Source organism: Heterocephalus glaber, unplaced genomic scaffold (genome assembly GCF_053883595.1).
Source record: "Heterocephalus glaber isolate CG9 unplaced genomic scaffold, H.glaber_assembly_v1.0 deba00001569, whole genome shotgun sequence".
NCBI classification, from domain to species: Eukaryota; Metazoa; Chordata; class Mammalia; order Rodentia; family Bathyergidae; genus Heterocephalus; species Heterocephalus glaber.
Window position 1 is genome coordinate 1,460,574 of NW_028258354.1, and position 72,089 is coordinate 1,532,662.

The window sequence follows — 72,089 nt, forward strand, 5'->3', positions numbered from 1 at the left end:
GTTTGTAGTGACTTTGTCTTTTCTGATCCATGTTGGCTAGAAATCCACTTTGACTGCAAATAAAATAGCTATCCCTAGGTTTTTCTGGATTCCTGTCACATAGGGTATTGTTTCCATCCTTTGACTTTCAGTCTATGAATTTCTTTTTGAGTTAAATGTGTTTCTTGTATGCAGCATATTGTTGGGTTTTGTTTATTGATCCATTGTGCCAATCTGGTTTTTTTTTTTGATTGGTAAATTGAGACAGTTAACGTTGATGGTTATAACTGATACATATTGACTTATCATTGTCATGACTTTCTTTTTGTTGGATTCTCCCCCTTTGCATTTAATTTCTTGTTGTGCCCAATGGATTCATTCTGCTGGGCTTCCTGGGATTGTGATCCTCATTGTCTTTTCCTAGGATATTGTCTAAAATTTTTTGGAGTGCTGGTTTGATATTCATGAAGTCCCTAAGGTGCTCTTTGTCATGAAAATATCTTCTTTCTCCATCAATTTTGAAAGATTGTTTTGCAGGGTACATCAATCTGGATTGAGGTTGTTTTCTTTTAGGACTTGAATTACTTCATTCCATGCTCTCCTTGACTGAAAGGTTTATGTTAAGAAGTCTGCTGTGATTCAGATGGGTTTTTCTTTATAGGTGATTTGTTTCTTTTCTCTAGCAGCTTTTAATATTCTGTTCTTGTGTTGAATTTCTTGGATGTTGAGTTTCAGATGCCTTGGTGTAGTTTTTTCTAGTCATGGTTATTTGGAGTTCTATGTGCCTCACTTATCTGTATGTCAAGTTCTTTTTCCATGCTTGGAAAGTTTTCTGCTATTAATTCTGATAACAAGTTTTTTTAAGCCCTTTGTGCTATCTTCTGATTTGCATTGATTCCAATTAATGTTTTTTTCCCAGTACCAGGGATCAAACTCAGGACCTTATGCTCACAAGGCAAGTGCAGTGCCACTGAGCTAAATCCTCAGCCCTCCAGTTAATCTTATATTAGTCTTCCTTGGGTTGTCTAGCAGATGTTGGATGGATTTTTCATGGTCCCTTGCTATTTTTATGAAATCTTTTATTTGATGATAACCAACCACAACTCTGTCTTCTAGACCTGATATTCTATCTTCACATTGTTTGACTTTGCTGTGTATACATTCAGTAGAAGTTTTAATCCCCTGGATATCTGTTTGAATCTATTTATGGAATTCAGATCTTTCCTGTGTTGGGCACTCATGGTTTCCTTGTCTTTCCTAAGATCCTCTACTTTTTATCTGTATTTACTCTAGATTCATTAACCATTTCCTTCCTTATGATCATCATCTCTTCACTTATCTGTGTAATTATTTCTGCTTTGACTTTATCAAGAGATTTGTTTATCTGCTTTGTTACTTCCACTGCTATCATTTCAGAAAATTCAGCTGAGTGACTTTTGATTTCTTCCACCTCAATGCTCCCTGAATTTACTTTGGGCAAGGTGGGACTTCCGGTTTGCATCTTGTTTCTGTGTTTTCTAATTTATTTTTTGTTTCTTTGTTTGTTTGTTTTCTGCATTGAGGCTCATATATGGTTATGGTAGATATTTTTAGTGCTAGTGTCAAGGCCTCTTTAGATAATGACTACTTTTTGGAAATATCTTCTAGGCATAGCTGGCCTTTGGCCTTTGAACCTATCCCAGGATCTTATCTTTTCTGTTTATTAGGGATGAAATGTTGCAACCTGTTTGGTCTAACACTCAGTTCTTTGGTACTGGACTGTAGTATTGTTTATGACCCCCAGACACACTAGGTATTGGCATACAAGGAAGATTAATTGATCACAACAACCATGTCATCTGGCTAAAGTAGTACAATCAGTAATGACAATAGCATCAAACAAACTGTAATATGACAAACTGTGATAACTATTATTTTGTCACCTTTAACCATAGGTACAAAAATTATAGTTATATAACAATATCAAAGACAAATCAGCATATTATATACAGTAAATATCCACTCAATAGAGAAATTTTACCTCCTTTAACTGTAAAGCACTATTCAGCTGTAGTAAGATGTAGTTAACTATGTACAGATTCATAGGGGTAAATGGTATGGATATGGAAACATGAAGAAAAAAGGGAAAAGAAATATATTATGAAAAATAAAGCAATGGAAGATGGGAAGAATGTGGTAAGGCTGATGTAAAAGGTCCTGTTAGGGAGTAAATGGAAATTAGTGGTATTAGATAATAGTAATAGAGAAGACCAAGTAGGAAAAGAATGAGTAATAGAGAGTGGAGATTAAACTAGAAGAAAAGAAAATATGAAAAAATACTAAGGGAACAAGTTGAAAGAAAGTGAGAAAAAAGGGGAAAGAGAAGGAGTATAAAGAGGGCTTATTAAAACATAAAATAAAGTAATATTGCAGGGGGGCAAGAAAATGGGTGGTAAAGCTCCAACTTCCACCAAAAGAAAAACAACTTGTAAAAAAAATTCCAAAAAATGGATTAAATGAATGGGGAGAAAAGAGAGAAAAGTTCTTATGGAGTTTATGTAGAGGATTGTTTTCTTCCAAGAACAGTAAGTAGTCTTTAATCTTATGAGTCACATTCCTCTTTGCCCCTCTTTATAGTCTGTGAGTTTGTATGGAGGTTACTCAGTTCAAGGGGACCTCTCTTCTTAATTCCCTGATTGTGGCAGCTGTTCATGCTGTGGTATCGGACCAGGAAAGGTGTGGCACTTTGGTTTTGAGGCTCTTGTGGATTCCTGCTGGTTGGGGACCAAAGTTGGTTACTTGATGTATATTTCAGCGTCCATGAGACAGGCTCCAGACATCAGGCAGGGGCTGGTGTAGACTTGGGATGCCCAGAGGAGAACTGAGTCTGCCCAAGTTTAATATAGGGAGATTTCTGCAGGCCCAGTGAGATCAAGGGCTCTGGGTAGTATTTCATAGACATCCAAAATACTGGGCAAAATAGGCAGACCCTTAACCCTTGCTGCTTAACCAGACAGAGAGCTGGCCTATAGCATTAGACAGGTGTTCCAGGGACTTTGGCAGTGTGCAGGGTGGAGATTCCAACGTACCCAAAGTTGAGGCAGTGTACTTGGTGTTGAATGGACACTGCCACAGTCCAGACATATCAGGCAGAGATTCACACAGGGTTGGAACACCCCATGTAAATTCTGATTTCCTGGGAACTGGTGTTAGATGTCAGACAGTCTCTGATGGGTCTAGGATTGGGGCAGGACAGTGAGAGCTGGGTATAGGCACAAGTGAGCCCAGGATGCTGTATACAGACTCAAACCAGACCAGTGTTAGCTCTGTGTGTTAGATGAATCTCCCAAATGGTGTGGGATAACTTACAGGCTCCCAGTGGTGGCTTGGGTGTACCCCAGATCCAATATTGAAGACTCCTAACACAGGCAGCAATCAGTCTGAAAACAGGTGGTTGGGGAGGGAATACTTCCTGTGAGTCTGGACTCTGTCATATTGCCAGGGACCCTCCAGCTATTTAGAAAGTTCTCAAAATGGCTGCTCCCATGGTGGGCAAGAGTAGAGGCCCTGCAGGCCAGACCTCTTGGACCACATTCCTTCTTTTAAACTGTTGGGGAAAAGGAAAAGAAGAAAGAGAGGTATGAGTTCAACAGGACAGGTTTATTGCAGAACAAACCTGAGAGGAACTTCTCTGGCACTAGAAACCAGAGCAGCAGCTCTCAACAGGCTATGGGGGTCTTTTGTAGGGTCATGGGGAGGGAGGAGTTCAGTGAGAGGGGATTGTGGCTATCTGCCAAGAAAAAGGTTTGCAAGAACACAAATGATAATGGTTGCCCAAGGATGAGACTCGGGAAAGTGCAGGAAGTAGTGGCTATTATCAATAGCAGTGCTGATAGTGTTATGAGTCCCTAGGTGCAGCTGTGGTGGGAGGAGGTAGTTTGCAGGGGTCTCTGATCAGGATGACAGTAGTTGGATTCTTTAATAAACTCCCATACATTGTTTTGTTTGATCTACAAATCTCTTCTTTCAAATTGATTTTTTGCATCAGGTTATATGTCCCTCCCCTTCTCCCAGTTACATCTGAGACTCTCAGGTGTGATGCCTCCCCTACTCAGCCACGTTGAACCCTCCTTCCACAGTTTCTTAACTGTCATTACTGTGCACAAGTAATATTCCTAATTCTGTTTTTTCAATTTTTTCAATAGCAAAAATGGTCATAATTCTTCCCCCTTTCCTATTATGATGATTAAATTGAATAATATATTAATTAATAGTTAACAGAGTTTCATGCATAGTAAATGTTTGGTTTATGATATATTTTATAATAATAGCAATAGAAGAAAGGTTAAAGCTAAGTATTAGTCTTGAAATCACTGAAGAAAATACTCAAATATTCATTTTAAAATCATAAAATTATGCAGAATTTGTATTTTTATAATATTGAATACATTTGTCTTATAAAAATAAATAGGAGTAAAACAGTATTAAGTATTCAAATGCTATCATTCTAGTGACAGAGATACATAATTGGAATATAAGTGTATCTCCCAAAGGAATCATTCCTCACGAGGAATTACTTTGATATTCCCTCAAAAGGAATGAGCTTGATGTTTTGGCAGTTTGTAATACATATGATTCAAACTAACCTGCTAATCTGCAAAGTCTTCATGATTGTCTTGATATAATTATTATTAATGTGATAAACCAAGTAGTACTTATATCTTCATGCTTGAAACAATAAGACTACTTTTTATTAAATAATAAAAATAAAAGGCCAACTATTGGGTTTGGTTTGATTTGGTTTGGTTTTGGTTGTTTGGGACATGTTTTAATTGTTCCTATTTTTCCTTAGGGATGTTATCCCCTTAGACTTTCCATAAAGAAGCATTTACACCTTTTAAATAATTGGAAACTAGTACTTGATACTTTCCATTAAATTATCTCAGTTATCACAATCCTTGCGAAGGTTTGTGAGGTGGGATCGTTGGACATATATTGTCTTACTATTTATCTGGCTTTACAAGAAGAATTTAATGGAAATTGTTGTTATCCAAGGCAGATATACAGCCATGTATTCATACACATCTGATGTGTCAGATCTGAATCTTCATATGTAACACATCTGAAGAAAAATTACTAAATTACTAAAACCTTTGTATCTTTTTTCTCTACTTGAAACTAACCTGAGAGATAATTTTAAGTCAGTGTTCCTATCAATGAAACTAAACATTGTTTTCTAATGAGTGTATTTGTCTTTAATTGTAGTTATTTCTGTATTCTGGAAAGAAAAAAATGATAGCAACATATATTTCTAATGGTAAGTGATATAGTGATAGTTTTCTTTCAATAATTTAGAAATAATTACACATATAATGTAAATTATCCAAATGCAAGAAATTGTGACTTAAACCTGATATTTTATTTTTCTTTTTGTGAAACATTACTAATTGCTCATTTTCTATATTATGAATTCATGAATGTAAAAGCATGAATTTTTAATTATATACTTAAACCTGTATCTCTGATGCTTTCATTGTTCAAAACAAACACTGCACTGGATTGCTATGGAGAGAATGATGATGATTGTACTACTATCCAGATTTAAAGAAAATCCAAACAATTTAGAAACTTATCAAACAATAAGGTTGAAAAACCATTTTTCCTACACAACTGACTTCACATGTTCAGGTACATTTTTTTAAAATAGCACTTTTGGGACTGCTGATGCTGATTAACACATATGACCAATGTCAATTATTACTGATAATCACTAATTGCTAAATTTGTACTCCTTGAAGAACATGTCTACTTCCCGGTTTTAAAACTACACTGATATCCATATTTAAACCACAGAAACAATGTGTTTTGCAGAAAAAGCAGATGTTAGAACACAGTCAAGTTAACAAAATGAAAAGTACCAAATCAAGATGAGATTAAGAATGAAAGACGTAGACTTATGTGTGGTTCTCTGAGATCTGTCATTTCCACCAAAAGCCTGAAGATTGTTTTTTGGTACTGGGGATCGAACTCAGGACCTTGCACTTGTGAGGCAGGTGGCAGAACCACTGAGCTAAATCCCTGGCCCCTTGAAGATTGTTTATTGGAAAATTAGTATAAGAGGAGAAGAAATATACTAAGAAAAGTGAAATCAGAGAACAGTTGCTCACTAAAGGAATAAAAATGATAAGTGAAGCAACAGGGTTCTTGAATTTATACATGAGGTAATGACCTAAAACATGCAGAAGGGAAAATATTCTATATTAATCAATAAAATAAAAAGAAAAATATCAAAACTGGAAAAAATGTTGATTTATAAAATTTAATTAATTAGAAGGAATGTACTTTAAGTATTTATTTTAAAGAGTTAGGGAAATTTGAATAAAAACATGTTTTATTTGATTGTTTCCTTTGGTACAGTATTAAGAATGACTTGATTTTTTAAACTAAAAACATACATTTATTATAATTTAATGCCACTATAAGAGAATTTTATTTTTAGCTCTATTTTTATAGCTACATTCACCTTATATAGTCATTATATAAGGAACACTCAATTTATACAAATATTTTTGAAATATAGTATCTAAAATACACTGGAATATTTTTATAAAGATGTATGTTATCTATATCCTCACTGTAAAATATGTTATTACCTAAATGAATAAAATTATTTGAAGAATTTCTTATTTTTAAATATTTTGAATGTGTTTTATTTTTAACTGCTAAAGAACATTATAACATTTAGCCTATCCTGTATAATAGGGAGTTGAATTAATTGTTTTTTGAGAAAGATAAACTTTACACATTCTAAAAATGTTTTTCGCTTTAGAAATTTGTTTTACCTGTTCTCTTTTTTTAGTCCTTTTACTTTGGAAATAATTTTCATTTGTTATTGTGTATTTTCTAAGGATCCAATCAGATCAACAGAAAGTAAATTTGTTTTACCTACCAATAAAACACTTACTTGAATTTTATAATGTGTAATTTCTTTGTGTAATTATAATTTTTTTTTTTTTTTGGTACCGGAGATCAAACTCGGGACCTTGCACTTACAACGCAGGCGGCGGAACCACTGAGCTAAATCCCCAGCCCAGTGTGTAATTATAATTTTTATAGACTTCAGGATAGTGCTGAATAATAGTGGGAATGGTCAGTATCCTTTTTTTTTTTTGGTACTGGGGATCGAACCCAGGACCTTGCGCTTGTGAGCCAGGCACCGGAACCACTGAGCTAAATCCCCTACCCATAAATTGACATTCTTTAAGGTATTCCTTTGGTCCTGTATAAAGTATGTAAAGTAACATAAAAAGAACACAATTATTAAACTTTTGGGACATCATTATCTGATTTAAGTTAAATCTAAACTATTCACTATGCAATAAATAATTTTATAGTACTACATTGACAAAATTATAGAGTCTCATATAAAATTGAACCAAAAATATTTTGAACCATGTTTTAATACTGTAAAACGTTAAAGTATAGGCAATAACTAAAAGTATTTAGGCATTTATGATGGAAATAATCATTAGAAAGACAATTTTTCTAATAACCATAACATACTTTCACACAAGGTGCTCACACATATACACCTCTCTCATAGTTTTCTCTCTGTCTTTATGTACTTATATGCCAATCAATGACATTGTATTTTGTATGGTATAGTATTGTAGATATAGAATCAATTATATGTTTCCTTGTTTTGAACTTAATATTCTATGTCCAAGATTTATTAATATTGCATATGTAACTATAGTTTGAATGGGAGTTTTTTGCAGTAAAATATGCTGTTGCAAGTAAACATACTATGGTTTATTTATTTTTCATTTTTATACTTTTATACTTGTCTTTCAATTTATGTTTGGCTTCTTTTCTAATGCTTAGTTATGTAAATATAGCTTGCAACCACTACTTTTTCTCTGTATACTGGAAGTATTTTAATGAAATGAAAATTATTTAATCTTAGAAGATATTACATAGTTTTCTTAATTAGCTTTGTAAATGTTTTCAATTTATTGAAGTTAGAACACAGGTTTTAACAACATTTAGTTTTTGTTCTGTCTTTTAGTTTGCTAATTAATAGTTGAGTATTTCTTCAGTAAATTTTACTCTATTTCTTAGTATCTAATTTCATTTTCGTAAAAATGCCAGTGGATGGATGCCATTATATTTTTTCATTCTCTCTCTCTCTCTCAGTCTCTCTTCTTTGGTAACAAGGATTGGATTCAGACCCTCATGTGCTAAATTAACACTCTACCTTTGAACTATATTCCCAGTCCTTTGTTTGTTTGTTTGTTTGTTTTTGTATTTTGAGATGGCCTGACTAAATTACCTAGGCTGGCCTCAATTTGTGATCCTCTTGCCTCAACTCCCAGAGCAATCTGGGATTACAGGAATGCAACAATGTGCCCAGTTTTAAATTTTTTAATTTAAAAACCTTTTTTACTTTCTCCAGTCACTCAGGTCAAATATTGTCTGTTTACCACAAATGTACTTCTCATGTTTTGTCAGAATTATCAGAGCTTTGACGTTTATTGATTTTTTTTTCCAAGTAATGCATGCTTTTAAATATACTGGGATGGGGGGGCAGTTCTTTTTTGTTGAAACAAGGTCTTACTGTGTAGTCCAGGCTGGCCTCAAGCTCTAGGCAATCCTTCTGCCTCAGACTACTCAGTGCTGGGATTACAGGTGTGCACCACCAAACCCATCTGAAATATACTAGGATTTTGACTTTAAGATTTAAAGTTATTAATGCATTATCTAAAAATACAGTAGCCACAGTTTCAAATTCAACAATTCATCCACCTTTGCATCCCTGTGAATAATTCTGAGTTCTCTAGGAATTTGAAATAGACTTGCAATATTTTATAACATACACATCATTAGAATTTGGAGAATGACAAATTAGATGAATACTAATTCAGCATGTTTTTTTCCTTAATTTTGAAAACTTGTAAGCAGAGCTACTGAAAAATAATATCTATGTTTTAGTAACATTAGTTTATTCCTAGTTATTTTAAACAAATATGATACAAAAAGTATTTCCTACTGTATTCCTTTCAATTATCCTTCACTACATTAAAAGTTGAACTTGAATTCACTCAGACATAGCCTTTTTGGAACTGAGAATTTAAAATACATTCTGTCCTTATTGGAATGCTGCAATTTGGCAAAAGAAAGGTATGTTTTATTATGAAATTATGATTTTAAAAGAAAATTTCATAATTTATTTCATAATTGAAATGGAACATATTTTTATTATCCAGAGGCTCCCACTGGTCTCAGGAGACTTCCACAATCAGGGATCCTGGGCACACTTGCAGCTCTCTGTCACTTTACGATAAAGACAAACTTGATGACATTGTCTATAGATACTGTCTGGTCTCTTTGCTGGTTATGAGGCAACCATTAGACATTGTTATCCTCTGTGCACATCTCATTTGATTTTTGTAACTGAGATCAAAACTGTTAAAACTGTTAAAAACTAAAATGAGGAAATTAATTTTCCCAAGACCATATAACCAGTAGTAAGTGATAAAATAAAAATTCTTACGAGGGAAATTCATAGCAGTGAATACGCATATTAGGAAAACAGAACGAGCCCAATTAAACAACCTGATGCTGAACCTCAAGCTTCTAGAAAAAGAAGAGCAGGACAACCCCAAAGCTCATACAAGGGAGGAAATTATAAAGATCAGAGGAGAAATCAATGCAATGGAGACTAAGAGAACAATACAAAAAATCAATGAAGCCAAGAATTGGTTCTTCAAAAGAATCAACCAAATTGACAAACCTTTAGCCAACCTTGTCAGAAAAAGGAAAGAAAAAGCCCAAATCCATGCAATTAGGAATGAAAAGGGTGAACTTACAACAGACCCAGCAGAAATCCAGAGGATCGTCAATACCTACTTCCAGAATCGATATGCCGATAAGATGGACAACACAGAAGAAATGGACAGATTCCTAGATACATATGAATTACCAAAGTTGAACAAAGAAGACCTAAAAATTCTGAACAACCCAATCTCAACCAATGAAATTGAAAAGGTAATTAAAAACTTATCAACTAAGAAAAGCCCAGGCCCTGATGGCTTCATTGCTGAATTCTACAAGACATTTAGAGAGGAACTGCTGCCACTACTGTTTAAACTCTTCAATGAAATTGAAAGGGAACCAATACTCCCAAATTCATACCTGGAAGCAAGCATCACCTTGATCCCCAAAGCAGAGAAAGACCCAACCGAAAAGGAGAACCATAGGCCAATCTCACTAATGAACATAGATACAAAAATCCTTAATAAGATACTGGCAACTAGAATGCAGAAGATCATCAAGAAGATCATACAACCTGATCAGGTGGTATTCATCCCAGGGATGCAGGGATGTTTCAACATAGGCAAATCAATCAATGTAATACACTGTATCAATAGAGCCAAGGACAAAAATCATATGATTCTCTCCATAGATGCAGAAAAAGCATTTGACAAAATCCAACATGCATTTATGATAAAAAAAAAACCCTACAAATAATTGGAATAGGTGATCTCTACCTCAATCTGATAAAAGCCATCTATGAAAAACCAACAGCCAGTATCATACTAAATGGTCAAAAACTGAAATCCTTCACACTAAAATCAGCAACAAGACAAGGATGTCCACTATCACCACTCTTGTTCAATATAGTCCTGGAAACATTAGCCATGGCAATTAGACAAGAGAAAGAAATAAAAGGAATGAAGATGGGTAATGAAGAAGTCAAATTGTCATTATTTGCAGATGACATGATACTCTATATAGAAGACCCCAAGAACTCCACCAAAAGTCTTCTAGACTTAATAACCAAATTCAGTAGAGTAGCTGGACACAAGGTCAACACACAAAAATCAATAGCTTTCCTCTACATGAACGACAGACTCACTGAGACAGAAATAGGGCAAATAATTCCTTTCACAATAAAATCCAAAAAGCTGAAATACCTAGGAATCAACCTAATGAAAGAAATCAAAGACCTCTTCTCTGAAAACTATAGCACTCTGAAAAGAGAGATTGAAGATGATATCAGAAAATGGACAGACATGCCCTGCTCCTGGGTAGGAAGGATTAATATAGTGAAAATGGCCATACTTCTAAAACTGCTATATAGATTTAATGCAATTCCAATTGAGATCCCAGCAGCATGCTTCATAGACCTCGAGAAAAAAATCCAAAAATTCATTTGGAACAAGAAGAGACCCAGAATAGCAAAAGCAATTCTAGGTAACAGAGACATGGCAGGGGGTATCACAATCCCCAACCTGAAACTCTACTACAAAGCTACTGTGATAAAAACAGCATGGTACTGGCAAAGAAACAGACCTGAGGACCAGTGGAACAGATTAGAAGATGCAGAAACAACACCAGACACACTCAGCCACCTCATCTTCAACAAAGGAGCCAAACACCCTCACTGGAGGAAAGATAGCCTCTTTAATAAATGGTGCCGGAAAAATTGGGCTTCAACTTGCCAAAGATTAAAACTAGACCTGTATCTCTCACCATGCACTAAACTAAAATCAAAATGGATTAAAGATCTAAATATTAAAATAGAAACTCTGAACCAGTTGGAACAGAGGTTAGGTAGAACTCTTGAAGACATTGGTGTAGGAAAAGATTTTATGAACAAAACCTCAGCTGCCCATGAGCTAGCACAAACAATCAACAAATGGGATCTCTTCTTATTAAAAGGCTTCTGCACAGCAAGAGAAACCACCAGCAGTGTGAAGAGACAACCCACAATGTGGGAAAAAATCTTCACCTGCTCTTCCTCAGACAAAGGTCTACTATCTCAAATCTATAAAGAACTTAAAAAGATCAGACCTCTCAAATTTAAAGACCCAATCTGAAAATGGGCATCTGAAATGAACAGATATTTCTCAGACAAAGAAGTAGAAACAGCAAATAAATACATGAAAAAATGTTCAACATCACTGGTCATTCGAGAGATGCAAATGAAAACAACACTGAGATTCCACTTCACTCCAGAAAGAATGGCTGCCATCATGAAATCAACCAATAACCAATGCTGGTGGGGCTGTGGGGAAAGAGGAACCCTGCTCCACTGCTGGTGGGAGTGTAGACTGGTGCAGCCACTGTGGAAATCATTATGGTGATACCTCAAAGAACTAGGACTGGAAGTCCCATTTGACCCTGCTATTCCACTGCTGGGGATCTTCCCCAAAGAATTAAAAGAATCATACCACAGTGATATATGTGCGCCCATGTTCATAGCAGCACAGTTTGTAATAACAAAAACTTGGAAATAGCCCAAATGCCCATCAACTGGAGACTGGATAAAGAAAATGTGGGGTTTTTATAAAATGGAGTATTACTCAGCCATAAAAAATGAGAAATTAGAGACATTTATAGCTAAGTGGATGCACATTGAGGCAATACTCTTAAGTGAAATAAATAGGACACACATGTATAAATACTGAATAGTTTCTCTGGTGTGAGAAACTGAAAGTGTAAATAAGGACTAAATGTATAATAGTTCATGTGAAATAGAAAGAAAAGGGGCAAAGGGGAAGGAAGTGGGAGGGCTAGGGGAAAGGATAGAAGGGAATGGGATTAATATGAGAAAATGGGAAAATAGGAACAAAATCTTTGTAAATAGGGAGGACTGGAGGGGTTGAAGGGAGGGCTGGGCAGGGGTGAAAAATAAGATCCAAGAGAGACTATTTAAAGGTGCAAATTTCCAATTATGAATGTCATTATATTGTATACCTAAAATGTACCAGTGATTAGAATGAATAATCGATAATGTAAAATAGGAAGAAAAGGTCCAAAAGGGTAGGGGTAGTGGGAGGTGCAGGGGAAAGGAACAAATGATGAGAAATGGAAAAAATGGAAATAAAGTCTTTGTAAATAGGAAAGGGTGGAGGATGTGAAGGGAGGGCTAGGAATGGGGAAAAAATAAGAACCAAGATGCATTATGTAAAGGTACAATTCCCAATGAGAAATATAATTGTGTTGTATACCTACAATGTACCAATAAAAGAATTTAATACAAAAATAATTTAAAAATAAAATAACAGCATGTTATAATAAAATGAATGAGAAGTTTTGGGTTTATTATAGAATAGAAATTATTCAAAATGTGGATCTGTTAGGTAATTCAAAGAAATGTATTTTTTAAAAGTCATGTTCTTAAGTCTCAGATAATTTTAATTTTATGATTGTTAAATGTGTTTTAAAAGTTCCAAGAGAGCTTACTCTTTAAAATTAATGTGAAGAATTGTTTAGTAAAATTATTTTTTTGAAATATTTATTATCAATATAGTAAGAAAGTATAATCTCCTTTGGAAAAAAATCATATATATTTGTGTAATAATATTATAAGGATTTCTGTTGGACATTTTAAAAATTGAAGTAAAAATGAAATATGATTTAATAAACATTTCATTCTATATACAAACTTTTTCAAGAATGTACAACTATAATATCTCTTAAATATTTCAATTAATATACTGTATAAATAGGGACATGTGATGACTTCTATTACCTTTGATGTAATCATCAGTTTTTTATTCTATGCAAGTTTCTCACCATGAATTACACTGAATATTAATGTTGGGAAATATATACAACTTTAAAGATAAACTATATTTTATTTTGTCTAGAGTAGATGAATGCAATTCTCACTCTTTTTTCACTCCCAAGTTTCAAATCTTTTTTATTTTTTTAATTAACTTTATTTTTATATTTTAGGTATAAAGTACAGTTACATTCGTCATTGGGATCTTGTACCATTACATGAGTCTCTTGGTTCTTTTTTTTCCCCTTTTCCCTTGCCTTCCCTTCACCCTCTCCACCCTTCCCTATTTGTAAAGACTTTGTTTCCATTTTTTTTCCTCTTCTCATATTTTTTCCTTTCCCTTTTTTCCCTTCCCCTACCCCTCCCAATTCTTCTGCTCTTTTAGACCTTTTCTTCCTGTTACACAATATCAGTTACACATTTTTTCAATTACAATATTAAGATCTAGGAGACATTACCACAGATTTTACAGAATTTAAAAGGATATAGAAAGCATATTACAAAAATCTTTTTTGAAATAAATTTGACAACTTCTAAGAAGTACCTTGGAAGACAAATGAATGAAACTAATTCTGGAGGAAATATAAAATTTGAATAGCACCTATTAAAGAAAGTATATTCCTAGCTTGAAAACCTACCTATATGACAACAGCAGGCTCATATACATTTTAACTGATAGATTATATCAAACAATTAAAGCAGAAAAAAGAAGGAACACTTCTCCCCTCATTTTAGGAACTCAACATTGTGCTAATCCTAAAACTGGATCAAGATAATAGAAGAAAAAAGTATGAACATAGATAGAAATTTGTTTAACAAAACAAGCTATTGGAAGTCAGATCTGGCAGGATGTAGAAAGTGGTTTTGTTATAGGGATGGCAGTGTTGGTTCAGCATTGGAAGATCCACCCCCAAAAGTCACCATTTTAACAGAGGAAAGGCAAAAGCTATATGATCCTGTCACTAGTTGGAGAAAAAGTATTGGACTAAATTCTACAGCTGTTCATGGTAAAAGCTATCAGGATACTATAAGTAGAACAGAAATTTCTCAACAGATTAAAGACATGTACTCCATACTTCCAGTGAGAATGCCTTATATAAATAGAGAAAATACAATGCTTTCCCCTTAAGGTGGGGAACAAGGGCAGATATGCTTACTCTTTATCAGTCCATTAAACTTTGAAATCTAGTCCCCACCAAAATAGTCTGGCAATAAAATGACACAACTAGGATAGGATTGGCAAGGTAGAAGCAAAATCTTTATATGTAGATGAAATGATGATCTACAGAGAAAATACTAAGAAATCTCTAGGAGCCCCTAGAACTTGTACTTGAATTTAGCAGGATTAGAAAACTCAAGCTTTATATAAAAATTCAGGTCTGTGTATACTTGCTATAAATGAAGAATTGGATATTGAAATTTAAAAGTTATGTAGGAGTACAAAGGACCTAGAAAAGTTAAAAACAAAAACAAAAACAGTGTTGGAAGATGTTTAGTACCTAATTTTAAGACTTCTTCTAAAGCTACAGTAATCAAGGCAGTGTTGGTGTAAGGAAAGACATATAGCTCATTTGAATAAAACAGAGGATCTAGAAATAGAACCACACATATATGGTCCACTGAGTTTTGAAAGATTATTTAACATTAGCATTTTATAGAATATAAACTCAATTCAAGACCTGAGGAAGAGATAATGTTTGCAGCAAACAGCACTAGAACACCTGGTATCCATATATAAAAAATTAACCTCAACCCTTTCTTTCCATACATGAAAATAACTTGAAGGGATCTATGAACCTAAATAAGAAAGCCTAAAAGTATAAAACTTTAAGAAGAAATTATAAGGGAAAATATTTATGAATTCAGGGTAGGCAAGAACTACCTAGGATACAAAAAACATGATGTATAAAAGGAAAAAATTGATAAATAAGATTCCATCAAAATTTAGAACTTTAAATGACATCATTAAAATGAAAAGTAGTCCTTAAACAGACCATATTTACAATACATATAACCTATGACCAGAATATATAAAGAATTCTTAGAGCTTATTAATAGACAAGCCAATTAAAATGTAGATGTAAGAAGATGATAAATAGCCAGTATAGCACAAGGAAAGGTGTGCAACTCTAGAATCAGAAAAATACTAATCAGTACAATAATAAGATTGAATTATACCCTCATTAGGGAGATGAAGTTAAAAGTTTTAAAAGCCTTGTCATGACTTTTTCTTTTTGTTGGATTCTCCCCCTTTGCGTTTAATTTGTCACACCCAATGGATTCATTCTGCTGGGTTTGCTGGGGTTGTGATTCTCATTGTCTTTTCATAGGTTATTGCCTAAAATGTTTTGGAGTGCCAGTTTGCAATTCATGAAGTTTCTGAGGTGTTCTTTATCATGAAAGTATCTGATTTCTCCATCAATTTTGAAAGATAGTTTTGCAGGGTACATCAATCTGGGTTGGAGGCTGTTTTCCTTTAGGACTTGAAATACATCACTCCAACCTCTTCTTGCCTTGAGGGTTTGCATTGAGAAGTCTGCTGTGATTGTGATGGGCTTTCCTTTGTATGTGATTTGTTTCTTTTCTTGCACTGCTTGTAGAATTTTGTTCTTCTGTTGGATTTCTGGAATCCTAGCTATTATATGCCTATGTGTAGTTTTTTTTTATTAAGGCTAGCTGGAGTCCTATATGCCTCACTTATCTGTATGTCAAGTTCTTTCCTCCTCCTTGGGAAGTTTTCTGCCATCACTTCTGTGAACAGGTTTTTTTATGTCCTCTGCACTCTCTCCTCTTTCTTCATTGACTCCAATCAGTCTTATGTTATTCTTCTTTGCATCATCTAGCAGCTGCTGGATTGATTTCTCATGTTCCCTTACAATTTTAAAACAATTTTTCTTTTCCTCCTCACTAATTGCAATCTTATCTTCTATATGTGAAATTCTATCCTCACTTTGGTTCATTCTGCTGTGCAGACTTTAGATGAAGTTTTTAATCTCTTGGAAATCTGTTTGTATCTGTTTTATGGATTCCATTTGTTTCCTATGTTGGGATTCCATCATGCTCCTCAGATCCTCTATTTTTTTATCTGTGTCCTCTCTAGATTTATTAATCATGTCTTGCACCATGAGCACAATCTTTGCTGTTATCTGAGTAATTATTTCTGATTTCATTTTTCCCAGATCCTCTTTTGTTGCCAGTTCAGAGAGTCTAGGTGGTTGTGTATCAGATTGTTCCATCTTGTTTCCCTTTGGGGTTGCTGTAGGTGATCTGGAACTCTGTTTTTGAGGCTTGTTTATGTGTTTTCTCATTTCCACTGGGGCGGGGGTGCTTCTGGCACCCACATGGCTCAACCTTCTCTGCCCTAAGAGCTTGGGATGGCAGCAGGGGAGCTTCCTTCTGGGTTCTGGGACTGGCTCAGCTTCTGTGCCCTAGGAGCCTGGGGTGGCGGTGGGGGAGATTCCTTCCAGGTGCTGTCAAATCTTAAAACTCATAGATGCCACAATTTGTAATTGTCCTGATGCATATGTGATTATGCCATTACACCAAATGATTTATAACAGTGGTAATTAATGTATTAGCACAAGATTATCTTCCATGTGCCAGTAGGTATTTGTTGTTATATACAACTATAGGTATCATGTATTTCCATAGTCAATATTATACAAAATCCTTGTCTACTGATTTTAATGACATTGGAAATAGCAAATATAAAGGAATCAAATAAAATGTATTACTAGATTATTGATGGACTCTGATCTTCACAATAAATTTCAAGAAAATAAGGAATATTAGATGTGTGTGAAGTTAAAAAGACATAATTTTTTTACATTTCAAGACAATGACATTACTTCCAAGAAGTGGAGTCTGTTTCCTTTGATTTTAGGCAGAGGTAAGTGACAGCTCCAGCCAGGACAGTATGGGAGGAAAGATGATCAGTAGTCCCTCTGATTAGGAGCACTTTCCTGTGGAACCCAACCATCATTCTATGAAAAACTCAAATTGGTTCTAAGGAGAGGCCACATGGAAAGCTGCATGTGGAAAATCCTGAGCCTTTAAGCTGACCTGCAGACCAGACATGTGAATGAAGGCAGCTGAAGAAGATTCCAGTATTTAGGTTTTCCAGGAAAATTTGAACATTTTCTACTCATTACCATTTCAGGAGAAATAGTAGACCAACAAAGAAACACCATCTTACGTAAGATAAACACATTTGTTTTCCTCTTAAAATTATAACTTACTGAGAAATTTAAATGATACCTTTTTTTACTTGTAGACTTTTAAATACTTCCACAAATGAGCTGCAGCTTCAGTTTGCTTTGCTTTACATCTTTTCAAAATTCATTTTTACTGTTTTGATCAAAATCAGGTTTCACCCACAGGACTGAATTGCATACAAAAACAGTATCTAGTACTTAGCCCAGATCTCAGCATTAATCTTCTTTAGTATATTGAATAATTAATACATAAAATGGTAGTAATTTATCAAAAGAAATAACATCATAAAGGGACTTTATTTGGACAAATCTGAAACAAAACTGAGAACGTATGATAAAAATAATGTTTTCATCTAACTAGTAACTAATGGAATAAGATAATTTTTATAATATTGATAGGGATATAAAAATCAAAAAGAAAATAAACAAGGAAAAGGTAAATTCCTTTCATACAGTCAAATGCTGGCTTATGGGTGTATCATGAATGATAGAGTTATAAAGTATCAATAGTTGTCAATATACTGTGGTTTGATTTGGAACAATATATATACGTATTCTCAAATTATTACTTAAAATAAAAGCCAAAACTGTAAGACCTAGCAGCCACCACCTTAAGCAAGAAATCACAATTAAGTGGTGCTGCCGCCTGCCTTGCAGGCACAAGGTCCTGAGTTCAATTCCCCATACCAAAAAAAAAAAAAGAAATCACAATTACTCTTACCATTAAATTAATGGCAAATGTTTCATTAATTAAGTTACTAGAAACAAATGACAATACACTTACCTAAAACTAAACAACCATGAAAGAAAACAATGGAGCATAATACTTGTGCGATTAAGTTAAACTGATGGTAGGTAATGAGACACAAAGTAAGCACAACACCTATAGACTTTGTGTGTGTGTGTGTGTGTGTGTGTGTGTGTGTGTGTGTGTGTACTGGGGATCAAACTCAGGACCTCACGCTTACCAGGCAGGCACTGTGCCACTGAGCTAAATCCCTGGTCCAACACCTATAGAATAATACTGAGTGGAGGATTAAAAGGTCAAAGGGGAAAACTAGTTAACATGCTAACTAAAGAAATGTACCTTAGTAGAAAGACACAAAAAGGAGCAAAGTTGTTAAAAGGATAGAAAACAGAAAAGCCATACAAAGCAAGTTTGTGTTCATTTTATATGGATAGTACTGTATAAACCCATGCATTTGATGAGTAATTTCAGAAATAATTTAGTCTGCATTTTCTCTGGACATACTTATTTCCCTCAAAGATCTCCAGTTTTGAAAGATCAGTTTATCAAAAAATCTATTTAAATCCCCAGCTGGGATCATGGATTTGTATATTTGTCTGATTTCTGTTGGTATTATTAGGAATATTCATGTATAAAAACAAATGTGTTTAATTATCTATCATTGCAAAATTTTATTTCATCACTAGCAGTATTTCTTGCCTTAAACTCTAATTTGTTTGCTATTAACACAGTCATGACATTTTCTTTTTATGTGCTTTGATTCCACCACCTTACTTTTAATCTGTGTTCTTACATTTAAATTTGTTTCATAATAAAATCTTAAAATTGGTTATGATAATGCTTGAATTTTCATTTGGGTGTTTAGTCTAATGTAATTTTATATTTATCAGCAATTATAATAATTATTATTCCAATAATTGTAATTTTTATGTCTAATATCTTGCTACTTATTTTCATTCCCTGTTCTTCATTTGCATCTCTACTTTTGTAAAATAGTTTAAAGTATTTTTCATTAAAATCCTTTTTTAGCTCTTTAGCTTCATTATTTTGTAACATTACTTTCATGATTGCAGTAGAGAAAACAATGCTCTGTTTTTTATATTCTCCCAGCCTACTCTATGTTAGTATTTTCTTGTTGTTGTTAAATTCTTTTATTGGTACATTTTCGGTATACAACACAATGACATTTCTCATTGGGAATTGTACCTTTACATAATGCATCTTGGTTCTTATTTTTTCCCCATTCCTAGCCCTCCCTTCACACCCTCCACCCTTCCCTATTTACAAAGACTTTGTTTCCATTTCTCATCATTTTTCCTTTCCCTTCTTTCCTTTCCCCTGCACCTCCCACTACCCCTACCCCTTTGGACCTTTTCTTCCTATTTTACATTATCGATTATATATTCTAATCATTGGTACATTTTAGGTATACAATATAATGACATTCATAATTGGAAATTTGCACCTTTACATAGTCTCTCTTGGATCTTATTTTTCACCCCTGCCCAGCCCTCCCTTCAACCCCTCCAGTCCTCCCTATTTACAAAGATTTTGTTCCTATTTTTCCATTTTCTCATATTAATTCCATTCCCTTCTATCCTTTCCCCTAGCCCTCCCACTTCCTTCCCCTTTGCACCTTTTCTTTCTATTTCACATGAACTATTATACATTTAGTCCTTATTTACACTTTCAGTTTCTCACACTAGAGAAACTATTCGATATTTATTCATGTGTGTCCTATTTATTTCACTTAAGAGTATTGCCTCAATGTACACCTACTTAGCTATAAATGTCTCTAATTCCTCATTTTTATGGCTGAGTAGGACTCCATTTTATTAAAAAACCATATTTTCTTTATCCAATCTCCGGTTGATGGGCATTTGGGCTATTTCCAAGTTTTAGCTATCACAAACTGTGCTGCTATGAACATGGGTGCACATATATCACTGTGGTATGATTCTTTTAATTCTTTGGGAAGATCCCCAGCAGTGGAATAGCAGGGTCAAATGGGACTTCCAGTCCTAGCTCTTTGAGGTATCTCCATACTGATTTCCACAGTGGCTGCACCAGTCTACACTCCCACCAGCAGTGGAGCAGGGTTCCTCTTTCCCCACAGCCGCGCCAGCATTTGTTATTGGTTGATTTCATGATAGCAGCCATTCTTTCTGGAGTGAAGTGGAATCTCAGCGTTGTTTTCATTTGCATCTCTTGAATGACCAGTGATGTTGAACATTTTTTCATGTATTTATTTGCTATTTCTACTTCTTCGTCTGAGAAATGTCTGTTCATTTCAGATGCCCATTTTCAGATTGGGTCTTTAAATTTGGGAAGTCTGATCATTTTAAATTCTTTATAGATTTGAGATAGTAGACCTTTGAGGAAGAGCAGGTGAAGATTTTTTCCCACATTGTGGGTTGTCTCTTCACACTGCTGGTGGTTTCTCTTGCTGTGCAGAAGCTTTTGAATAAGAAGAGATCCCACTTGTTGATTGTTTGTGCTAGCTTACGGGCAGCTGAGGTTTTGTTCATAAAATCTTTTCCTACACCAATGTCTTCAAGAGTTCTACCTAACCTCTGTTCCAACTGGTTCAGAGTTTCTATTTTAATATTTAGATCTTTAATCCATTTTGATTTTAGTTTAGTGCATGGTGAGAGATACAGGTCTAGTTTTAATCTTTGGCAAGTTGAAGCCCAATTTTTCCGGCACCATTTATTAAAGAGGCTATCTTTCCTCCAGTGAGGGTGTTTGGCTCCTTTATCGATGATGAGGTGGCTGAGTGTGTCTGGTGTTGTTTCTGCATCTTCTAATCTGTTCCACTGGTCCTCAGGTCTGTTTCTTTGTCAGTACCATGCTGTTTTTATCAGAGTAGCTTTGTAGTATAGTTTCAGGTTGGGGATTGTGATACCCCCTGCTATGTCTCTGTTACCTAGAATTGCTTTTGCTATTCTGGGTCTCTTCTTGTTCCAAATGAATTTTTGGATTGTCTTCTCAAGGTCCCTGAAGTATGCTGCTGGGATCTCAATTGGAATTGCATTAAATGTATATAGCAGTTTTAGAAGTATGGCCATTTTCACTATATTAATCCTTCCTACCCAGGAGCAGGGCATGTCTGTCCATTTTCTGATATCATCTTCAATTTCTCTTTTCAGAGTGCTATAGTTTTCAGAGAAGAGGTCTTTGATTTCTTTCATTAGGTTGATTCCTAGGTATTCAGTTTTTTGGATGTTATTGTGAAAGGAATTATTTGCCCTATTTCTGTCTCAGTGAGTCTGTCATTGGTGTAGAGGAAAGCTATTGATTTTTGTGTGTTGACCTTGTGTCCAGCTACTCTACTGAATTTGGTTATTAAGTCTAGAAGACTTTTGGTGGAGTTCTTGGGGTCTTCTATATAGAGTATCATGTCATCTGCAAATAATGACAATTTGACTTCTTCATTACCCATCTTCATTCCTTTTATTTCTTTCTCTTGTCTAATTGCCATGGCTAATGTTTCCAGGACTATATTGAACAAGAGTGGTGATAGTGGACATCCTTGTCTTGTTGCTGATTTTAGTGTGAAGGATTTCAGTTTTTGACCATTTAGTATGATACTGGCTGTTGGTTTTTCATAGATGGCTTTTATCAGATTGAGGTAGAGATCACCTATTCCAATTATTTGTAGGGGTTTTTTTTATCATAAATGCATGTTGGATTTTGTCAAATGCTTTTTCTGCATCTATGGAGAGAATCATATGATTTTTGTCCTTGGCTCTATTGATACAGTGTATTACATTGATTGATTTGCCTATGTTGAAACATCCCTGCATCCCTGGGATGAATACCACCTGATCAGGGTGTATGATCTTCTTGATGATCTTCTGCATTCTAGTTGCCAGTATCTTATTAAGGATTTTTGTATCTATGTTCATTAGTGAGATTGGCCTATGGTTCTCCTTTTCGGTTGGGTCTTTCTCTGCTTTGGGGATCAAGGTGATGCTTGCTTCCAGGTATGAATTTGGGAGTATTGGTTCCCTTTCAATTTCATTGAAGAGTTTAAACAGTAGTGGCAGCAGTTCCTCTCTAAATGTCTTGTAGAATTCAGCAATGAAGCCATCAGGGCCTGGGCTTTTCTTAGTTGATAAGTTTTTAATTACCTTTTCAATTTCATTGGTTGAGATTGGGTTGTTCAGAATTTTTAGGTCTTCTTTGTTCAACTTTGGTAATTCATATGTATCTAGGAATCTGTCCATTTCTTCTGTGTTGTCCATCTTATCGGCATATCGATTCTGGAAGTAGGTATTGACGATCCTCTGGATTTCTGCTGGGTCTGTTGTAAGTTCACCCTTTTCATTCCTAATTGCATGGATTTGGGCTTTTTCTTTCCTTTTTCTGACAAGGTTGGCTAAAGGTTTGTCAATTTGGTTGATTCTTTTGAAGAACCAACTCTTGGTTTCATTGATGTTTTGTATCGTTCTCTTAGTCTCCATTGCCTTGATTTCTCCTCTGATCTTTATAATTTCCTCCCTTGTATGAGCTTTGGGGTTGTCCTGCTCTTCTTTCTCTAGAAGCTTGAGGTTCAGCATCAGGTAGTTTAATTGGGCTCGTTCTGTTTTCCTAATATGCGTATTCACTGCTATGAATTTCCCTCATAAGACTGCTTTCATTGTGTCCCATAGATTCTGATATGTTGTATTGTCATTGTCATTTAATTGAAGGAACTGTCTGATTTCTTCTTTAATTTCCTTTGTGACCCATTGGTTATTCAGAAGTGTGTTGTTCAATTTCCATGTGTTTATGAAATTTTTTGAGTTTCTTTTGCTATGGATCTCCAATTTCATCACACTATGGTCTGATAATATACAGGGGATAACTTCAATTCCTTTGCACTTACTTAAACATGTTCTATGTGTGAGTATGTGGTCTATTTTGGAGAACAACCCGTGTGCAGCTGAAAAGAATGTGTATTCTGATTTTGTGGGGTGGAAGACCCTGTAAACATCTGTTAAGTTCATTTGTTCAAGAGTTTGATTGAGTTCTAGTATTTCATTACTTATTTTTCATTTAGTTGATCTATCTATTTGTGACAGTGGGGTATTGACATCCCCCATTACTATTGTATTAGTGCTTATTTGATTTTTCATGTCCATTAGTATTTGTTTTGTATAGTTGGGTGAGCTAGTGTTTGGTGCATATATATTAATGAATGCCATCTTCCTCTTGGATTGTTCCCTTTGCAAGGATATGGGGTCCTTCTTGGACTCTCTTAATCAGTGTTGGTTTGAAATCCACTTGTTCTGCAAAGAGGCTAGCTACTCCTGTATTTTTTCAGGTTCCTGTTGCATGGAGTATTGTTTTCCACCCTTTAACTTTCAGACTATGAGTTTCTTTTTGAGTTAAGTGTGTTCTTGTATGCAGCATGTTGCTTCTTGCTTCTTGACCCATTCTGCCAGTCTATTTCTTTTGATTGGTGAATTGAGACCATTAACATTGATGGTTATAAGTGATACATATCGACTTATTATTGTCATGACATTTTCTTTTTGTTGGATTCTCCCCCTTTGCATTTAATTTCTTGTCATGTCAGATGGATTCATTTTGCAGGGTTTCCTGGGATTGTGATCTTCATTTTCTTTTCCTAGGACATTGTCTAAAATTATTTGGAGTGCTGGTTTGGTATTCATGAAGTTCCTAAGGTGCTCTTTTTCATGAAAGTATCTTATTTCTCCATCCATTTTGAAAGATAGTTTTGCAGGGTACATCAATCTGGGTTGGAGGCTGTTTTCCTTTAGGGCTTGAATATGTCATTCCAAGCTCTTCTTGCCTTGAGGGTTTGCATTGTGAAGTCTGCTATGATTCTGATGGTCTTTCCTTTGTATGTGATTTGTTTCTTTTATCTAACCACTTGTAGAACTTTGTTCTTGTGTTAGCTTCTGGAATCTTAACAATTATATACCTATGTGTAGATTTTTTTTTATTAAGGCTAGCTGGAGTCCTATATGCCTCACTTATCTGTTTGTCAAGTTTTTTTCCCCTGCTTGGGAAGTTTTCTGTCATCACTTCTGTGAACAATTTTTTTATGTCATCTGTACCCTCTCCTCTTTCTTCATTGACTCTGATCAGTCTTATATTATTCTTCTTTGCATCGTCTAACAGCTGCTGGATTGATTTTTCATGGTCCTTCACTATTTTTAAAACAATTTTTCTTTTTCTAGTCACTAATTGCAATCTTATCTTCTATGTCTGAAATTCTGTCCTCACATTGGCTCATTCTGCTGCATAAGCTTTCAATGACATTTTTAATCTCCTGGAAATCTGTTTGTATTTGTTTTATGGGTTCCATTTGTTTCCTTTTTGGTATTCCATCATGTTCCTCAGCTCCTCTCTAGATTTATTAATCATGTCTTGTACTAGGGGCACAATCTCTGCTTTTATCTGAGAAATTATTTCTGATTTCATTTTTTCCAGATCCTCTTTTGTTACCAGTTCAGGGAGTCCAGGTAGTTGTGTATCAGAGTGTTCCATCTTGTTTCCCTTTGGGGTTGCTGTAGGTGATATGGAACTCTGGTTTTGAGGCTTGTTTACATGTCTTCTCATTTCAACGGGGTGGGGGGGTTGCTGCTAGTGCCCACAAGTCTCACCTCCTTTGTACTGCAAGGGGTGGTACATTGGCCTGGAAGCCTCCTCTTCTGCGCTGGGAGTGGTGGCACATCAAGTCCTCTGTGCTAGTAGCCTTGGATGGTACTGTCAAAAGAGTTGTTTCTGCACTTTCTCTATCAGTGAGTCTGTTGTTTGTGTACAGGAAAGCTATTGGTTTTTGTATGTTGGCCTTGTATCCATCTGCTCTAGTAAATTTAGTTTTTAAGTCTAGAAGACTTATGGTGGAGTTTTTGGGCTCTTCTCTATAGAGTATCATGTCATGTGCAAATAATGACAATTTAACTTCTTCATATTCTATCTTTATTATTTTATTTCTTTCTCTTGTCTAATTGTGCTGACTAATGTTTCAAAACTATATTGAACAGGAGTTGTGATTGTGGACATCCTTGTCTTGTTCCTGATTTTAGAGTGAAGGATTTCAGTTTTTGACCATTTAGTATAATATTGGCTGTTGGTTTTTCATAGATGGCTTTCAACAAGTTGAGATAGAGACTGTTTATTCCAATTTTTGGTAGGGTTTTTTATCATGAATGGGTGTTGGATTTTTTTGAAAGATTTTTCTGCATATATATAGATAGATAGATAGATAGATAGATAGATATATGAGTGTGTATAATTTTTCTTGATGCTATTGTAAATGTTATCATTTTCTTAATTTCTTTCTCCTGGAGTTCATTTCTGTATATGAATGCTATTGATTTTGTTTGTTGTTTTTGTATCTTGTAGCATTGCTGAGAAGGGTTATTAATTCTAAGTTTTTTGGTGGAATTCTATGTTCAGTATCATGTCATCATAAATAGTAATAATTTAACTATTCTTTCCTATATATGTGTCCATTTTATTTCTTTGGTTTGCCTGACTGTTCTGGTTAATGTTTTGAGTGCTATGTTAACAGAAGTGGCTATTGTGAGTATCCTGTCTTGTTTTTTATTTTAGTAGAAAAGTTTGTGGTTTTCCCCATTTAATAAGTGTTGGCCATTGGTTTATTAAACACTTTTGAGCCAAACATGGAGCTCAATCTTTGGAAGGGCCTAAGTCTCAGGATAGACAATTATCAGTTTCAATTTGAGTTAGTTTTACAATAGTACCTTTCTTTTTAAAAATTCAGTTAGTTTCTATTCATTTCCATTGTTTCTATTATTCATCTTTGATTTATTGTGGTGTTTTATGTTAAGATATGTTATTTAAGCTGTGCAACAGCCCCATGAATAAATAAATATACATACCAGGTAAGTCGTTAGCTATAGGAAGGAAATGAGGAGAAGGAGGCAAATAAATGAGTGGAACTGTGCTTGGTGTGACAGGGGCCTAATGAGGTTCATGGTAGGGACCAATGACCTCCCCACAGGGTACATTCTTTTTTGCTGCAACAGCCTTGCAAATTAGCAAGAGGGCAGTGCAAGAAAGTAGGGGGCCCCTAGAGAAGGTCAGTGATTCTGGGTGCTGTGTAGTGCATTGAGGCCTCTTGGGGTTGGAATGAAAGAGAGAGGATTTAAGAGAATTAGCTGATATGGGGACAGAGCTTGCAGGAGAGGGGGCACCCATGATGGGCAGAACTGAGTGGTGTGTTAGAGACTGACTGCATTTAGAGGCATGGATTTTGCTTGAGGTTTCAAATTCCAGTTCCATCCTTGTTGGCCAAGGGCTGTAGAGTCATTAGGCTGCTTGGCTTCTCTGTCACTAAAACCTGGCAGAATTAACACCTGCTTGGCCTAGCTTTAGGGTTGACATGACCATCAAAGGAGATAATGCGGGGAAAATTCCCCAAGTGCTCTACTCACTGCTAGCCTGCAAACTTTTTGTCCTTCTAAATCTTCTTCTTCTTTTTGTAGTTGAGGGACAAAACTAATTGTAACATGTTTTCAGTTGTAATTACTGTGTGTTGCATGGAGATGTTCCCATTTGCAGCAAATAATCAGGGACTGTGAAGCTGGGACCAGGCCTGAGGGAAATAGGGAGACTTGGCTGACCCCAGGGAATCAATTAAAACTCACCCAGTAGCCTTGAGGAGAATTTGTTAATTATTAAGTTCCATCTGTATTAATGATGCAAGCTACTGGTCACACTTGCAGAATAAAAGGTGTCTCAGGGGGCCAGAGAGGCCAGTCCCCGTTCCACATTTTCTCTCTTAGCAGCTCTTTGCACTATTGAGATTTTTGCTCAACCATTCTCCATAAAACAACAACAGAACTTGAAACAAGAATGTCCAGAAGTTATGGTCTTAGAGTAAATAACTTTCCCTGAAATAAACTTCATGTGTTTTCTCATCATCTTTAGAGAAGTCCTCAGATAGTATTTGAGGCCAGTTTTATCCTAATGTCTCTATGGGTTGGCCAGCAGCCACTTGTCCCTTCTCTCATTTCCACAGTTCATTCAGTTTATCTTTCCTTTACTTGCTTCCCCCATCCCCCTCCACCAACACCACCCCAGACACTGCAGGACCCCACGTGTAATGTACCTGCCTGGAAACACTCCTTAGGGTGAGCAGAACTCTCCAGTACCTGGCTGGACACTTGCACAGCACTGCTGGCCTTTGTCCTGTGCTGCCTCACTCCTTGCCCTTAGCTGCTATGGCAGAGGCTCAACGAGACTCACACACTCATGCCTCAGGGGCATGAGAAAAGTTCTGCATGACTCTGGCCATGCTTTCTTCTGTCCTGGCGGTGCTGTGCCTTGCATCCTATTTACTTCTACAACACTGTCCTTGCTCCTCCACCAGGACTGCGTGTACAACATTGAGATCTGCTGCTAAGGCAGAAGCATGGACCAGCCTCTGTCCTGGGGAAGGTGGGACTTGTGGCTTGAACTCTATTTCTGGGACATATGATCCTCTGCTGGCCACATTTGGCCCTCTGCACCTTGTACACTGGTCATCAGGAAGTATGGTGCTAGGATCTTGTACCCACTAAAGCACCCTCAGACCCTCAGGGCCCTGGTTGTGGTGCCCTACACCACTTATGATCCCTTCTGTCTCCTACACTTTGCTCACTGTCTCTGACCTCAAGCTCTGTATAAGACAAGTGCTGATTGGAGCAGCTGCTGTACTGGATTGCCATGAGCATTCTTGGATCTTCTTCCTATGGTTAGATGCCCCTTTGCACTCACACACACATGTTCACACATATAGATTGACACATGTGCACACACAAGGCACACATCTGCATGCAGAGTTGTACCAGATGGGTAGGTGGAACAGGTCTTAGAGAAAGCAGTAGACCAGGAGTCTGGAGGCATAGATGCAGCACCATGACTACTAAGGCCTGGAGAAATATAATTCCTCTCCACCACTGTTTCTGCTATTTCCTCTTTTGTATCACAATGTGGGTAGAACAGATGCCTCCAAGACAATGTTTTTTCTGTGACCCAGGTCTAGACAAATAACAGAGGCATGTGGGGTGGCTGTTTTATTTGGAGGCTGTTTTTATTTACAGTGTTCAATTACACTGGCCATGAGGGCAGATGGACTGACTTTCAATTCTGGCTCTGCTGCGGTCAGACATTGTGACCTGGGACAAGATACTTTATCTCCATCACAGCAGTTTCCTCATCTGCAGAATGGCAGTATTTAAACCTCTTTGAATGAAGATTAAGGGTTACATGGCCAACCTACACATGATGCATATTTTTACTGGTCTTAGCTGTACCCTTAACTCACTGAGTGATCTTGGGGGAAAAAATATTGAACTGTTTCCATATGTAGGAGGTCTTCTATGTCCTTTCCTTTTACAAGCTTTAGAAAAGAGTATGATTTGGGCCAGGGATTTAGCTCAGTGGTTTTGCAGCCTGCTGCGCAAATGCAAGGACCCGAGTTTGATCCCTGGTACCAAAGAAAAAAGAAAAGAGTATGATCTTGTTTAAGGTAGGACAATGAGCGTGCAGCTTGGTGCTCTCCCTGGCTATTGTGAGGCACAGTGTCAGGCTAGGAGCACAGGCTGGGAGCAAGTGTCTGGGCAGGGACTTGGGCCTCATGTTCACATGCACAGTGCCGACCGGGACCTGGTGAAGATGAATGGCCGCAGCCTTTGGCCCTGCAGCTGGAGCAATTCTTGAACCTGAGACTGTTCAAGGTGGATCCTGAGACCAACCCAGAGGAGGCTACAGCTGACAGAGTGATTGACAGGTTTGATGAAGGGAAAGATGGGAAAGGTGATTTCCTGGCAGTGGTAGCATTAGAAAACTGGCATCCACCTCCCTTTTGGACACAGACAAGAGGTATTCTAGCAAGACCACCTCTAGAAAAGCTTGGAAGGAAGACCACTGGGAGCAGACTCTTCCAGCTTTGTCTGACCAGGGAATATCTGATGAGGAAGGATCTGGAGATGGAGATTCAGAAGCCCTGGGACAAGAAGAATCTGATGACAATGACCTGAGTGCTGCTGAGGAACAGGACGCCGATGATGATGAGGGGAGCAGTGCGGCCTAGAAGAAGGGTGGAAGCTGCTCTCCAAGCACACCAGGCTTTAGGTTCCAGAGCAACAGCGACTGAGGGAATGGATGACCTTGGGAGCAGTGAGGAGGAAGACAGAGAGGAAGAAAGTGGCATGGAAGAAGGGGATGATGAGGAAGACCTGGAGGCTGAGAGTGAGGAAGACAGGGCTGGAGACAGCCACAGCAAAGATGACAGTGTGGTGATGACCTTCTTCAGCACCAAGGTTTCTGAGCAAGTGGAGAAGGGAAAAGCTGTGAAGAACCAGATAGCACTGTGGGACCAGCTCTTGGAAGGAAGGATCAAACTACAAAAAATCTCTGTTGATCACCAATCAGCTGCCTCAACTGGATGTTTTCCCTGTTTTCAAGGACAAAGGTGGCCCAGAATTTGTCAGTGCCCTGAAAAACAGTCACAAGTCACTTAAAACATTGTTGAGGGCATTGGTAAATCTTCAGAAAGAGCTGTTTTGGATATCTAGTAGATGCAACAAAGCCAAAAGAGGAAAGTGAGGAGATTTCTAGTGAAGATGATGATCCAGTGGACAAAAAGAAGAGGAGGGCACTGCCAAAGAGGAAGCTGGAGTTGGATGCCTACCCTAGCTTCATGGCAAAGTGCTTTGCCGACTTTACCATCTACAGGAACCGCATGCTGCAGAAGTGGCACAATAAAAGCAAACTGGCTTCTGGAAAGCTGGGCAAGGGTTTCTGTGCCTTTGAGTGCTCAATCTTGACTCAGATTGATCACATTTTTATGGACAAAGAAAGATGACTTTGAAGGACACAGACCTAGTGCTCTGTCTAGCGAGTTCTTGGCAAACCTGAACCAGAAGCTCCCCTTGTCCCAGAGAGTTTGTCAGGAGAAACAGAGATCCTTCCACAAGTCCCTGCCAATGCTCACTTGAAAGACTTGGATGAAGAAATCTTTGATGATGATGACTTTTACTGTCAGCTCCTTTGAGAACACATAGAACAGAAGATCCAGGTCCTTGGATCCCAATGATCAGGTGGCCATGGGAAGGCAGTGGCTTGCAATCCAGAAGCTGTGAAGCAAAATCCACAAGAAAGTAGATAGGAAAGCCAGCAGAGGAAGGAAACTTCAGTTTCATGTCCTTAGCAAGCTCCTGAGCTTCATGGCACCTACTGACCACACTACAATGAATGATGTTGCCAGGACAGTGTTGTATCGATCTTTTCTTGGGCAGCTCAACCCTCCTGCCACAAGCCCTGGGGGAGTGACGTTGCCTGTTCCCCTGCTGCAGGACTCTGATACCATCCCGACCAGACCTGACAGAGGCAGCCCTGACCTGACAGGGACATCAGTGCCTAGTACGTGTGCCAACACTGCCACCTCCTTTACCCATCACAAATAAAGAGTACTGTCCCTGCCAAAAAAGAGAGAAAAGAGTATGACCTTGAACATGGTAATTCAGTGATTCACTACACAGGATGACATGATTCCATTTGCACAAATCGCAAAATTGTGCTGTTGTGGAATTGTGCAGGATTTTAGAGGCAAAATAAAACCCAACAACAAATACACATATGAAAAACAAATAAACGCCCTGCAAAATCCTCCCAAACAAATAAAATAATCAAACATACAACCCCCACCCAAACTGAATCCAAACCCAAAACCAAAACACTTGCCATTTTGGTCTATATTTTAGAATCAACCATACCCATTCTTATTTATATTTCATTTAAAATGGAAATTACAAAAGTGTTAAACATCATAAGCTGGAAACAACCTAAGTACCCATCACTCCATGCTTGGCTGGCAGCTTTTCTACCAGGTGTGCATTTGAAAATGTGCAGTGAGGATTGGAAATGCTCGCTACTGACCAGCTTAGAAAATAAGACTACAGATAAAAATAGTCTCAAATACATAAGGTAGGCATAGTTGGTTGAAAATAAATTAGTTATTAAGACCATCAAAATAATTTAAGGTAAATTCATCATTCTATTCTAATGTTTTATATAGCATTTTTATCTATTGTATTATTTATGGATCCAAAGTATATTAGAAAACAAAAGAACAAAAACAGCATAACTAATACCCAAAATCCATTCCTCTTACAGCCTCATTGCTAATACATGAATATCTATATACCATTTATCTATCATCTGTTTATCAGGATACAAATTTTATATAGAAAAATATAATGTTTGTACTTGTTTTTTTTCACTTTGTAATACACTCCAAATTCATTTTCAAGTCAATAAACCTTGTTGTGTGTATGTGGTGTTGGGAACTGAACCTAGGACCTCATGGACACAAAGTGAGGACTGTATCACTGAGCTACATCCCCAGCCCAATATATAAAACTTTTGAGGAATAACATTTTATTTTATAATTCTTATACATTTACAGAAAACTTCCTAAGATAGTAACACCTTAAATTAGTGTGGCACCTTTGTCACAACTGGTGAACAAACACTGATACTCAATGATTACCTAAAGTTCATATTTGATTCAGTTTTTCTTAGTTTTTTTAACTTAATGTCCTTTTTCTATTCCAGAACCCTGAACAGTATCATATATTTAGCTGTCATGTCTCCTTTGTTTCTCAGACCTGCTTTGCTTTAATGACATTGTTGGTTTTGAGGAGCACTGACAGGTATTTATTTCATGGGATGCTCTTCTATTGGAGTCTGTCTGGTGTTATTTGCATGATTATCCTGGGAATATGCATTTTGGGTAGGCAGCCTGTGCTGCTTTCACTACATCACATCAAAGGTGTGAACCATCAGCATGACTTACCTCAGCTGTTGTCCTTGGTCGCTGGCTGAGGTGGTCTTGGTCAATGGTTCTTCTGTGCTCTTCTCCTTCCTTCTTTCTAGAAGATCAGTATGCAGAGCCTGCAACTGAGGAGGAGTGAGTTGGATTCTCCCTCCTTGAGAGCAAACTAATTACATAATTTATTTTTTAAAAAAAATTTTGAATGGTACTAGGTATTGAACTGAGGGTCCTTGCTCTGAACTAAGTCTCCAGCCTCCCCCAACCTTTTGTAAAAAAATTTACATAGGATCTCTAAGCTAAGTTACTAAGTTTTCTGTCTGTTCTGAAACTTGTGATCATCCTGTTTCAGGCTCCCAGAATGATGAGATTACATGTGCAACTGAAAAGAATGTGTATTCTGATTTTGTGGGGTGGAACACTCTGTAAACATCTGTTAAAGTTCATTTGTTCAAGAGTTTGATTGAGTTCCAGTATTTCATTACTTATTTTTTGTTTAGTTGATCTATCTATTTGTGACAGTGGGGTATTGAGGTGCCCCACTACTATTGTATTAGTGCATATATGACTTTTCATCTCCATTAGTATTTGTTTTATATAGTTGGGTGCACTAGCGTTTGATGCATAGATATTTATGATTGTAATCTCCTTCTGTTGGATTATTCCCTTTACAAGGATGTAGTGTCCTTCTTTGTCTCTCTTAATCAGTGTTGGTTTGAAATCCACTTGATCTGCAAAGAGGATAGCTACTCCTGCTTTTCTTTCAGGTTCCTGTCGCATGGAGTATTTTTTTCAACCCTTTAACTTTCAGTCTATGAGTTTCTTTTTGAGTTAAGTGTGTTTCTTGTATGCGGCATATTGTTGGATCTTGCTTCTTGACCCATTCTGTCAGTCTATTTCTTTTGATTGGTAAATTGAGACAATTAACATTGATGGTTATAACTGATACATATTGACTTATCCTTGTCATGGTTTTTTCTTTTTGTTGGATTTTTCCCCCTTTGCATTTAATTTCTTGTCGTGCATGATGGATTCACTCTGTTGAGCTACCTGAGGTTGTGATGTTCATTGTCTTTTCCTAGGATATTGCTTAAAAAGTTTTGGAGTGCTGGTTTGGCATTCATGAAGTTCCTAAGGTGCTCATTGTCATGAAAGTATCTTATTTCTCCATCAATTTTGAAAGATAGTTTTTCAGGGTACATCAATCTAGGTTGGAGGCTGTTTTCCTTTAGGACTTGAAATACATCACTCCATGCTCTTCTTGCCTTGTGGGTTTGTGTTGAGAAGTCTGCTGTGATTCTGATGGGCTTTCCTTTGTATGTGATTTGTTTCTTTTCTTTAACTGCTTGTAGAATTTTGTTTTGTTGTGTTTCTGGAATCTTAACAATTATATGCCTATGTGTAGATTTTTTTTGATCAAGGATAGTTGGAGTCCTATATGCCCCACTTATCTGTATGTTAAGTTCTTTTCCTCTATTTATGAAGTTTTCTGCCATTACTTCTATGAATAGTTTTATGTCATCTGCACTCTCTCCTGTTTCTTCATTGACTCTGATCAGTCTTATGTTATTCTTCTTTGCATTGTCTAGCAGCTGCTGGATTGATTTCCCATGGTCCCTTACTATTTTTAAGAAGTTTTTCTTTTCCTGGTCACTAATTTCAATCCTATCTTCTATGTCTGAAATTCTGTCCTTTCATTGGCTCATTCTGCTGCATAGACTTTCAATGGCATTTTTAATCTCCTGGAAATCTGTTTGCATCTCTCTTATGGATTCCATTTGTTTCCTATGTTGGAATTCTATCATGTTCCTCAGTGCCTCTATTTTTTTATCCATATCAGCTCTAGATTCATCAATCATATCTTGTACTATGGGCACAATTTCTGCTGTTATTTGAAAAATTATTTCTGATTTCATTTTTTCCAGGTCCTGTTTCATTGCCAGTTCATGGAGTCCAGGAGGTTGTGTATCAGATTGTTCCATCTCATTGCCCTTTGGGTTTGCCTTAGGTGATCTGGAAGTCTGGTTTTGAGACATATTTACATGTCTTCTCATTTCAACAGATGTAGCCTACTGTGCCTTTGTTGAAGTGACTTTTTGCTCACCCAGTGGGCTTCAATTCTCAGCAAGCCACTAAGCAGCCTTTACTCTGCTGGTCACCAGTACACCAAATCCTGGGTTTAGAGTGGTGGCCTTCTGGATTCCTGAGCTGACCTGTTGTCTGGACAGGATTCTGGCTGGGACCTGTGCGCACTTGGGATGGTATCTAGGTGTGCCTCTCACCAGGGCCCCTATGTAGCTGTTGTCTGGGAAGGCCTTTGGCTGGGGGCTGTGCACTCCAGTTCCTGTTGTCTGCACAGGCTTCTGGCTAGGGTCTTCATGCACTTATCAATGGTATCATGGTGAGCCTCTGGCTGTTGCTTGCACATCTGTGTAGCTCTTTTACAGGCAGACCTTTGGCTGTGGCCCGATGTTATGGCAGGCTGGCTGAAGCTTGTGTGCTATGCAGTTCTTTTCTGGGCAGGCCTTTGGCTTGGGTGAGTGTGCCCAAGCCTCTGGGTTTGGGGCAGAGTCCTCAATGGGATCCACCTGCAGCTGGGCTGCTCTGCTCCACACAGCTGTTCCCTGGAATCTGCTCACACTTACTGATGGTATGGTGGGCCTCTGCCTGAAGCTTCTATAATATTAGTTTTGATAACTGTTTTACAGAAAAAAATTAACACTATTTCCACATAATTGCAACCATCTATAATTTATCAATTTTTCTTTCTTCTCTACAGCAATAAGTAAAATGAAGAAAACTTTAATTTCTTGGAAATATATTTTTATGGCAGAAAATACCAAGAGTTTGGTTTGGTAGAACAGAAAGTTTGATAAAAGTGAGATCTCTATAAAATACTAAACATCATTGAAGTTAATATGAAATAATTGTACAAAGGAAAAAAAGTCATAAATTAGAAGCTCCAGTTAAGTAGGTGTACAAATTTTCTTTGATCAAAATTTCTGCTTCTTTGAAAGAAGTATGATCTTTTTTGATAGAGTGACTGAAAGCTTGTTTCACTTGCTTATTCCTCAAGGTGCAAATGAAGGGATTTTAAAAGGGTGCAACAGAAGTCATGAGAACTGAAACTCCTTTATTTATGGTCACCTCTTCCTTTGCTGATGGCTTAATGTAGATGACTGTGCAGCTGCCATATATCATGGAAACCATAATCATGTGGGAGGAGCAGGTGGAAAAGGCCTCTTTCCTTTGCTGTGCAGAAGGGAATCTCACTATTGTCTTGATGATGTGTATGTATGACAGAATCACACAGAATAATGTAATAATTAGTGCAAAAACTGCTACAAGGATAATCATCTGTTCAATTACCCATGTGTCTGAGCATGAGGTCTTTAGGAGGGGACTTGCATCACACTTAAAATGATCAACAGTGTTGGAGTCACAGAATTCAAGCTGGAGGCCCAAGCTAAGGGCTGGGACTATAATCATCCAGCCAGATACCCAACAAGAGAAAACTAATAAGATACACACTCTGTTGTTCATTATGGTCATGTAGTGAAGAGGTTTGCAGATGGCTGCAAAGCAATCATAGGACATGGCTGCCAAGAGAAAGAATTCTGTTGCTTCAAAGAGAATAACAAAGAATATTTGACATGCATAAGCATTGTATGTGATGATATTGTTCTCAGTTGACAAACTGTACAGGAATCTAGTAATATAGACAGTGGTAAATGAAACTTCTAAGAAGGAAAATTTTCTGAGAAAAAGGTACATAGGAATTTTAAGGTGAGGATCCACCACTGTAAGAATGATAATAGTAAGATTTCCAGTTATACTCAACACATAGGTGAGAGAAAGATTAAAAAGCAGAACTTGTAGTTGTGGGTCATCAGTCAGTCCCAGCATGATGAAAGTTGTTATTGTCATATGGTTTCTCATCACTGTCCTTTGATGTTTAAAACACTCTCTTGTAAAAATCAAGATTTTTATGAGGAGATAGATATTTAAATTCTATAGAAAGAAAGCTGCTAGGGCCAGGGATTTAGCTCAGTGGTTCTGCAGCCTGCCTTTCAAGTACAAGGTCCCAAGTTCAATCTCCAGTACCAAAAAAAAAAAAGAAAGAAAGAAAGCTGCTCAAATGAAAGTCAAAGTCAGTTTTCATTTGTTTTTTCCTTTTACATCAGAATCAATATTGCCACTACTTCAATGGCTTTCCTGAATTCTACATCCATGGGAAGTGGAGAATTCCTTGAGGCTTCATGTTCCTCTAAAACAATCCAATTTTTTAAAAAATAAGTTTTTGACCTCTGAATTGACAAATGTAATTGGTTGTTATGTATTATATGGATTGAATTTACAAATGGTTTATAGAAAGATGTTGCCACTTCATAGGTCATTATATGTACTTTGTCCAAGACAAAACTGCATATAACACACAGCCAAGTAAGTAAGAACATGAATTCTCTCCATTATTTCTATCTGATTATTGTTTTTAAAGTTAGAAGCATTTCTGTTGGAAAATAAACAAAGAACAATGACAACAACAATGTCCCTTGTTTGTAAAAACCATAGTATTTATGCATGGTTTGATGCACAACTATCTACAATGTGAAAAAAGATAATGTTCAAGATATTTACAAAAGGAAGATTTTCATACCCTTGTCATATGTCATTATGTTCATTTATTTTATTATGACCAATTTTTCTCTCAAAGCCCGAGAAGAAATCTTCATTTAATATTACTAAATGCAGTCTTCTAGGTCATGTTTCTTACGTGAGTTTTTAAAATTAATGCTTATTAGTTGTACCAAATAGTGAGTTTCATTTGACATATTTGTACATCCACATATTACTTTGATCATTTTTACCATCTCATAACCTTTTCCCTTTTCTGTCCCCTCCCACTTATCCTCATCTTCATTCTCTAATAGTTGCCCTTCTACATTTTTATTGTCTCTTTTTAATCATTTTTTAGATTCCACATATGAGATTTTCCTCCTAGTGTTAATTTTTATTTTTTAGTGTCTTGCTTTTTGCCTTCTTTATTATCTATTAATATGTGAAATATTAGTGTCCTCCAATTTTCTAACTTCACACATCTTCTTGTTTTCTCTTTGTTACTCTCTTTAATCCATATTCTCTGTGGGTGATTACACTTAATCTCCTTATTTTTAATTTGTGATGTTCCTCAAAGACCAGATCTACTCCCTATAACCACATATTGATAACCATAGAGGTCATTTCTTGGTACCTGCAGAGGTTTTTTTGAGAGCCTTGGGCAGCAGCCAAAATCTTGGATAGTCTATGGATCACAAGTTAAATATCTCCAATATTTACCTTTTTCTGGTGCTATTTTTTGACATAGATTAATCTCTTTTGTATGACCTACAAGGCTATTTATGGAAAAGTACCTTCTTTGATTTTTCCACTTCAGCACAGGGCCTTTTCTTCCCTTTCTCCTTGAGTATTTTCAGTTGCACTAACATTGATCACTTACAGTTCTTCATATTCCTACCTTCTCTTTCCTCTGCACAAGCTAATCTTTTGTAATGCCTATTAGTCCTTCAGGATTCCACTTAGCTGTCAGTTCTTCAAGAAAATCTTCATTTACCCACCTAAAAAAATGTGAAATGATTCTATTGTCTTCTCTCAAAGTATCTGTTGCTTACCTTGCCTTGGAATATATCACATTGTGTTATGCTATGCATTGTAATCATATTTCTTCTGTATGATTTTGTCAACTTTCCAATGTAGAGACTTATTTAATATATGTATTAGCATTTCTATCATTGGAGAAAATATGTGACACCCACAATATTAAAAGGAGAGATTTATTTGTCTTATGGTTTCAAAGTGCTCAGCCCACGGCTAGCTGGCTCCAAAGCAAAAATACCATTGGAAGCACTTGGCAAAGAAATGCTGCTCACCTCATAGTATCCAGAAGCAGATTGGGTCAGAAAGCACACTTGTGAAATATACACACTCCAACAGTCATCTATAGTGACCATCTCCCCTTGGGCCCCACCTTCTAAGAGCATATTTAGCTTTGAACGTCAGTGGATTCATTCAATAATGAGTACAGGACTTCCATGATCCAATCTTCTCTCCAGGAATCTCCAGTCAAGTTAAAAACTAAAATTAATTTGCACAATATACCTTTTAATTCCCTTATATATGGCATATATAAGTTGTCAGTAAATTTAGCCAAAAAAGCAAAGCAAAGAGCTCTATATACCAACAGAAAGTTATACTATTTAGCTCTACTCTGGTCATTGAGTTCAAAGTTTTTTAATAAACTCTTTTCTGGTGATCCTACTCTCTCCAGGAAGTGGGATCATGGTTACAAATCTTTGTTAGAGTGAAAATTTAGGATGTTTAGAATTAGAAAAAAATCAAAAAATAATTTTGGAGCCGGGGATTTAGCTCAGTGGTTTCACCTCCTGCCTTGCAAACGCAAGGACCCTAGTTTGAGCCCCAGTACCAAAAATAAAACAAAAAACAAAAAACAATTTTTGACTATTCAACTTACTAATAAGTAACATTATAAAATGGATGTGATAGTTATATTATCTAAAATGAAGAAATGAACACTGATTAATAATTCTCAGAGTTATTCCAGTCTATGCCAGGCGAGAATTCTACCACTGAACCACCAATGCTTCTCCAGTCTATGGAACAGGAGAAAATATTTGCAGACCATATGTCTGAAAAAGTGTTGATTTTAAAAATGCATAAGGAACTCATAACTAAAAAACGAAACAACAACATGAACATCAAGTAATCCAATTTTAAAGGACAAAACACTTGAATAGACATTTTCCCCAAGAAGCCATAAATATGTCCAACGGGGACCTGGGATTTAGTTCAGTGGTTCCACTGCCTGCCTCGCAAGTGCAATGCCCCAAGTTCAATCCCCAGTAAAAAAAAAAAAATGTCCAACAGGATGTACAAAGGTGCTCAACATCATTAATCATCAGTAAAATCCAAATGAAAACTATGAGACATCAACTTAAACATATTAGAGTGGCTAAGAACAACATCAAAAAATTTAAGTTTACCAAAAAAAAAGAGGGGTCGGGGACTTAGCTCAGTTGTTCCAGCACCTGCCTCACAAGTGCAAGGTCCTGAGTTCGATCCCCAGTACCAAAAAAGAAAAAATTTAAATTTAGGTGACCAAGTAGACAATGGAAACCTTGTGCAGTGGGAATGTAAACTGGTGCACTCACTATAGAAAACAATATAAGATTTCTACCCAAAATTACAATAGAATGAATATATCATCTACAAATCCACTTCTGGATATACATATATCCAAAAGAATAGAAATAAGTATATCAAGAAATATCTGCATTCCCATGTTCATTACAGTGTAATCCACAATAGCCAAGATATAGAAGTTACTTAAATGTCTATTAACAGATAAATGGACTCAATGAAAATGTGAACTATGTATACACTGGAATATATGACAGTCCTGTAATATATGACAACATGGATGAATGTGGAACCCAGTAAGCCAAGTGAAATGAGTCAGTTACATAAGGACAAAGACTGCATGATTCTACTTAAATGACATGCCTAAAATAGTCATATTCAGAAGCAGAGAGTTAGAGCAGTGATTTCCAGAGACTGAAGGGATAGCAAAATCAAGAGTTGTTCAATGGCAGTGGATTTTCAATATGGAAGATGAATTAGTCTAGAGACCTGGGCTTTTCTTTGTTAGTAGTTTTTTTGTTTTTGTTTTTACTTCTTTAATTGCATTGACTGATATACAATTATTCAGAATTTTACATCTTCTTGATTCAACTTGGTAATTCATATGTATCTAGGAATCTGTCCATTTCTTCTGGGTTTTCCATCTTATTAGAGTACAAGTTCTCAAGGTAGGTATTGATGATCTTCTGGATTTTTGCAGGATCCGTTATAATTTTCCCCTTTTCATTCCTAATTACATGGACTTGGACCTTTTCTTTCCTTCATTTTTTTAATGAAGTTGGCCAAGAGTTTTCCTATTTTATTGAATCTTTTAAAGCACCAAGTCTTCAACTCATTGATTCATTGTGTTGTTTTCTTAGTCTCAATTGCATTAATTTTTCTCTGATGTTTACAATTTTCTTCCTTGCATGAGTTATGAGTTTAACTTCCTCTTCTTTCTCTAGGAGTTGAGGCTCAAGATTAGATTATTCATTTGCACTCACTCTTTTTCTGATGTAGGAACTCACTGCTATAAATTTCCCTCATAGGACTGCTTTCATTACTTCTGATTAGTTCCAGTGTGTTGCATCAGCTATATTGTTTAATTGTAGAAACTAATTTCTTCTTTAATTTGACCTGTGATCATTGATTATTCAAGAGGGTATTATTTAATTTCCATGTGTTTATACAGTTTTGTGGTTTCTTTTGCCATTCATTTTCAATTTTATTGCACTATGATCTAATGATATGCATGGGATAATTTCAATTACTTTGCATTTACTTAAGCATGTTGTATGGGCTAGGACATGGTCTATTTTGGAGAAACTCCCATGTGTTGCTGAGAAGAATGTGTATTTTGCTATTATTGGGTGAAACATTCTGTAGATACTACTAAATCCATTTGTTCAAAGGTTTGGTTCAGGACTGATATTTCTTTGCTGATTTTTTTCTACTTGATATGTCTGTTTGTGACAGTAACATATTGAGGTCCCCCATTACAATTATATTAGTACTTATCCGATTTTTTCATAGCTGTTAGTGTTTGATATAATTGGGTGTGCTGGTATTTGGTGCATTTATATTAATGATTATTATTTCTTCTCCTTGGATTGTCCCCTTAACAAGTATATAGTGACCCTCTTTGTCTCTTATGATAAGTATTGGCTTGAAATTCACTTTGTCTGCAAATCAAATGGCTACCCCTGATTTTTTTCTGGATTCCTGTCATACAGAGTATTGTTTCCATCCTTTGACTTTCAGTCTATGAATTTCTTTTTGAGTTAAATGTGTTTCTTATATGCAGTGTATTGTTGGGTTTTGTTTCTTGATCCACTCTGCCAATCTGTTTCTTTTGATTGATAAATTGAGACCATTCATGTTGACAGTTGCAACTGTTAGGTTTTGACTTACCCTTTCACTGTACTATTTTCCTCTTATTGCTTCTCTTTCTTTCCTTTCTATTTAATTGCTTGTCTTGCCTGCTGGATACATTCTATTGGGATTATTAGAATTGTCTTTTTCTAGAACGTCCTTCAGAAGTTTTTGGAGTGCAGTTGGTCATGAATTTCTTCAGTTTTCTTTATCATGTTCTTTATCATCTTATTTCTTCATCATCAATTTTAAAAGATAATTTTTCAGGGCACATCAATCTGGGTTCATGGTTATTTTCTTTTAGGGCTTGAAATATTTCAAGGTCTCCCTGATTGAAGAGTTTGTGTTGAGAACTCTGCTGTGATTCTGATGGGTTTTCCTTTATGGATAATTTGTTTCTTTCTCTAACAGCCTTTAATATTCTCTTCTTGTGTTGAATTTCTGGGATGTTCACTATTAGATGCCTTGCTGTAGTTTTCTATATGCCTCACTTATCTGCATGTCAATTTCTCTCAGTTGCTGAGACAAAATCCTCAACACCCAAAGTTAAAGGGAGAAAGGTTTGTTTGGCTTACAGTTTGTAGTGGTTTCAGTCCATAACCAGCTGGTTCCAAGGCAGGGTGGCAGAGGGGCAACAGGTCATGGCAGCAGAAGACATCAAAAGCAACAAGGGACCTTCACAGAGTCTTTCTACCCCTTATATCTTATTCTACTGTGATTAGAGTGGTGCCAAACCAGTACAATCAGTGTACTGGTAAGTAATCACATTCCCTTAATCCCAGCATCACACATTCTAGCCTCAGCCACTGCATGAGTCTTTTGGAGGACATCTAGACCCAAACTATAAGAAACATCGAGTGTCTCTTGCCAACCTAACTGTGGCTCCCTGACCCTAGATGTCTCCTACCATTGTCCCTCACCCAGTCACTGTGGGATTTCAACACTGGGATCCCAGAGATGAAGTCACCCTAATGGCTGCTCTGAGTCCTGGGTTCAGTTAGCCCCTCACTAAACTGGCATACGACAAGCACCCTCTCCAAGGCATACAGAAGTTGCTTGGACTGGAGTCATTCACCACCTGTTGCGGTGCACATCATCCACTGTTCCATTCCACTGGTGCATTTCTCCCTGGAGCCCTCTGGATTCACTCACCCTCACTGTGTCTCTATAGAGTCAATCCTCCTCTCTCAGTCCATGAGCCAGGAGCTGGTGAGAAAGTGCAGATTACCCCCTCAATTTTTGGCATTGAAGTCTGTCTCTTCACTTTCTCCGTGGACTCCAATTTCCATCAGATCTTTTCTGGGTCCTAGGGATCCATCTCCCTCCTTCTACTTCAAGTTATTATTTTCCATTGTCTGGATTCTGAATCTTAGACAGGTTTATTTGTTGCTGCTTACCACTCCCTCATCTTCCTGGAAATCTTCATTTTATTACAACAAAGCTGAATTGGTGGATGGGGCTTGAAATTAAAAGTCAAAATGATCATCCTAGTCCCTACATTTACCCACTATCCCACAGTTAATGCAGAAGATCTGTACAAATCACTCCAGGTGAGGGCTCCTCATTTGAAGAAAAGTTATGTGTAGGTGGATGCAGGTCAGCCTGAAACAAGCAAAAAATAATCTTCTGGACAGTATCATCAGTAAGTTAAATAATGAGCCTGCCCAAAAAGAACAAAAAGGGGTCATGGGGAAAGGCCAGAGGTGTTTCTACCCTTGTTTCCACCTGAGAGTGGAATAAATGAGACTCACCTTGTGAAAAACCTGAGGATTGGGATAATTAGGAATGTTTGCACCTATACCAGTTCAGATGATGAAGGAAGCTGTGGATCACATGAAAATCTGGATGCTCATCCTGAGTGACAAAATTAGTCTTCAGTTTTCAAAAGATGATTCTAACTGTGCTATGGAGAATAGACAAGAGAAGAACAAAACAAGAGACATAGAGACCTTGAACAGCCCTCCTTAGCTAATACAGATAGTAAGTAGGAGATTTTTTTTCAACTCTAGAACCCACAATTTTAGCCTTTGACCCTATGAATTCTCTTTCTCATCATGTGAGTTTAAAGAAAGTAAAAAGATGAGGGTAGACATGAAGATAAGGAGACTAAACAGAGAAGCAGGAGGAAGAAAAGATTAGTGACAGACAGGGCTGGGGATTTAGCTCAGTGGTTTCACCTCCTGCTGCATAAGTGCAAGGACCAGAGTTTGATCCCTGGTGCCAAAAAAAAAAAAAGATTAGTGACATACAGGAAGAGCAAGACAGACCCACCTGCAACTCTTTTGCCCTAACCTATACTAGGAATGCAAAGATTGCTTCTAAGCAGAGGATTTCAGCAGCACTGTGTTTCTGCCCGCAAAACACAAGCTCACCTTTCTTCATTTGCCTCAAGACATCAACTCTCTAGCTCTGTGCCACCATTTAATCTACAGGAATCTTGAATATCTCTTAGGACAGCACTGTTGTACTGATGACATTATCCTGATACATTCATTCATTCCAGAGATATATACCATGAAATGCAGGGGCCTGCCTCCTCAGTGAAGATTTCCTAGGAATGTAAAATTATCTTATCAAATGATAAGTACAGTCACCTCACCTTGTCCTCCCTACATAAGAAAAAGAAATTCCATGATTCTTGAATTTTAGAAGTGACATAAGCCCATTGGGATGTGCTGCTTTAACCCATTTAACAAATGGCTTTAAAACTAGAGCAAGGAAAGGGTCTCCAGCTTCTTGGAGTTACAGTCCTGCACTCTGATCTTTCTCATCTACCCAGCAGACTGAGAGACGCTCAGTACCAGTGGCACTGGAGCCTGTGGTAAATCTGAGAGGTGAATCATAGATTTGGGAGCCACTTCACCCTTTGAACAAAAATATTACACATTCACATTGCTGAACCTTCTCTTGGGCTGTGTGTAGTGAGTTTTGTTTAACTATGACAAAATACCTAAGGCCCTAACTTAATAAAAGATATGCTTTATTTTACTCACAGTTTTAGACTTCAAGTCCAAACTCAGATGTCCTCTTAGTGTGAGTGTCTAGTGAGGATAGTAGGTGGCAGTGGTGGTGGTATGTATTGACGTACCCAGTGACATCTCAAGTCAGGAAACTGAGTCTCAGAGAAAGGCCACATAATCCCTTCAAAGGCATTTCTCCAGTGACCTCCTTCCCACAGCACTTCCTAATACCACCACTTTGGGGACAAAGCCTGTATGTATGGCCTTTTGGGGGACATTCACCCAAAACATAGCAAGGTGCATGTAGGAACTTACATGTACTGGACACCTACCTCTAGCCAACAGGTGAATATGAACAATTGTCCATTACAAGACAAACTGGATGTAATTTGATCCACTGGCCCAATGTTATTTGTACCCAGTACTTCATCAACAGTGGGCAGTGGAAATTTTATCTGGATCTCAAGCATGTCCTATAGACACAAGGAAGTTACATCTACCTCCTTCCCCAGCAAACTACCCCCAGTTCGTTCTTACCAGCCCTGTAAATAGAATGTTATAATGGCAGGAAAGGATGCTATGCATGAACTCAACAACAGTTTCCACCCAGTTATATCCACTGCTGAGATCTCAACTCGGCATTTGCTTTGGTTTCATGATTAACAGCTGTGAGGGACACAAAACCTACCAATTTCTACAGAAGACAATAGGGCAAAATTACTGACTTTCCTGAAATCTGATACCAAGACTTAGGCTTGTGATTCTAGCTAATCCTAGTGAAGGCCTGTGTGGAGACTGGATTGGGTACAGGTGATGAAAAGAAGTGGGGGAAAAGTAGAGTTTATGTTAGTGATAAAAGGCTGGAAGCCAGGCATAGTGGGGCATGCCAGTAATCCTAATATTTGGGAGGCTGAGGCAGGAGGATCGCTATAATTTCAAAGCCAACCAGGGCTACATAGTGAGTTCAAGTCAAGCTTGAACCACAGAGTGAGATCCTGTTTCAAAAAAAAATACCTAAAAAAATTAAAGGTCTGTGAGAGGAGGAGGCTTCCAGGCCAACGTACTACCACTCCCAGATAGAGGAGGAGGCTTCCAGGCCAAAGTGCCACCAATCCCAGCACAGAGGAGGAGGCTTCCAGGTTGATATGCCACCACTCCCACCTAAGAGGAGGAGGCTTCTGGGCCAATGTACCACGGCTCCCAGCACAGAGGAGGAGGCTTCCAGGCCAATATACCACTGCTCCCAGCACAGAGGAGGAGGCTTCCAGGTTGAAATGCCACCAATCCCAGGGCAGAGGAGGCTTCCAGGCCAATGTACCACCACTCCCAGATAAAGGAGGAGGCTCCCAGGCCAAAGTCCCACCAATCCCAGCATAGAGGAGGAGGCTTCCAGGTTGATATGCCACCACTCCCACCTAAGAGGAGGAGGCTTCTGGGCCAATGTACCACCACTCCCAGCACAGAGAAGGTGAGCCATGCAGGTGCCAACAGCAAACCCCCGCCCCCCATCAAAATGAGAAGACATGTAAACAAGCCTCAAAACCAGACTGCCAGATCACTTACAGAAACCCCAAAGGGAAACAAGATGGAACACTCTGATACAGAACCACCCAGACTCCCTGAACTGGCAACAAAAGAGGATCTGGAAAAAAATGAAATCAGGAATAATTTCTCAGATAACAACAGAGATTGTGTGCACAGTGCAAGACATGATTAATAAATCTAGAGAGGAGCTGAGGAACATGATGGAATCCAACATAGGAAACAAATGGATTCTGTAAAACAGATGGAAACAGATTTCCAGGAGATTAAAAACGCCATTGAAAGCCTACCCAGCAGAATGAGCCAATGTGAGGACAGAATTTCAGACATAGAAGATAAGATTGCAATTAGTGCCCAGGAAAAGAAAATTTGCTTTAAAATAGTAATAGACCATGAGAAATCAATCCAGCAGCTGCTAGACGATGCAAAGAATGACATAAGACTGATCAGAGTCAATGAAGAAACTGAGAGAGTGCAGATGACATAAAAAAACTGTTCACAGAAGCAATGGCAGAAAACTACCCAAGGAGGGGAAAAGAACTTGACACACAGATAAGTGAGGCATATAGGACTCCAACTAGCCATGATCAAAAAAAATCTACACATAGACATATAATTGTTAAGATTCCAGAAACCCAACAGAAGAACAAAATTCTACAAGTAGTTAGAGAAAAGAAACAAATCACATACAAAGGAAAGACCATCAGAATCACAGCAGACCTTCTCAATGCAAACCATCATGGCCAGAAGAGCTTGGAGTGATGTATTTCAAGCCCTAAAGGAAAACAGCCTTCAACCCAGATTGATGTACCCTGCCAAACTATCTTTCAAAATTGATGGAGAAATAAGATATTTTCATGACAAAGAGCACCTTAGGAACTTCATGAATGCCAAACCAGCACTCCAAAAAATTTTAGACAATATGCTAGGAAAAGACAAGGAGAATCACAACCCCAGGAAGCCCAGCAGAATTAATCCATTGGGTGCAACAAGAAATTAAATGCAAAGGGGAAGAATCCAACAAAAAGAAAAAGTCATGACAATGATAACTCAATACATATCTGTACCAGCTATTTATCATCTTCTTGTGTCTAGTTTTTAATTAGGTTGTCTATCAATGAGCTGTAAGAGTTCTTTATATATTCTGGTCTTAGGTTATATGTATTATAAATATCGTCTGTTTAAGGACTACTTTTCATTTTCTTAAGGATGTCATTTAAAGTTTTAAAGTTTGATGGAATCTCATTTATCAATTTCTTTCTCTTATACATCGTGTTTTTTGTATCCTAGGAAATTCTTGCCTACACTAAATTCTTGAACATTTTCCCTTATCATTTCTTCTTAACGTTTTATAATTTTATTCTTTCATATTTAGGTTCATAGATCCTTTCAAGTTATTTTTATGTATGGAAATAAAGAGTTGAGGTTAATTTTTTACATATGGATACCAGGTGTTCTAGTACCATTTGCTGAAAATACTATCTTTTCTTCTGCTCTTGAATTGAGTTTATTTTCTATAAAATGTTAATTTTAAATAATCTTTCAAAACTCAGTGGACCATATATGTGTGGTTCTATTTCCAGATTCTCTGTTTTATTCCATTGATCTATATGTTTTTCCTTGCGCCAACACTGCCTTGATTACTGTAGCTTTAGAGGAAGTCTTAAAATTAGGTAATAAATTTCTTCCAATACTGTCTTTTTTTTCTTTTTACTTTTCTAGGTCCTTTGTACTCCTACATAACCTTTAAATTTCAATATCCAATTCTTCATTTATAGCAAGTATACATAGACCTGAATTTTTATATATATCTTGTGTTTTCTAATCCTGCTAAATTCAAATACAAGTTCTAGGGGCTCCTAGAGATTTCTTAGTATTTTCTCTGTGCATGATCATTTCATCCACATATAAAGATTTTGCTTCTACCTTACCAACCCTATCCTAATTGTGTCATTTTATTGCCAGACTATTTTGGTTTGGGCCTGTTTCAAAGTATAATGGACAAATGAAGAGTAGGCATATCTGCCCTTGTTCCCCATCTTAGGGCAAAAGCATTGTATCTTTTCCATTCATATAAGGCATTTTTGCTGGAAGTATGGAGTACATGGCTTATCTGTTGAGACAGTTCTGTTCTATTTGTAGTCTCCTGATAGCTTTTACCATGAACAGCTGTAGAATTTAGTTCAATAGTTTTTCTGCAACTACTGACAGGACCATATGGCTTTCTCCTTTCCTCTGTAAAAATGATGACTTATGGAAGTGGATCTTCCAATGCTGAACCAACACTGCCATCCCTATAATAAAACCACTTTCTAGATACTGCCAGATCTGACTTCTAATAGCTGGTTTTGTTTAACAAATTTTTATCTGTGTTTACACTTTTTTCTTCTATTATCTTTATCCAGTTTTAGTATTAGCATAATGTTGATTTCCTACAATGAGGGGAGAAGTGTTCCTTCTTTCTTCTGCTCTAAATGTTTGATATAATTTATCAGTTAAAATGTATATGAGCCTGTTGTTTTCATATAGGTAGGTTTTCAAGCTAGGAATATACTTTCTTTAATAGGTGCTATTCAAATTTTATATTTCCTCCAGAGTTAGTTTCATTAATTTGTCTTCCAAGGTACTTCTTAGAAGTTGTCAAATTTATTTCAAAAAAGATTTTTATAATATGCTTTCTTTATCCTTTTAAATTCTGTAAAATCTGTGGTAATGTCCTCAAAATTTTGATATATTATAATATATAATAAATATAATAAAATAATGTACAATTGATATTGTGTAATATGAAAAAAGGTCTAAAGGAGTAGGGAAAGTGGGAAGGGTAGGGGAAAGGAAAGAAGGGAAAAGAAAAAATATGAGAAAAGGAAAAATATGGAAACAGAGTCTTTGCAAATAGGGAAGGGTGGAGAGGGGGAAAGGAGGACAGGGAAAGGCAAAAAAAACAAGAACCAAGATACATCATGTAAAGGCACAAGATCCCAATGATGAATGTAATTGTATTTTATATCTAAAATGTACCAATAAACTTAATGGGAAAAAATGGAGTACTACTCAGCCACAAAAAATGATATATTAGAGACATTTATAGCTAAATGGATGCACATTGAGGCTATACTCTTGAGTGAAATAAATAGGACACACGTGTAAATACTGAAGTTTTTTTAGTGTGAGAAACTGGAAGTGTAAATAAGTACTAAAAGGTATAATAGATAATGTGAAATAGGAAGAAAAGGGGCAAAGGGGAAGGGGAAGTTCGAGGGCTAGGGGAAAGAGAGAAGAGAATGAAATTAATATGAGAAAATGAAAAAATGGAAACAAAGTCTTTGTAAATAGGGAGGAATGGAGGAGTTGAAGGGAGAGCAGGGGAAGGGGGGAAAAAATAAGAATCAAGAGAGATTATATAAAGGTGCAAATTTCCAATGCTGAATGTCATTATATTGTATACCTAAAATGTACCAATAAAATAAAATTTTAAAAAAGGAAAAAATTAAAGGACTGGATTCCACAGCCCACCAGTACAATAGACCCCTGCAGAGGATCCCAATCTCCTGTCATTCTGGCCCTTTTCACTGCCCTTGTTCCCAGAATGTTCTTCTTTTTTTTTTTTTTTTTTTTTTTTGGTACCAGGGATCGAACTCGGGACCTTGCACATGTGAAGCAGGCAGAAGAACTACTGAGCTAAATCCCCGGCCCCCTTCCCAGAATTTTCTAAGTCTGATTTTCATGTCTTCATCACTGTGATCTCCCAGAGTCAGTTTATGCCCAGCATTTTTCATATTTCACTTGCCTTCTCTCTCAAGGTCGCTAAGATAGCTCATCTAAACCCTTCCAAGTTATTCCTGTCAAACCTTGCACCAGGATTTTCTCTTCTCTAAATCCTTTCTACAAGTCCCACACACAGCTCTTCCCTACCTCTCTTCAACATGGTACATTTTATATACTCCACCAAAATTAGGAAAATTTTTAATAAATGAAGTCCAAAATGTTTAATACATCTGAAAACCTTGATGAATGTTATTATTCAATGTCTATAGGAATAAAAACAATACTATTAGCAAGCATAGTAGTGATCAAAATAGATTACTTAGCACTTTATTTACCATACACTGGGCTGAGCAATTTTCTTCTCTCTCTCTCTCTCTCTCTCTCTCTCTCTCTCTCTCTCTCATCATGTACTAAAATAAAATCAAAATGGATGAAAAAGATCTAAATGTAAGAACACAAACAATTTTTAAAAGATGAATTTAAAAGAGATTTAACAATTAAAACAATTTTTGGTTTGAGATTTGGCTCAGTGGCGCCCACACCAGCCTCAAAAGTGCAAGGTCCTGAGTATGATCCCCAGTACCAAAAATAAAAAATAATTTTAAACAATTTAAAAGAGATGAAACTTGGGCCAGGAATGTAGCTCAGTGGTGCAGCATCTGTTTGGCAAGTGTGAATCCTTGAGTTCAATTCCCAGTACCAAAAAAGAGAGAGAAAGAGAGAGATGAAATTCTTGAAGACATAGGCATAGGGAAGGGCTTACAGAACACAATCTCAACTGCATAAGAAATAATACTAAAAATCAATAAGTGCAATCACATCAAATTAAAATCTTCTGCACATCAAAGGAAACAACCAACAGAGTGAAGCAATAGCCTACAGAATGGAAAAAAAATTGCCAACTATTCCTTCAACTGAGACTAACATCTAGACTATATAAAATACTCAAAAAAATTAGATCCCCAAAAATAAAAGACCCAATCAAAACAAGAGCAATTCTAATAAATAGATAATTATCAGAAGTACAAACTCTTAAAAAAAAACAGAAGTAAAAACTCAATAAACACATGAAAAATTGTTCAGCATCTCTGGCCATTAGTGAAATGCAAACTAAAACCACAGTATGATTCCATTTTACTCTGGAAAGAATGACTATTGTCAAGAAATCAAATAATAACAAATTCTGGTGAGGCTTTAGGGGAAAAGGAACCCTTCTACATTGCTGGTAGGATTATAAACTAGTACAATCCCTATTAAAATCAGTATGGAGATTCCTCAACAAACTAAAACTAGAAATTTCATTTGACCCAGCTAGTCCCCTTTTTGTATCTTCCTGAAAGGATTAACAGCATCATATTACAGGCATACCCATGTTTATAACAGCAAAATTCATAATAGCTGAACCTTGGAAGTGACCTATATGCCCATCAACAGATGAATGGGTAAAGAAAATGTGATATTTATACACAATGGAGTACTAATCTGCCATAAAGGATAAACAAGAGTCACTTGTAGGAAAATGGAAGCACCTTGAAACCATATTAAGTGAAATAAAATAGACATGCAAGTTTAAATATTGCATGATTTCTCATGCATGAAAAACCCGAAGTATAAATAAAAGATAGATAATAAGAAATAGGGAGCTCAATTTTTCTCTTATGGGAATGGATTAGTAGATGAAGGGAGAAGGAGGAGAGAGACAAAGGAGTTAAAAAATTAAAATGTGTCATGTACATGTACCAACTCTTCATAAGTAATCTAATTAATATGTATTGAAAACATGTACTAACAAAAAATGAAAACTAAAGAAATAAAAAAGAAGTCAAATACTTTGCATTAGGACAATAGGAAAAATATCTTGAGAACATGTCAAGAATCAATAGGATCCACCATCTGCAGGCTCAAGAATCTAAGAGTGAAGGAGTTATTATCAGTTTGTTTCTTCTTGTAAGGCAGAATCTTTTTTGTTTATGTCTTATACTAATCTGAAAATGATGATACACAGTGTATTAACTATTATTATTTTGTTATAAATTTTTGTTTTATTTTTTCATAAAATTGAAAAAAGACTGAAAATTTTTATTTGAAGAGAGAGACCTAGGGGAAACTGCTCAAAAAAGCTGCATAGGGAATTATTCCCCTGTTCAATATGCTCAACCATCCAGGAACATGGAGGCCTCTGCAGCTATGATCCAAGGAGGCTACTGCATATGCTAGTGGCAGTTTTTAGTGTCATTCAGGTGAAGCTGGTTTTACAGGCATTCAGGATGAAAGATTCATGGGGTCATGGAGGGTCCCACCCATATTTCAAAGAAAGCCATGAGACCAGTCAGTGTGCCCCTGAAAGTGTGTGGAGTTGTAAGAGAGCAGCTGAAAATATGATGGAGACCCCAGAAAGTCAGAGAAGCCAGGAAAACTGGAAGCAGTGAGAAAAACCAGCCCATGAGAGAAGCCATGAGGACCACTACCACCAGCAATGTCATAAAGGCAGGGCTGCCCCAGCTGTTTTGTGCTCACATCCTTACTCTAGTTGCTGTACATGGAGATACAAGGTTTAATGTTTGCCTTACTGGGTTTTTTATCTTGTTTTGGTCCATTTTCTTTCAATCTCTCTGTTTCTCCCTTTTGTTGTTGTTGCTGCTGCTGCTGTTTTTATTAGTACATGTTTGCAGTACAGCATGATCATACTCATTGTTGGAAGTTCATACATGTACATAACACATCTTAACCCTTTTTACATCCCCTTCCCCAACCCTCCCTCACCCCTACCTCTATTGCTTGGCCCCATTCCCTTTCACCCCATTCCCTATTTCACTGTTTCCTATTATCTTTTATTTTGCTCTTTTATTTATTTATATTTTATATTTTTCACATACAGGAACACATGCAATATTTAAGCTTGTATGTCTGAGTTATTTTGTTTAACATTATGGTCTCACAATGCATCCATTTTCCTGCTAATGACTCAAATTTATCCTTCTTTACAGCAGAGTAGTACTCCATTGTGTTTAAATACCACATTTTCTCTGTCCATTTATCTTTTTGTGGACATATAGGCCATTCCAAGATTAGTGAGTGGAAATGTTTTCCTGTACAACTGTGTGTTGGCAGTGTTAAACTTCTTTTCAATATTACAAGGGTTCACAGGGAAGAGTTTGCTTTAAGTTTCAGAGGAGACTTTGGATTTGGACTTTTCAGTAGTGCTGGAACTATTAAAATTGTGACTACTCTTAGAGATGGATTAAGTGTATTTTGCATAAAGAAATCCAAATGAGTTCTTTTTGAGGTGAGGAAAAGAATCTTATAGTTTAGACCTAAAATGACCCCCAAAGCCTCATGTATTTTGAAGGTAATTGGATTATGAGGGCATCATAGCAGACTTTCTATTAAAGTCTACACCCATGATAGTGAAACTTTTAAAAACCAAGTACCCATACAGCAACCCAAAACTCACTTATTTCTTGCAAAGTGCCAATACTGCAATTAAACCTGAATACTGAGGTTTTAGTTTAGAAAAATCAACCCATACTTTAACATCTTTTGTCTTAAAAGAAAAACACAATAACAGAGCTTTCAGTGATACAAACAGCTTTTTATCAAAAGGTAAAAGTCTACATCGGGCATGCTTTTACACAATTAATCTGATCTTTTCTGATGTATGCATGCTGATAATTTGTGAAACCTTGGCTCATACTTCATTAGTTTGAGAGAAACACATGCAGCACTCGGGTCATCTCTTAGTCTGTTTCTTGTATCAGATTTGGTATAAATCAAAGCTGACAACAGCTGCTCACAAGCATAAATTGATTCAAACAAAGCAAGAAGATCAATCCCAAGTGCTTTCATTGATTTAAAATTATTTGGCAAAAAAGTCCACACTTCAAGTATTTCATTTTTAGAACTGCCAGCTCTGCTGTCCTTTGTCACTCCTTCACACTCTATCTTCTCTATCTTCTCCAATGCTTCATGTAAGTCATAGAATTTATTTTTCCAGATAGAGCTTTCATGAAATTCAAATAGCTCCTTTTTTAGGTTTCCAAATCTAACCTGTGTAAGCAGGAAAGTTCAAGTTCTTCAAGTTTGGCTTTATCTGGATAAGTGAGAAAACACAGGGTTGTTTCTATCATATGGAACTACAAAAATCTGTTATTAAAATTTTCCTTTGCAGTTGCTACAATGCTAAAAAATTCCTTTTAGATTTCCTGATGGATTGTCTGCAACTGTTTTAGAATTTCCTAAATGCATTTTTAGATTTGGAAACTGTTTCACCTGCCCACATTCAGTCTCTTTCAAAAACATGCAGTTGGGGCTGGGGATTTAGCTCAGGGGTGCTGCCACCTCCCTCACAAGCACAAGGTAGCGAGTTTGATCCCAGGTACAGAAAATTAAAATTAAAATAAACGTGCAGTTATCTCTCAAATGTTTTGGTATAGCAAAACATCATTTCTGCTGTTTTCCCTACACCTTGAATTTTTTATCAGTACATCATAGTATTAAATCTATTTTAAAAATGAGGTTAGTAAGCCAGAACATATCACTGAGCTATGATTATTCCTATTCTTTTTCATTCACAAATAGCCTAGTTTCATCCAAGCAGGCTACAAATCTCTCCAGGAACAATTCTCTGGTCATCCATCAAACACTAATGTACATAAGTAAAGCATTGCATTTTGCCTGAACCTCATCAACAAGTGCTTGAAACTGTCCAAAATTAAGAGCATGAGCCATGATGTAATTCACCATTTTTGAGACATCTTTGAGGATACTGTCTAATTTTTTGCTGCTTTCCCTGGCACAAGGAGCTTCTTGATACAATGAAACTGAATGACTGGATGTTTTGCTTCTTTAACAAAGAACTGTATGAAACCAGATGTTGCCCCATCATGAAAGGGGCATGATGTAATTGAAACCATTTTTCTGGTCTTATGTCTTGTGACAAAAACGCCTCCATCATACCATTGTAGATATCTATTCCTTGTGTTCCTCCAGGCAAAGATACCAGTTTCACCAGCTCTTCTCTTATGATGTCACCAACCCAAAAATTATTGCTAGCCTTGCATGATTATTTATCTCTGTGCTTTCATTCAAGCACATGCAGTAATACGATGCCTTCTGTAAGTCATTGATGAGCTGCTAACATCACTTGCTGTGCGCAGGACTTGATCTTTAACAGTATTTCTGCTAAGTAGCATCTCAGAGATCTATTGCATAATTTTATCCTTGTTTGAGAAATCACGGAAAAAGACAACACGGCCATTTTGATAAAAATCTCCATCAGAAAGGGGATTACCATGTTTTGCTATGCACAGTGAAATTTGAAAGTTGGCAGCTGTCAAATGATTTGTTTTAGAGAGATAGCTGCAAAACTAAGATACTGCGAATGGTATTTCCTCAATTTCTCTTCAAGAAACTTTCATTTCAGTTTCACCAAGTTTGGCAACACTTTTGGTTGGTGTGAAAGTGCCACCTGACACTTGATGTATGACACATATTTTCATTATGCAGAATACATAACGCTTTCCCATTGCGTTCAATCAGTCCAAATGATTTTGTCCAGGCCTCTTGCAAGAAACTTCCACTACCTGTATTCACTTTTACTTTTTTCACTGTAGTCATTTTTTGGTGTTCAAGACTTGGAGTCTACAAAAACCCAAAAAAATATTTTAAATGTCGCATCAAGGCTGGGAATGTAGCTCAGCAGTGCAGTGCCTGCTTGGCAAGTGCAGGACCTAAGTTCAATTCCCAGTACCAAAAAAAAAGCCCCCAATGCAAATCTATCCCTATACACTAAGGGCCAATGATTTAGCTCAGTGGTGCCACTGCCTACCTCACAAGCACAAGGTCCCAAGTTCAATCCCCAGTACCAAAAAAAAAAAAAATAGTAAACACTCTTAGTTAATACTAAAGAATTGGATATTCCCTGAGTCAACAATCTATGGCAGTGATTCTCAGCTGGGGTTCCTCTTGAATTTACTGACCAGCAGTGTAAGAGGGCAATGCTCCACTGACCACCAGGTTTTGGCCTGCTCTAAAAAAGGCATCTGAGTGCATTTCCTACCTTGTGGGGTTTTCTGCTAAAATAGCCCACCCAAGCAAATATATATATTCTTGTTCTTTTTTCATAAATTCTTTACAAACAACTAAATATGATCCTGCTGATTCAAATATCCCAGGGGAACAGCACGACATTAAAATAATCTCAGTCTCTTAATTATAACATTTCTCTGCTAAATCCCAGATATTAAATTTCAATTTTTCATTTTTAAAAAACCCAAAATTTTATGTTAATAAAAGTGTATGTATTAAAACTCAGTCTGTCCTTGATAGTGCACTGACCAGCCATGTAAAGGCTTGGATGAGTCACAGCTAATAAGTTGTGGCACATGACATCACTGCCTGGTGCCACTACTCCTTTCTGAGCATGTGCATGGTCCCTGAGGGCACTGTCATCTGATGCTTGGTTGCTGGGACTGCTTGGATTGCATGCCAGCAGAAAGGGCTCTATATATGCCCACTACAGCATGTGCGCCACAGGTTTGACAACACTGTTCTAGACAGAAGAGGTAGTGCCCTGGAAGGGTATATCCTCCTTCCCAGCTCTTCTTTTTACTCTCTGCTTCCTCTCCACAACTATCTTATGCACAGACCCTTCGACCATGCCTCAAACCAGGCAAAAACTTGAACTTCTAAAGCATGAACCAAAATAAGCCTTTTTTCTTTTAAGTTGCAAGTGTGAACTATTGTGTCCCAATGAAAAGAGTGACTAAGTAAGCAGGCCAATGCTTACACAGATTCTAAGAATGGGGCTTTGCCTTACAAAGGACTCACATCAAAGGAAACTACAGTTTCACAGGAATATCCTCCCTCCAAAAAGGAGATGATCAGAGTTTTCACTCTGACCATGGCCTCTAACTGCAATCCCACCATTTCTCAAAATGCACCTTTGAATAGAGTTGCCAGGTTTACAAATGAAAATAGAGGACACCAGGTTAAATTTGGATTTCTCATATATGGTACATGATTTGGGGAGGTAAGTATGTCCCATATATTTCTTTTCCCAGAAAGATAAAACAGTCTGGATCTCTCTAGCTAAATACTTCAAGGGACATTCTTGTCCTAAAACCTTACCTGTTTTTTACTTCACTATGTTGGTGAGAGAAGCATGAAGCCACCTAGGGATGAGCAGCTCAGTTTCATCAGGTCCTCTTCATTTTGGCCCATACTCAGATCAGAATGAAGGAGAGAAAAGGCAGGGTCTCTCTTTTGGTCTTCTTCAGATTCAAACTCTATCAGAAAATGCTTTTTTGGATCTAATATTGATGTCTCTTGGTCTATTTCCAAATAATCTTACCCTGCTGTCTATAAACTGAAAAGGCAACTTCATGACCTTGTCATTAGATCCTTCTGAATCATAAGAATATTAAGTATCTATCCAAACCTTCCCCATCCTTCTCTTCCCTGGACCACCTAATAATAACTCATTCTTAACTCTTGGTCTAAACGTTTCAAAAACATTATGGCTCAGCAATTCTAACTCTATAACTTTGTGTTTTTTAAAAAGCATAAAATAAGGATACAAAGACATAGGTATAACAGAATCCGTCTCAGCAATATTTATAACAAAGAAATTTAATTCCAATGATGACATTAATTAAAATTATAGTACATCCATATAGTTAAATTAAAAAGAATATTGAATCTGCTGTGCAAGCGCAAGGACCTGAGTTCAATCCCCAGTACCAAAAAAAAAAAAAAAGAATATTGAAGTCATATTTAGAAGTCTCCTAATAAGGTATAATATTAACAGTAATTTAATAAAGTAGAAAATACCTATTACAAAACAACTTAGAAAATATAATCTCATTTCTAGTTTTTATAAATATGCATAAATATGCAGACAAAGAGAAAATAGGCTTCAGTAATTTTCCAGAGACATTATTAACAACAAAAGGTTGGTAGTTATTTTCTTCTGAATGCAAAATTCTTTGAAATTAACAGAGTTACTCTTCTAAACTGGAAAGAAAATCAATGCTATGTAAAAATTCTCATTATTGTGCCATGACAGTGATTTCCATGTTTGTACTGCTCACTTCTTTGGTTTATAGCTGAAAGATAATTTGTGAACAAGCAAGATCTGGCTTCCCAGGAAGAGTAAAAAGGTGCTGGATCCTCTGGCCAGCAAATTGAGGTGGAATCCAATGAGACAAAGTGCATATTTTGTTGCAAGAAACAAAAGTGGCATTTCCACAGTAGAAAGACAAGATCAGACCTTCTGATGCCACTCAGAGAGGAAACAGGGATGTGAACTTCTACCATAGGATCAGAAGAAAAAAAAAGAGTAAGTCTGTCAAGGGGGTAGGAGAAGAAGTTTAGTAGAGAAGATCAACATCTCAGAGAATCTAGGAGAGAGAGTGGCAGTTAAGTCGAGTAACTGGACAGATGCTGCACCACAGAAAGCACACCAACAAGACTCAGTGTTTGAACTCCCAAGACAAACCAAACAGATCCCAGCACTATTTCTTCCCTGTCACCCAGGATACCGAAGCTGGACATCACACCAGAAATAAAGATGCTTTTGTTGCAGCAGAGATGATTGATGTCAGAAAAAAAGGTTGCAACGAGGCATCTCTGGGAAAAGGATAAAGATGTATGTCTCAAGAATTACAACCCCAGTAGTGGCTTCGTCTGCCGCCGTCCTCCTGCATGTGGGTTCGTCTACCTGCTCTCGTCTCCCTCAGGCCTGCCATCCTCTAGAGACCAAGCACCATGCCTTCAATTAATTTGCAGAGTTCCGTTGGAGAGATATTTGAAGTTGATGTTGAAATTGCCAAACAGTCTGTGACAATCAAGAGCATGTTGGAAGATTTGGGAATGCATGATGAAGGAGATGATGACCCAGTTCCTCTACCAAATGTTAATGCAGCAATATTAAAAAAAGGTCATTCAGTGGTGCACCCACCACAAGGATGACCCTCCTCCTCCTGAGGATGATGAGAACATAAAAAAGAGAACAGACGATATCCCTGTTTGGGACCAAGAATTCCTGAAAGTTGACCAAGGAACCCTTTTTGAACTTATTCTGGCAGCAAACTATCTAGACATCAAAGGTTTGCTTGATGTTACATGCAAGACTGTTGCCAATATGATCAAGGGGGAAACTCCTGAGGAGATCTGTAAGACCTTTAATATCAAAAATGACTTTACTGAAGAGGAGGAAGCCCAGGTACACAAGGAGAACTAGTGGTGTGAAGAGAAGTGAAATGTTATCCCTGACACTGTAACACTATAAGGATTGCTCCAAATACTAGTTGCACTGCTCTGTTTATAATTGTTAATATTAGGCAAACAGTAGACAAATGCAGCAGCAAATCAGTTGTACTAGTATAATATTGTTCTCATTGCATGTGTAGTTTCAGTACAGATTCCAAACCAATGGCTTAATTTCTTCTAGTCTGAGCAAATATTCTGAATAAAACGGAACTGTGGGTTCTCTGTAGAAAGTTGACATGTTGAGCTTTCCCTCTTTTTGTAAAGTGATTTCTTCCTAGTTTATTGTCCAATTGAAATTAATGACCTTTTAAAAGTTGGCATTGTAAATAAAACAACTTGCAAAAAGTTTTCTGAAACAGAATTAACAAAATATTATCTTTATTCAGAAGTTGGTAACTGGAAAAAGGCTACTTGAAATAACTGTTCCAAGTGGGGTTATTTAGGATGTCTTCCAGCCTCCAGAGTCAAGCAGTATCACTGGTATAGATAGGTCTGTAGGTAGCAGGGCTCCCTTAGTTGGACCTGAGGTCTTATTTTACTTGTTTTTAAATTTTTAATCTTCTCAGCTTTGAGTATGTTGCCTAGGGACTCAGTAACTACCAAGTTTGTGGTTTGGGGGAGAAATATAACTAGACAGTTTTTTAGCTTTTCAATTAAAGACAATAATTCATATGGTATGTCATCTTTCTCTAATCACTGTTTTCATGTGGGGAAAACTATTCACATTACTTGCATGTAAAATGTAATTTAACCTTTAATATTAAAATATGTGCCAAAACCCAGAAAACGTTCATCATGAGTGCAAGATACTTTCAATAAAAAGTATATTATATTAAAAAAAAAAAAAAAGAAGAAGAAGAAGAAGAATTACAATCCCAGAAAGGTACCTGATCCTCAGGGAAGATAGGAATTGCTAGGTCATCACACACAGCGGTCACAGCTGCCTTCCCTCTTCTCTTCAAATGTGTGTTTACTCAGCTTTGCACCTTCAATCAAGCCAGGTCAAGGACATAAAAACAGACCCAGAACCCAAGGCCTGAGCAGCATGTCTGTGACTTGTGGCCTCAATCTGGGTGAAGCAAGGAGCTCACCACTCACACTAACACACAGCAGGTCCAAGCTTCTCTCTCCTCCTTGAAAGTGGCTGAGGTCAGATCCTTATCTCGAAGAACTGGGAGGAGAGAAGGAGGTCAAGGGCTCCAGAGGAACCTATGCATGAGACGCCTCATGGCCCCTGTGACCTCCTTATTCCTCAGGGTATAGACAAAAGGATTGAATGTAGGAGTGACAACTGTGTAAAAAAAGGCATAGATCTGGTCTGTGTCCAGAGAGGAACCTGACTCTGGCCTCAGATAAGCCACAGTGGCAGACCCAAAAAAGAGAATGACCACAAACAAATGGGAGGAGCAGGTAGAGAAGACTTTTCGACGACCCTGGGATGTTGAAACCCCAAGAATGGTGACAAGAATACAGGCATAGGAGGTCACGATCAGCAAGAAAGGAGTCACAATGAAGAATATAGTGATAATGAGCTTCCCAACTTCACCCGTAAAAGTGCTCCCAGTAACCAATCTCAGTACAGGCATGACATCACACATGTAGTGGTGGATGGTGTTGGCACCGTGGAAAGGCAAAGAAAAAATGCAAATGGAGTGAATGGTGCCAGTGATGACACCCATGAGGTAAGAAGCCCCCACCATGCAGTTACATGCTCTCTGCTTCATCAGGGTGGTATAATGCAGTGGCCGGCAGATGGCAGCATAGCGGTCATAGGCCATGGCAGTGAGCAAGCAGCACTCAATGACCCCAAAGAAAGAAAAGAAATACAACTGGGTGAAGCAGCTGACAAGTGGGATGGTGGGGTGGGTGGACATGAGATCAGCTAGCATCCTGGGCACAATGGTGGTGGTATAGAGGATCTCCACCAGGGAGAAGTGGCGAAGGAAGAAGTACATGGGGGAGTGGAGGACAGGGTCAGCCAGGGTAAGGATGATGATCAGGGAGTTGCCCAGCAAGGTGACCATGTAGATGCAGAGAACCCCCCAAAACAGGGGGACCTGGAGGGAGCAAAAACCTGAGAACCCCAACAGAATAAACTCAGTCACTGCTGTGTCATTGTCACCAACCATGTCCCCAAAGCCAGACTGCAATAAGGAGCTGGAGAAGGTGTCATGCAGCACCAGGAGGCAACCAGGCAAAGACAAGGACTTTGGCAAGAAAAGTGTGGGAAAGTCCACAAAAATGTTCCAGCTCTCAGGACTAGGATGTGAGATTACCCGGCCTGGTGATGACTTCTTCCAGAAAAATGTCTCAGAGCAGAAAGAAGATAAACCAAAGTGAGGGAAAGCAGCAATCTTCCTTGAGCCAGGGACTTGATGAACACCAGGATGGTTTATCCATTCACCTAGAGATTGAGTTCCGAGAGTAAAGAGCTGGGAAAGAAAATACAGCTCCTCTTGAGAGATGGTTTAGAATGTGAGCAGAAAATGGAGGCCAAACAGAGTAAATAAAGTTGGCAGGAGGAAACAGGAGAAAAAATGTATCCACCTTGAAGCAGAGAAGGATAGGGAATGAGAGATCGACAGCAAAAGACAGATACAAAACTCGGGATCTAAAACAAAGGCACAAGAACCTGTGATGCTTTTACCTATAGAGAGGTCCCCAGGGTCTTCAGAATGCCCCTCCCCAGCAGCTCATCACAGCAGTTTGATCTCCCCAAGAGCTTGATTCCCAGAGCAGAGGGGAGGGAGGGAAATCTGATGAAAAAAGATGAGAGGAGGGGTGACTTCCTCCTGCTACATCATGGTGCCTATGTGTGCATTGACAGCCCTGGGTCTGGAGCATCCAGAGTCCCTCAGCTAGGTCTAAATGGAGCTGGACTCTGAAACCCAGAGTTCTTACCCACTGGCTAGTGCCCCAAGGGCTGCCTCCTGTCCTACGCATCCCCAGTATTAGTTTCCAATTTTCTCACCAATGCCTTGTGAGCAATTTTTTTAAATATTTTTATAAAACAGTGCTAATCTTCAGAAAAGAATTATGTAATAGCAACAGGTCTGAAAAAAATCCCAACCCCACACAGGGTTCAATGACCCCCCAACCCCCCAGCTGCTGAGAGAAGCTGCAGTTTTGTGTGAACTTTAGAAACAAGAAATAATTTCTTAGATCTTAGCTGGGGCTGATGACATTCCTCTGGCAGGGAATGACAGAAGTGACCTGAGAAGATGCCTTGGGCAATAGAGGCTCACTGAATAAAAACCAAGAGAACTTGCAAGTCCCCCAATTGGAATGTATCACTTAAAATAGGAGGACTTGTACTGCAGGTTCATGTCCAGTTCAGTGCTCTAGGGAAAAATTTCTTATCCAAGACAGCCTATGGTTGGTTGCATTACTCTCCTTCTTATTTTGTGAAAGATTTTAAGAATTTCAACTGGGTGCACACCAATAATCTCATCATTCTGGGAAGCTGAAGTAAGAGGATCACAAGTTTGAGAATAGCCAGAAAACTTAAGGACAGAGGGACCATGTGTAACAAATAAAGAAAATAATAAGAAAAGGACTAGGAACAAAGTTGAGTGTGAGGGCCTTCTGTTCAATCCCTATTACAAAAAAAAAAAAAATCCAAGTAATGTATCTAATTAGTTTTCCCAGGATGAGGGAGAACACAATTCACTCCTCTTTCAATGGGACTCCACACACTAATCTTTTTTTTTAATTCTTTTATTGGTACATTTTAGGTGTGCAATACATTTACATTTATCATTGGGTGTTTGTACCTGTACATGATGTATCTTAGCTCTTATTTTTTTCCCCATTACCTGTGTGCCCTTCAACCCTACACCCTTCCCTATTTACATAGATTTCGTTTCCATTTTTTTTTTCTTTTCTTTTCTCATAATTTTTCCTTTCCCTTCTTCCCTTTCCCCTTCCCCTCCCACCACCCCTACACCTTTGGACCTTTTCCTATTTCAAATTATCAATTATTCATTTTAATCATTTTAATCCTTATTTACACTTTCAGTTTCTCTCACTAGAGAAACTATTCGGTATTTACACATGTGTGTCCTATTTATTTCACTTAAGAGTATGGCCTCAATATGCATCCATCTAGCCGTAAATGTCTCTAGTTTCTCATTCTACATGGCTGAGTAGTACTCCATTTTATTAAAAAAAAACCACATCTTCTTTATCCAGTTTCCAGTTGATGGGCACTTGGGCTGTTTCCAAACTTTAGCTATTACAAAACTCCACACACTAGTCTTGTAGAAAGAAGGGTGGAAGAAGAGCTACAGTGGAGAAACTTGAAAAACACCATCTCAACAGGTGACCAACGTCAATACTGACTATGGTAATTCATGAAGATATTCATGCCTTTGCTATGATACAAGAAAAACAGCACAGACCATTTTCCACAGGCCAGTAATGTCAAAAAAAAATCCAGTCAGACTCCAATAGAAGAGCATCCCACAAAATAAATACTTGTTGTTACTCCTCAAAACCATCAAGGTCATTAAAGCAAAAAAAAAAAGTCTAAGCAACAAAGGAGACATGACAACTAAATATATTATCCTGTTCAGGGTCCTGGAATAGACAAAGAACATTAAGTAAAAACTAAGAAAATCTGAATCAAATATAGACTTTAGGTAAGCATTATGTATAATTATTGGTTCACCAATTGTGACAAAGTAGTTATACTGATTTAAGGTGTTACTAATAGAGGAAACGTTATATAGTACATTGGAAATTTTTTGTGTGTGCCATGGATTTTTCTGTACTGAGCTAAATCCCCAGCCCTATGGTACATTGGAATTTTATATACTGTCTTAGCAAGTTTTCTGTAAACCTTTAACAATTGTAAAATAAAATATTATTCTTTAAAAAGTTTTATATATATATCAGACTAAGAATGTAGCTCAGAAGTACAGTACTTGCCTAGAGTGCCTGAGGCCCTTGATTCAATTCCCAGCACCACACAGACACATTTATTGTCATAAAAATAAGTTTGGAGTATATTACAAAGTGATAAAGAAAAACAATTTACAAACATTATATTTTCAATATAGAATCTGTATTCTAATAAATAGATGGTGAATAGGTATCCACGTATTAGCAAAGAGAGGCTCTAAGGGGAATAGATTTGGGTGTTAGCTATATTCTTTTTGTTCTTGTGTTTTTAAATATAGTTTAGACCCACAAATAATATAATACAGAAAAATAATATATAAAACATTAAAATAGAATGATAGATGGGCGGGGATGTAGTTCAGTGGCACAGCACCTGCCTCGCAAGTGCAAGGTCCTGAGTCCAATCCCCAGTACCAAAAGAAAAAAAAAAAAAAAGAATGACAGATTTTATTTTATTTTAATTTATTTTCACATTTTAATGTATAACTTATTTTCAACCAACTATGCTTACCTTATGTCTTTTATCAGTAGTTTTATTTTCTAAATTGGTCAGTAGTGAGTGTTTCCAATCATCACAAATGCACACCTGGTAGAAAAGCTACCAGGCAAGCACAGAGAGATGAGTATTAGGGTTGTTTCCAGCTTATGATCCTCAACACTTTTGTAATTTACATTTCAAATGAGGTACGAATAAAAGTGAGTATGCTTGATTCTAAAAAATAGACCCAAAAAGGAAGTGTTTTGTTTTTGATATTTTACTTTTATTTGGGGGTTTATTATGTACATGTTTGGTTTTTCTTTTTCTTTTTGTTTTGCCTCTAAAAATCTGTACAATTCCAAGCAACATTTCTGGAATTAGTGCAAATGGGATCACATTGCTCCATGTGGTGAAGTTTTGAATAAACACATTCCAGGTAATACTCTTCCTGAGCTGTACATAAAGAGGGGATAGTAAAAGGAATGGACTCTACTTGCCCAACTCTTTGGTCTTCATAAGAGGACAGTGAGGTTAACACAAACTCATGTTATGTTCCCAAGACCACTCAATGAATTCAAGCTGGAGCTAAGACAAGTAAAAATACCCATCATGTTTAGGACATGGCCATGTGGCATAAATGACCACACTTAATCCTAATTCAAAGCACTTTAAATTATGCCACTCTGCAGGTGAGGAAACAGCTGTGATAGAGGTGAAGTATCTTATACCACATCACACAGTCCAACAGCAGCAGAAGTTGCTTTGGAGGCATCTGTTCTACTCCCATCATGACACAGAAGAAGCGGAGGTGGAGAGGAATTATATTTCTCCACAGTCAGTAGGGGTCATGGGACTGAATCCACATCTCCAGGCTCCTGGTCTAGTGCTTTCTCTAAAGCTCTGTTCCACCCACCCATCTACTGCAACTCTATGTGCAGATGTGTGCAGTGTGTACACATGTCAATGTGTGTGTGTGTATGTGTGTGCTTACACACATGCATACACAGGGGAAATTGTCCCTCAGGAAGCGTATCCAGGAATGCCCCAGAGCAATCACAGTAATTCTGCAGCTTCTCCAGTCAGCACCTGTCCCACACAGAGCTTGAGGTCAGAGACAAAGACCAAAGTGTAGGAGAGGGAAGGGACTAGATGGTGGTGTAAGGTACCACAACCAGGGCCCTGAGAGAAGGAGGGTGCTTCATGGGTGCAATATCACGGGCCCATGCTTCCCTGAAGTCCAGTGTGCAAGGCTCAGAGGACCACATGTGGCTACCAGATATTCCAGAAAAAAAGAATTTAAGCTACAAATCCTACCTTTCCCAGGACAGAGCCTGGAAAAGACCAAGACCCATGCATCTGCTTCAGCAGCAGAACTTGATGTCGTAAGTGAGCTTCTGGGGGAGAAGCAGGCACACTGTGGCAGAAGCAAAGAGAGTGCAAGAAGCAGTAGTGCTAGGAGAGAAGAAAGCATGGCCAGAGTCAGGGAATCCTGGATTCCACCCAAGGCAAGGACCTCCTGAGTCTCATGGGGCCTCGACCCTAGCAGCTAAGGGCAAGATGTGAAACTGCAGGACAAAGGCCTCATGTTCTGTGAAAATTCTCATCCAGGCACAGAAGAGCCCCTTTCACCGAAGGTGACAAGCACATGTATGGGTGGGGTGCTGCAGTGTCAGGGGGTGGGCGGTGGTGCTGGTGGTGGGAATTAGGGGAAGCAAGGAGAGGGAAAAAGAATGGAAGAATGCTGTGGAAATAAAAAAAGGAGATCACTGGCTGCAGACCAACCAATAAGGACTTTAAGATAAAACTGGCCTCAACTTGCTGCTGAAGACAGTGTGATAGACTCTAGAAGCTAGAATTGTGTAATTTCTTCTCTAGAGGTCAGGAAAAAACACATGAGACTGGGAAAGTCATTTACCCTGAGCCCAGAATTTCTGGACTCTCCCTGGCCAAGTGTTTTGTTTTGTGTTTTATAAAAAATGGCTGTGTGCATATCTCGCAAGTGCGAAGAGCTACTGAGAAGGAACGTGGGACGAGGACTGGCCTCTCCAGGCCCCAATATCCCTTCTACTCTACAACTCTGAGAAGTAGCTTGCATCACTGATACAGATGCAACTCTTAAATTCTTTCTCCCCATGGCTACTGGGTCAGTTTTAACTGATTCTCTGGAGTCAGCCAAGTCTCCTAGTGTCCCTCAGGCCTGCTCCCCAGCTTCATGGTCCCCAGTGAAATAGGGGACACCTGGTGAAATTTCTCATAAATGGTGATATTTTAATGTAAGAATGACCCAAATATTTCTTTCACCAAAAGATAATTCTGTCTGGATCCCTCTGGCTGAATATTTCAAGGAACATACACTAAAATTTTCACAGTTGTTTACTTCACCATGTCAGTGAAAGAAGCGTGAATTCACCTAGGGCTGAGCCAGTCCAGGTCCCTCAGATCCTCCTCATTTTGCCCCCACACTCAGCTCAGAACAAAGGAGGAAAAAGGCAGGGTCTCTGTCTTTGTGCTCTTTATTTAGCAACTGTATCCGAAAGTGCTTCTTTGGGTCTAATTCTGATGCCATATGGTATATTTCCAGTCCAAATCCATCTCACTTTGACCTCAGTAAACTGAGGAAAGGCAAGTTCATATCCTTGTCATCAGATCCTTCTGCCTTATAAAAATATTAAACATCTATCTGTACCTTCCCCAGCCTTCTCTGCCCTGGGCTATCTAATCCCAACTTATTCCTGACTCTTAGTCCAAAAGTTTCAAAACCATTTGGCTCAGCAATTCCAATTTCGAATTTCATTCTAAGAAAAGCATAAAATAAATATACAAAGATATAAATGTAACAAAATCTATCTCAACAATATCCATGACCTGGGCTGCGGATTTAGCTCAGTGGTGTTGCCAGCTGCCTCAAAAGTGCAAGGTCCAAATTCGATCCCCAGTACCAAAAAAAAAAAATTATGACCAAAAATTGTAATAAAATGATAGAATGCTTAAAATTGTGGTATATCCATACATTAGGACACTACATGAACATTAAAATCATATTTAAAAGTTCCCTAATAAGGCACAACATTAAAATTTAATTCAAAGTAGAAAATAAGCATGACAGAGCAATTTAGACAATATAATCTCATTTTTAGTTTTTAGAAATATGTGTATATATGTACACAGAGAGAAAGCAGACTAATTTTTTATGACACTAATTATACCCAAGTGTTAGTAGTTATTTTTACGTGGAAACAAAAGTCTATGTAACGAGCAGTGTTACTTTTTAAACTGGAAAGAAAATCAATGCTATTAAAAGACCCACATTGTAACTCACTGAAACCAAAATATTCTTTCAAGAAGTCTCACGTGGAAGATGCTATTCCAGGATCTTTAAATTTACAAAGGATGCATAGGATATTCTGAAGCATCGTTCCTGAAGAAAAATCAGTTAAACCGTTTTGCTAAAAGGAATATTTAAATATTCTGCATGAATCCTTGGGGCTGTCTTCTTTTATTTTAAATGGCTGCTGCTGTGGGAATATGTTTCTTTTCTTGACATGCCAAATATAACTTTCTGTAAGTAATGGAAAATGTTATCCTGTGCAGACAACCTCTTGACTCTTAGCAGATTATATTTAGTCATCTTAAAAAACAAAAACAAAAAGACCCACATTATTGTGCCTTGTACTACTCCCTCCTATGGTTTGGCTGAAGAGTTTGTGAACAAACAAGATCTGGTTTCCCAAGAAAAATTAAAAGGTACTGGATCGTCTGGCAGCAAGTTAAGGTGGACTCCAAAGAAATAAGCACACAGTTTGTCGCAAGAACAAACCATCTCTTTGGGAATCTAAGGGCCCGATCAGACATTCTGATGCCACTCAGATATGAAAGAGGGATGTGAACTTCTACCTTAAGATCACAGGGGACCAGCGGCTGCGGCTTCTCACAGGGAGGACTTTTCTCTGACAATGAGCTATGATTCCCATCAGAACTGGGGCCGCGATGGCGGTTCTTGCAGCTCCAATGGTAGGTATGGAAGGGCCCATGGAGAGAGCTGAGGCCCTGGAGGCAGCGGCGGAGGAGGTGGTCGAGGCGGAAGGGGTCGGCATCCCGGGCACTTGAAAGGCCGCGACATTGGCTTGTGGTCCGCGAAAAAACAGACACAGAACAAGGAGACGGAGAGGAAGGAGAGAGCAGTAGTACACATGCATGAACGACGAGAAGAGCAAATTACACAACTGTTGAATTCTGTCCAAACTAAAAATGATAGATTCAGAAGCACAGATACCCTGGTTTGCCCCAGAGGATCATGGATATGGAACTCAAGTTCCTAATGAGAACAAATCAACCTCAGAGAAGAAACTTGACAACCAAGAAAAGAAATTGATAAACCAAGAAAAAAAGACATTGAGAATCAAGGACAAATCATATATTGATCGGCATGCTGAATATCTTTTGCAAGTCAATGAACCAGATGTAACTTTAGACCAAAACTTATTGGAAGATTTAGAGAAGAAGAAAAAGATCTTCAGTATACTGAAATGCAGTGTTTCAGAGAAAAGCTTCCTTCATATGGAATGCAAAAGGAGTTGGTAGATTTAATTGATAAACACCAGGTAACAGTAATAAATGGTGAAATTGGTTGTGGAAAAACCACACAAGTTACTCAGTTCATTTTGGATAACTACGTTGAAAGAGGGGAAGGATCTGTATGCAGAATAGTTTGTACTCACCCAAGAAGAATTAGTGCCATTTCAGTTGCAGAAAGAGTGGCTGCTGAAAGGGCAGAATCTTGTGGCAATGGTAATAGTACTGGGTATTCGTCTCCAGAGTTGGTTGCCAAGGAAACAGGGTTCTATCTTATACTGTAGAACGGGAATCATCCTTCAGTGGCTCCAGTCAGACTCGCATTTGTCTAGTGTTAGTCATATCATACTTGCTGAAATCCATGAAAGAAATCTACAGTCAGATGTTTTAATGACTGTTACTAAAGATCTTAATTCTTGCCCTGTCCTGAAAGTAATTTTGATGAGTGCAACACTGAATGCTGAGAAATTTTCAGAATACTTTGGTCACTGTCCAATGATACATATACCTAGTTTTACTTTTCCGGTTATAGAATATCTTTTGGAAGATATAATTGAAAAAATAAGATATGTTCCAGAACAAAAGGAACACAGATACCAATTTAGGAGGGGTTTCATGCAAGGGCATGTAAATAGACCAGAAAAAGAAGCAATCTATGAAGAATGTTGGCCAGATTATGTGAGGGAACTGCGAAGAAGGTATTCTGCCCGTACTGTAGATGTTTTGGAAATGATGGATGATGACAAAGTTGATTTGAATTTGATTGCTGCCCTAATCTGGTACATTGTTTTGGAAGAAGAGGAGGGTGCAATACTGGTCTTTCTGACAGGCTGGCATGATATCAGTACTTTACAGGATCTTTTTTTTTTCCTTTAAGTGACACTTTGATTTACTATATTCAAGCTCTATATGTAGACAATCTCCAATGCCCACTTCCATTTTTTTTCCCCATTAAGTTTATTGGTACATTTTAGGTATAAAATACAGTTACATTCATCGTTGGCATCTTGTACCTTTACATGAGTCTCTTGGTTCTTATTTTTTCCCCTTCCCTTGCCCTCCCTTCACCCCCTTCACCCTTCCCTATTTGCAAAGACCTTGTTTCCATTTTTTCCCTCTTTTCATATTTTTTCCTTTCCCTTTTTTCCCTTCCCCTACCCCTCTCAATTCCCCTGCTCTTTTAGACCTTTTCTTCCTGTTACACAATATCAGTTATACATTTTTTAAATTACAATATTAATATCTAGGAGACATTACCACAGACTTTACAGAATTTAAAAGGATATAGAAAGCATATTACAAAAATCTTTTTTGAAATAAATTTGACAACTTCTAAGAAGTACCTTGGAAGACTAATGAAACTAACTCTAGAGGAAATAAAAAATTTGAATAGCACCTATTAAAGAAAGTATATTCCTAGCTTGAAACCCTACCTATATGACAACAGCAGACTCATAAACATTTTAACTGATAAATTATATCAAACAATTAAAGCAGAAAAAAGAAGGAACACTTCTCCCCTCATTTTAGGAACTCAACATTGTGCTAATCCTAAAACTGGATCAAGATAATAGAAGAAAAAAGTATGAACATAGATAGAAATTTGTTTAACAAAACAAACTGTTGGAAGTCAGATCTGGCAGGATGTAGAAAGTGGTTTTGTTATAGGCATGGCAGTGTTGGTTCAGCATTGGAAGATCCACCCCCAAAAGTCATCATTTAAACAGAGGAAAGGAAAAAGCCATATGATCCTGTCACTAGTTGGAGAAAAAGTATTGGACTGAATTCTACAGCTGTTCGTGGTAAAAGCTATCAGGAGCCTAGAAGTAGAACAGAACATTCTCAACACATTAAAGACATGTACTCCATACTTCCAGTGAGAATGCCTTATATAAATAGAGAAGATAATAATGTTTTCCCCTTAAGGTGGGGAACAAGGGCAGATATGCTTACTCTTTATCAGTCCATTAAACTTTGAAATCTAGTCCCCACCAAAATAGTCTGGCAATAAAATGACACAACTAGGATAGGATTGGCAAGGTAGAAGCAAAATCTTTATATGTAGATGAAATGATGATCTACAGAGAAAATACTAAGAAATCTCTAGGAGCCCCTAGAACTTGTACTTGAATTTAGCAGGATTTAGAAAACTCAAGCTTTATATAAAAATTCAGGTCTGTGTATACTTGCTATAAATGAAGAATTGGATATTGAAATTTAAAAGTTATGTAGGAGTACAAAGGACCTAGAAAAATTAAAAACAAAAACAAAAACAGTGTTGGAGGATGTTTAGTACCTAATTTTAAGACCTCTTCTAAAGCTACAGTAATCAAGGCAGTGTTGGTGTAAGGAAAGACATATAGATCGTTGGAATAACACAGAGAATCTAGAAATAGAACCACACATATATGGTTCACTGAGTTTTGAAAGATTATTTAACATTAGCATTTTATAGAATATAAACTCAATTCAAGAGCTGAGGAAGAGATAGTGTTTGCAGCAAATGGCACTAGAACACCTGGTATCCATATATAAAAAATTAACCTCAACCCTTTTTTTCCGTACATGAAAATAACTTGAAGGGATCTATGAACCTAAATAAGAAAGCCTGAAAGTATAAAACTTGAAGAAGAAATTATAAGGGAAAATATTTATGAATTCAGGGTAGGCAAGAACTACCTAGGACACAAAAAACATGATGTATAAAAGAAAAAAATTGATAAATGGGATTCCATCAAAATTTAGAACTTTAAATGACATCATTAAAATGAAAAGTAGTCCTTAAACAGACCATATTTACAATACATATAACCTATGACCAGAATATATAAAGAATTCTTAGAGCTCATTAATAGACAACCCAATTAAAATGTAGATGTAAGAAGATGATAAATAGCCAGTATAGCACAAGAAATGGTGTGCAATTCTAGAATCAGAAAAATACTAATCAGTACAATAATAAGATTGAATTATACACTCATTAGGGAGATGAAGTTAAAAGTTTTAAAAGCCTTGTCATGACTTTTCCTTTTTGTTGGATTCTCCCCCTTTGCATTTAATTTGTCACGCCCAATGGATTCATTCTGCTGGGTTTCCTGGGGTTGTGATCCTCATTGTCTTTTCCTAGGGTATTGTCTAAAATGTTTTGGAGTGCCGGTTTGGTATTCATGAAGTTCCTGAGGTGCTCTTTATCATGAAAGTATCTTACTTCTCCATCAATTTTGAAAGATAGTTTTG

At 37.3% G+C, this 72,089-nt stretch overlaps 2 protein-coding genes and 3 pseudogenes across 2 annotated transcripts; 3 read left to right on the plus strand and 2 right to left on the minus strand.

Moving 5' to 3' along the window:
- Positions 1 to 28,578: 28,578 nt before the first annotated feature.
- On the plus strand, positions 28,579 to 30,927 carry LOC101723669 (protein AATF pseudogene; annotated as a pseudogene).
- Positions 30,928 to 35,240: 4,313 nt separating this feature from the next.
- Positions 35,241 to 36,233, minus strand: LOC106010754 (olfactory receptor 6C2). The gene is given in 1 exon segment (XM_013078259.2): positions 35,241 to 36,233. A coding segment is annotated over 1 exon segment (993 nt).
- A 22,163-nt stretch (positions 36,234 to 58,396) lies between these two features.
- LOC101704160 (S-phase kinase-associated protein 1 pseudogene) lies at positions 58,397 to 58,889 on the plus strand (annotated as a pseudogene).
- A 930-nt stretch (positions 58,890 to 59,819) lies between these two features.
- LOC101723308 (olfactory receptor 10P22-like) lies at positions 59,820 to 61,029 on the minus strand. The gene has a single exon (XM_004861400.2). The coding sequence runs from the start codon at positions 61,027 to 61,029 to the stop codon at positions 60,091 to 60,093; it is 939 nt and encodes a 312-aa protein (XP_004861457.1). The 3' UTR covers positions 59,820 to 60,090.
- A 7,165-nt stretch (positions 61,030 to 68,194) lies between these two features.
- Positions 68,195 to 69,728, plus strand: LOC101722960 (ATP-dependent DNA/RNA helicase DHX36 pseudogene; annotated as a pseudogene).
- Positions 69,729 to 72,089: the final 2,361 nt, after the last annotated feature.

Excerpts from the sequence above, each read along its gene's own strand:
- LOC101723308 (XM_004861400.2), bottom strand. The coding sequence starts at position 61,029 with ATGGTTGGTGACAATGACACAGCAGTGACTGAGTTTATTCTGTTGGGG.